Here is a 72,089-nt window from a genome sequence, read left to right on the forward strand (position 1 = left end):
AGAAAAACTCTGTTTTTCTCTTTTACAAAAAATTCTCAATGTATCAATGTGTGAATAATAATGAATGTTTTGAATAATGTGTTTTCCTCTCCTAAAAGAGTTGACATTTCCTTAATTGATCATTTCCATCCAAAGCAGAAAAGCTATTCCAAGACAGACACCAAAATGGCAAGACAGCTGGTCATGAAGGACAGCACTTTTGACCCAAAATCAGCTTGCTGAATTCGCAGCCTTTGCGGCACGAAGGAGGTTCGCGGCGCGAACTGAAGCTTTCCCAGCTTCCTTGCTTTGCAAGCTTCATCCAAAATCTTCAAATTTGTGATGTTGCTTTCCAAAAGCTCTTTCATCTAAAAATTCTACAAAACTAACAAATCTGTGAAATAACTATTCAAAACAAAATAAATTAAATCTAATTGCATTTATACAAATTAATAAGAATAAAAGTGTGTAATTACATCAAATTTTGGTAAAAGGGACCAATAAAATGATATAAAAAGTAGTACTAATTGGTCCCTAACAATCACTAAATGGAGAAATTTTTAAATTCCGCTGCGCCTTGGATGGCAATTCTCCTTCACAAAGGAGTCCATATCTCTGAAAAAACAGTTTCTTTATTTTGGAAAATAAGTGCAACAAGGTGTGGAAGCTGAAGTACCCCCCATAGCATGGGGGATAAGACGTCAAGCTAATGACGATAAATGAGTGCCGCTTAGGACGCAACCCAAGGAAAGTAATCGTAATTTTTATTTTTAGTTTCAATTTTATATTAATTTCTGAGTTTTGTTTGCTTTAAGTGGTTTATTTTCTGGTTGTTTACTTTCATCTAGTGATATGATAATTGTAGCTTTAGTGGTTGTGTGAAAAGTAACCAAGCTGAAGGCATGTGTGTCCTCTATGCATGTTAACTTGCCAAAATATTTTTTTTTATACTTCTAAATGATTTGATTGGTTTAATTGAGTTGGACTGAAAGTTTAGCAGGGTTACCACAACTGATTAAGAAGCCACATCGAGCAAGAGGTACTGTGGAGGTTGTCAACTCTACCCAACATGGTGAGAGCAGAAAAAGCCAAACACAATGTACATCATAAGAGAGCATTCAGGTATGTCTTTATCATTCAAAACTTGCGTATGTTCTTTTCTGATTTCGATTGCATGATTACACATATTGAGACACATTTTTTCTACCCCTAAGCCTTTCTAGCCATCCTTTTTATTATTATCCACTGTTAATATCATTTGAGCCTTTACCATTTGTTTGTTTTAAAAAAAAATATAATATTAACCCATGGCCCAATCACTCCCCCGCCTTGTTCAGAGTATTTATGTAAGTTATCAAATCCATGTTCATTCTAAGTTTGGGGTTGTTGTTGGGGTAGAAACCTTTAAGTTTGAGGTTGCTATGCATCGTTAGTACAAATGAGGGCACATGATGATTGAAAAAAACATATAAGAGAAGAAAAAGAAAAGATGAAAATTTGAAAAATCAAATTGAAATGAATAATAAAAAAAATCATCATGACACTTGAAAGAAGGAGAAGTTAGCGGATATTGAAAATAAAGACAAATCCAAAAGTTGAATCCTCGATAGCAGTTAATCCTAAAGGACGAGTGCAAGAAATAATCCCAACATTAATCCATCAGAATGAGCATAGTGAAGATAACGATCGTATTGACTCTGAACCTTAGCCTATTTTTTCAAAATTATTCCACCTTAACCCTAGCCCCGTTACAACCATAAAGACCTCAAAGAATGTATGTATCGTGCACCTTGACATCAAAAGAGAATGTATTCAAGCCTATGGTATGGTATTGCCTACTATGAATTTTAAATGTAAAACACATTAACACCCGAGAGATTTGGTGAGAGTGTGAATTGAGCTGACAGGTGAAGCAATACTTTCAAGTGAAGGTGTGGTCAATCAACCGACCTCGGCAATCCAGCAAAAACCAAAGGTATTAACAAATGAGTGTCATGGAAGATCTTAGAAATATGATGGTACGTGAAAAGTTTTTATTTCATTTGGGAGTGACATGAGTCTTTGTACTTAAAGTTGCTTGAGGACAAGCAACAAGCTAAGTTTAGGGTTGTGATCAGTCACCATTTGTGCTATAGTTATTATCATTTTAACAGGTGAACTAGGCGAGTTATTTGCATTTTTCATATAGTTTAAGTGGTTTTTACACCTTCTTTTACCGTTAGTGTCATTTAATTCTTTCATTGTTTTTCATCAATTTGTTTCCATTTTCCGCATTTTATGCTTGAGTTGTGTGTTTTTATTGTTTTCAGGATCAAATAAATATTCAAGAAGGATTTTGGCTAAAAATTATGAAGAATCACGAAGAATCGGAAAGTATGACCCAAGGAACAGTGGTCTACTACTGCCAGCTGTAGCACCTATTACTGGTCGTTACAGACATAACCCCTAGCTTCAGTTGGCAGAACAGAAACAATGGTTTGGTACAGCCATCTGTAGCACCTGTTACTGGTCGTAGTAGACATTACCCCCCAACTTCAATTGGCAAGACAGAAACCAGTGGCCAGCTACGGCCACCCGTAGCACCTGCTACGGCCGTAGCAGGCAAGTGTGTGATTTTTTGAAACTTTTCTTTTTTAGGCCAGATTTGGAAATTATTGTGGATTAGGCTATTTTTAGACCTGATCTTATTATCCAGAAAAATTTGATTGAATAGGGAAATATGAAAAATATGTATTTCTCTATTTAAGCGAGATTATTATCACATTTGAGGGAACTTCTTCTTGAACGGCAAAAATACAGAGAGAGAGATTGGAGAACACATAAGCTTTGGTGAAAAACGAATTTTCATGAACGGAAGCGATTGAAAATTCAATTTCATCTTAGTACCCGTAGTGTCTAACTTTGTATTTTTTTTTCATTGAAAATTATGAGTAGCTAAATCCCTCAATGATAGGGGGTGTCCCTGATTTGAATGTGTAATGACTTTGATTTTATATTTGCAATAACAATGTTGTTTTTCATAATTAATTTATTCTCTTGATGTTCTTAATGCTTTCTCTTTCAGAATAATTGAGATCGATATATGATTATCAATTAGGTTGAACCGCCATTGGTAATGTTTTCATGAGAATATTATATAGTAGATATCATCTAGGATTAGGGATACCCTATAGAAGTCAATTTGTTCTTGATATTATAAGGCTTAATTTCATCGGTAAATTTCTATGGACATTAGGAGAAAACAACCTTAATAACTGATATTAATTATTTGAAAAACGTTGTTGCAATATTAATTCAGAGTTGTTACAGGAATAAATCACACACCTTCCCTAACATATTACTTATATCTATCAAAATCGTTCACCACATCCATTTACTCAATTTGCAATTATTTTCATAATTTAGCAAAACAATTCTAAACATTAGTTTTTGTTTAATCGAACAACAGTTAGAACTCAATGTCTTTTGTCGACATTCTTACTTTCACTGAACCCGCCTTCGCGGCCTCAATGTCTTTTGTCGACATTCTTACTTTCACTCTCTAAATTTTAACAATTTCAAAACATATAATATTTTCTTTGTATTCATCAATAAAAGATTTAGAAGAATAATCCATAGACTTTTGAATAACAAAAAATAATCCTCTTTAAATCTAACATGTAGAACACTCCAACAATACATACTATGAACTCTTATTAGAGCTGCTTTTGAAATTTTATAAGGTAAATACATTTTTGGTCTTCCTACTTTGAGATTTTTTAACTTTTAATTCCTCAACAATACATACTATGAACTCTTATTAGAGCTGTTTTTGAAATTTCATAAAATAAATGCATTTTTGGTCTTCCTACTTTGATATTTCTTTTGTTCTTAAACTTTATCTCACTTGTAATTTTGATGATCCCCTCCAAATTGTATACGTAAAAATGATGATTGAAATAAAAAAATTATTTATGATGAGTTGACAAAAATGACTATGATTATTTATTATTTAATATTTTTTTTACATAATAAATTAATTTTAATTAAATTATTTTAAATATTAATTTACAATTAAATATTTAAAATTTATTTAATGTTAATTTTAAAATAATTTTGGTATTTGTTTGGATCATTTCTTCAACTCAGAAGTTGAAATCAAATAAAGCTAGTTTATGATATATAAACACTCAAATAAAATTCAAACCAAACAATGTAGGACTTTGAACATACATAATATGATTGTAGGTTCTTGATTCAGGCATGAACATTGATTTTCTTCTTCTGAATCGTATTTTCCAAGCATCAACGTTGCCACCTCCATCACTCAATTAATCATTTCCATAAACAAAAGGAACCTGTCATGTTTGTTTCCAAACAGAATCATATGAAATATGGTTACATGGGTATTCTAAGTGTGGGGAGTGTAAAAAAGCATTGCTTTTTTTCAAGAAATTAAACACGTAGAGCAAGAAATCAGATCTGTTTTGCATGCGACTGTGTTAACTTCTATAGCTTAGACAACGAACGTAGTACCAGGATGTGAGGTACATGGTTACGCTCTTCGGCATGGATTGGAATCATATGTCAAGGTCTCCTCAATTTTTATAGACATGTATTCAAATGCTAGTTTCTTGAACTTGAGAATGTTAATACATGTTTGTTGTTGTTCCTACATTTTTAAAGCTTTGGATATTAATGATTTCTTTAAGTAATATTAATTCAAGCTTTGGATTCAAAATTGTAACATACCTCCATTTTAAATTCTTAGCAGAAAATAATCACTAAATCCTAAGTTGTACTTTCACTTACCAAATCCATACTTAAATTCTCTACCTTCAATACATTATCATAAATTTTTATAAGTTAATATCTTAATTGTTATATCATCATATGATATGCATAAGCAGTGAATTTCAACCTATAAAAAGTCCATCATAAATCATGATAACATCTCTAAGAATTATATAGCATCTAATTAACAAAGGCATAGTTAATACAAAGAAATATTCATGCTTATCTATAGCAGAATACAAAGAAATTTATGTGTGTGTTGCATTGTATTAACAAATACATTTCCATGTGAAGCTTGTAAGTGCATGATGTTTGGAAGGTTGTTAACAAATACAAACAAAACTATAAAACTGAAGACCCTGCACATGAATGAAGACTCAAATCTAATCATCAAATTATATCAATCTCCCTATTTCGATGCACAACTAAAGAGCACGTAAGAAGACATGTCTATATTGTTTGAACACCATTCTCACGGGGAACTATTTGAATAGTTAACAAAATGAACCATTTAAGTCAAACAATTTCTAATTTAATTTAAAATTGATCAATATTTAGTTTTTTTTATAAACTGTTTTAATTATATAGATAATTTTTTTATAAAAAGAAGAAAAAAAAAAATTGAGAGTGAAAAAAATGGAATTTTTTTTTTTATGATTATGAAAAATAAAACAAAAATTATTGAAAATTAAAAGTAAAATTATAAAAAAAAGTATAGTTTTTTTAGAAAAAAATCTGAAAATAAAATATTTTGTATTCCATAAAATAAAAAATAACTTTTTCTGAAAATAAATTTTTTTATTCATAAAAAAATATAATTTAATTTGAAATAAAAAAATTCTGGAAAAATATTTTGTTTTTTGAAAATAAAAATTTCAGAATAAAAAACTTTTTTTAGTGAAATTTTCCCCCCAAATTTTAAAATTTATTATTCTGAAATTTTTTTATATTGAAAAAAAATATAGTTTTTATTATAAAATTTTTAATTTTTCAAAAATAATTTACTCTGGATTTTTTTTTCCAAAACATTAAAATTAAAATGATTTTTTTTTAAATTACTTTTTGCCAAAAAAATTTAAAAAAATTATTCCGTTTTTTTCTTCTTTTTTTCCAGAAAAATAAAAAAATCATTTATTTTCTATAAATAAAAGATTTTTTTAAAATAAATATTTTCAAATATTATAAAAAAAGAATTTTAAATTAATTATTCTTTATGAAATTAAAAAAAATTGATTTTAAAAGAATTCAAATTATAAAATTGACTTGTAATTCAAACTGATTATTAACACCCTTAGGTAGAACTCACAATTCCCATAGGTCATATTGTTAGAACACAAATTTTGCAGCAAATATGTTTTTTGTTGTAGTGTTTCAATGTTGAATGCAAATTTTTTCTTACTTGTATTACTAGAAAGAATGAGAAAATGATGTAAACACTTGTATTTCTAGAAAGAATGAGAAAATGATGTAAACATGGAGGAATGAGAAAATGATGTAAAGAGAGAAAATAGAAGATTGATAGGAGAAGACACCATATGCATAAGTGCACAAATGGATGAGAATACGGTGGAAAGAGAGAAGAATTGTCATGGTGATGAGTCTCACGTTGATTTGTTTACAAATTATATAAGAGTTTAACTTAAGAAAAATTTATCACATACTCCATCAATTATATTCATACCTATACAATAGACTTTTTGGGACCAAAATGCTCTCATATAAATAGGTTATATTTTTGAAAAAATTGGTTTTTACTTCATTTTCGCTTTAAGATTCCGGAACAACATTTTTACCATTGTAAATCGGAACTCATAGAGTAAGTCTTCCGATTCACAAAGAACATATCGAAACTCTTTGTACAAGACTTCGGTTCGCTCCAGATTTGAGACGTTAAACCGGAAGTCTTTTTGAAAGACATCCGATTTTCATATTGTTTACCGGAACTCTTCTTAAAAGACTTCTGATTTTGAAGCAATTAACCGGAAGTCTTATTGAAAGTGTTCCGGTGTTCAACCTTAATTTTTAACACACCGGAATTCTTTATAGAAATGTTCCAAAGCATTTTTTTTTATAATTTTTTTATAGTGGTTCGAAGACGAGGTGTCGACGGTAGGATTCCAGACCGTAGTTTAGGACGGGGCACATCTACATATGCAGTAGAGTCGGCTGACTATCTAGAAGGATCGTACGATACGTCTCTTTTGATAAAGTACGAGCATCATGTTGCTCGACATTTATGGTTTGGTGAGGTAAATAAACGACGTATATTTGAAATTGAATAATATTTGAATATTTTATATTGTGTTTAATAACATGTGTTTTAATTGTTTTCAGGAGAGAGGTCCGAAGAAAGAGTTGAAGATTGCTGGACACAGACTTAAGCTGACATCGAGGGTTTGACTAGCTCTTCCAAAACAGATGGAGAGTTGGGTTTCTAGGTCTGGGTAATCTTCACTTCAGAGAACTAGTTTGACGAAGATAAACACAAACCTGGTATCCGCATTTGTGGAGACATGGCATCTAGAGACATTTTCATTTCACATGTCGTTTGGTGATATGAGCATTACTTTGGATGGCGTCTCTTGTGTGCTTCACTTGCCCATGAAGGGTGTGTTTTGAAGTCCTCAAGATGTCATTGAAGATATTGATGTTGAACTTGCTGTTGACTACTTAGGAGTGTCACAGAGTGAGGCACAAACACATGTTCGTAGTTGCAGGGGTTCTTACTATAAATTGGAGTGGTTATACGATTTATTCATACAACATATAGTTGCTTCTAGTTGGGCATATGCAACTAGAACATATTTGTTGATGTCGGTGGGTTCCATAATTTTTGCCGACAAGATCTTTACGCTTGTCGATGCATGATATCTCTTACTATTTACGGACTTAGATAGATGTTCAAGATACAGTTGGGGAGCAGTTGCATTGGTTATCCTATACAGATACCTTGGAGATGCGTCCATGTTCAGTTACAAGCATCTCAGTGGATATCATACTCTCCTACAAGTATTTAATTTAATTTTGTTTATTATGTGTTAATTAATTTTATAAAGTATGTTAATTTAATTTATTTTGTATATTATATTTTTATATTGTAACAGTACTGGATTCACGAGTACTTTCCAACTGTTGGGAAAAGAGAAGAGAATTGGAAACCAACTGATAATTGTGGTCTTCCTTGAGCGATGAGATGGTCCTATAAGCAAGGAGTCCTGAAGGTGGATGACTTGTGACCTATTTTGGACGAGCTGACACCTGCCGAAGTCATATGGCGTCCATTTGAGGATCATAGAGGATGACGTCAGTTTGATGAGTTATGTTTGTACAGAGGATCATAGAGGATGACATCAGTTTGAAGTGGGGTGACACAGTTGTTCCATACTTGTCTGACAGATGTATACGTCAGTTCAGGTACATGCAATATGTTCTATCCCCACCTCCTGATTGTATGATGGGTAATGATATTGATGTTGATTGGATTGGTTACCATCAGAGCGTTGTTATTGTGATCCGTCCAACAACATTGGCCATCACTCCATCTAATATAGAAGATGGATATCTATAGTGGTATTATTGTGTTTCGCATCCTCGTTTGGTCCCGCCCCCTCGTGATAAACCAAGACAGGTGCTAGTTCCTGTTTATGAAGCAGGGTCATCTGATCCTAATTGGGTTCGTTTTTCTATATTGATTCATCGTTATCTGAGACAAGTTAATGACAAAGAGGAAGATCCGCAGTTTGCTGATTTATTTGAAGCTTTGCATATTTCTCGTTCACATTGATTTATGTATTAACTTTTAGAACTGAATGTATTAAAACTGACATAATATTCATAATATAATATTCATGTTTTGATTACAAATTCATGATAATATAGGCGTAAGTAATTGCCAATGTTGTAGATGTCCTACAAATCCTAACATCCAAGACGTTGTTGTTGGACAATGAAACTTCTTCCAATCTAATGTGACTGGTGGCAACGGAAACCCCTCTTTCATGTTTATCTGATAGAGACATCTTCAAAGTCTATGATGGTTGAGATTGCCTCTGTGAAGATTGAGATGCCTTATCAACATACTCATGATACGAATGGTCCCTATAAACATCATATCATGTTGATTTTTTTCTTTTCTTCTTCACCCCTCATTTGGTTTTTAATTTCTCAGGCGGTGGACACAATGAAGTTATTGTGGAGTATGCAAGTTCATAAACCATACTTTTTAATGCCATTTTCCCAACAACATATAATAACCTAAACCATTTCCATAATTCATCTATTGCACAAGTCATACTCACCTCTGATCCATCATCTACACCTACTTCTAACTCAACTTCCATAATTAGTTTCCTCCAATGAACATGAACAACATCTATTGGTATAAATATACCACCAAGTGTGTATCTTCCTAACTCACAAGCACAAGGTAACCCATAAGATGTTCTAAGATTACAACCACATATTTTCCTGTTAGTTCCAACATAATCAACTCTCAATAACTCTTCAGTAATACGTCTCAAAGCAGCTCGAGATACTGAACCACGAAAATTACCATAAAATGGACTTATGTCAGCGTGCTCAACTTCATAATTTTTTTTTTGAAAAGAAGCTCTAATGTTGCCTAGTTGTAACCTCAAGTTGTTATTCATAGCTTCCCAACATTTGACCATGTCACCTATATTGTGTTCCCAACATCTGCTTTAACTTCCAATGAGCAAATTCAACCCTAAAAATAACATATTGGAAATATTAAAAATATCACATATAAAAAAATACATAGTAAAAAATATAGCACATACCGATTAGTCGTCGTGTTACCCAAATGTAGCACTCGATTAATCCATGTTCCAAAAAATATTTGTCTATGTGGAGTCAACCATGTGTCTTTCACATAATTAATAAATCCACTATAATCAACACATGTCTGCTCAAGTTGATGCAATCTTTGATCATACTCAACCTCATCACTAGGCCAAACAACTTCCATCCATAATGTGTCTATCATCTTTTGCATGTCATTCACCACATATTGATTGCATTTTGTACTAACGTTTTTGTTAATGTGAAATCTACATAGCAAATTAATCGATCAGGGAAACGCAATTTCAATTGCTTTCATCAAAGCAAGATCTCTATCTGTCAAAATCACTTGTGAACACAAATCTTTCTTCACAAACAATTCAATAAGTTTCTCCAATACTCATCCATATACGCAAATGCGACAACAAAAGTCAACTCGGTTGATGTCATGCCAATAATTTCAAACAAAGATTGTTTATATTTGTTTGTCTTATAGGTGATATCCATAACTAACGCAATAGGAAATATATTTAACAACTTAACTGAATCGGGATGGGCCCAAAATATCTCTCTCACGACTTCTGAGTCATTCATTTTTCTACTCCAATACACATAGCCTGCATCCTCAATAAGCTTAAACAAATATTGTATCTCATTTCTATGACCTCTTATCTCTTTTTCTATCATACTCTTATGTTTGTGTATTTGCGTAATCCGAGTGACATTCTCTGGATCTCGGTCTTGCAAGGAAAGCAATATGTGTCTAGGTGGTACATGTCTCATTGTCAAATCAGCGACATGCTGCTTCTCATCCATGGTCAACCTACCAACAAAGGAATGTCATTCTAATCTATCAGATAAACCATGATTATGGACCCTACATTTTACATCAATCTTCCAACTATACTCATCTTTCGCCGAAGTCGACCTGATTTTAAATGGCCATCCATATTTTTTGGACGCACTTTGGGTTCCACTATCAGTATCCTTGTATTTACCACCTTTATCACAACCAAATATTAATTTGTTACTTCTCCCTCTCTTGCATGTTTCAGTATCTGAACGAGTGATAATAACAGTTACTTTATTATGGATTCCAACCTCTTTAATCCTCTGATCACCTTTTCTCGTGTACCAAGTCTTTGAGTGGTTAAAAAAATATCAGAAGTATCTACACATATTTGGAGAAGAATTTACATATCTGCACAATAAAAAAAGTAAAAAATAAATAAATTTAAAATGCAAATCGGAAGTATGCAAGGAAGAGTTCTAGATCATACAAATAATACACCGGAAGTCTTTGGGAAAGACTTCCGGCGTATGTTACTCTGTTAACCGGAACACATGAAAAGTGTTCCGAAATGTTCTTTTTTCAAAACTGAACCAGAACTCTTCCAGTAAGTCTTCCGGAATACGTTATGCAGTAAACCAGATGTCTTTCACGAAGTCTTCCGGTTTGGAAAAGAACATACCATAAGTCTTTTCCAATGAGTTCGAGTACGAGGGTGAATAGTGCAATTTTCGAAAGTCTCAATTGAATGGTTAAAAGTGAAATGGTAAATTGGTTAAAATCAAACAAAGATAAAATTAGTATTTTTAAAAAAATGTATGGGTATTGGTATAACTGGAGGGGTATGAAGTGAATTTTTCTTAACTTAAACATGTAAAAGGTATTATATAAGTGGGCTCTGATAAAAATGAGCCTTTGATAATTGGATATTATATGAAATCGGCTTTTAGGCCCCGAAATGCCTTTCTAAAATTTTAATTAATTAATTTATTAAAAAATATAATTAAAATTATTAATTCTTAATTAACTCAGTACAAAAATATTAAAAACTAAATAATTAATTAATCCAAAAATTAAATTAAATTAAACTTCTAAAAAAATTAAATAAAATTATGAATTAATTAATTAAAAAATATTAAATAATAAATAATAATAGTCATCATTACCAACTCATCAAAAATAAACTTTTTGTCCCAATCATCATTGCCACGTGCGCAAAATTGGAGGGGAACTATCAAAATTCCCAGTGATGTAAAATTCAGAAACCAAAATATTAATTTTTAAAATAAAAGAACTAAAAATTAAAAACCATCAAAATAAGAGGATAAAAATACATTTAAACCTAAACTTTCTTTTAAAAAAAAATCAAATAAATTGTTCACGACGAATTAAAACTTTGCATTTGCATAAATTCCACAAAACCTTGCATTTGAATGCATAATTTCACTAACAACCTTAATTCTGTTGGTAGTTGCTCTCTCTCACTTTGTACGAGGTAGGTCTCTATTAATTTGATTTATTTCTTCTATTAAAAAGAAAAGGTTATAATGTTATATATTTATTATAAATCCATTTTTTATTATAAATCACTTCGTTTTATAATATCAATAACAATGCATTATTAACGTTATTTTTCCTATTTTATCTTTAAATATTTATTATTCTCTCTCTTTTCAATTATGTCAATTTATCTTTTCAATATCATTAATAAATAACAATTTTGTAAAATTATTTATAATTTTTCTTTTTTATATACAATTATTACATTTTTTTAATACGTGTGAAAAATAAAAAATAACTTATAATAAAAAATAGAGGGAGAATATAAAAGTTGATATATCACTTAATTATTTTGGCGTCCAAATTGAGGTTAACTTTGTAATTTCATATTTTTTTAATCTAAATTCATTTATTTTTTATTTTTTATTTAATTAATTAATTATTATTATCCCACTAACTAGCCATTTTTTTAATTAATAGAATATCATAATTAATTATCCCACTCCACTCCAAACCCATGTTTTCAACTATTTAATTAATATTTAATAAAAATTTAAGAAACAATAATAATTATTTAAATAATAATTACTAACTTTTAAAAAATGTTCTTATATATAAAAGTTAAGTCACTTAATTATTTTGACACTAAAATTAAGGTTAATTTTGTAATTTTATATTTTTTCTGAATTCATTTATTTTATTTTTTATTTCACTAGTTAATTATTATTATCCCACTAAGTAACCATTTTTTAATTAATAAAATATCATAATTAATTTTCTCACTCCACTCCAAATTCATGTTTTAAATTATTTGATTAATATTTCATAAAAATTTAATAAAAAATAATAATTACTAACTTTTAAAAAATAATAAGTTATTAAATCACTTAATAATTTTGGCGCCAAAATTGAGGTTATCTTTATAATTTGATATTCTTATCTTAATTAATTTATTTGTTATTATTTATTTCATTAATTTTGTTGTAAATTATCTGCAATATGTTAATACAGCAAAATTATTTATTATTACGTTTTTGTTTATTTTTGTTGTATGGTTTTATTACAAAATGCAATTAAATGTTCTATTGATAGTTTATTTTATATATTTTTTCTTTTTTATATTTCATATTTAATGATTTTAACTATTGATCGAGATGAAAAAAATCAAATATAACAGAAGGCAATTTTACATAAATTTCAATTTTTTTTATTGATTTTGTAACTTGATTTAAGGCTAATTGCATGCACATTCCTTCCTCAGAGCTATATGATAAAAAAATAAATTGTTCAGTTGCTTTATCGAACTTAGAAATTTAATTGTTTTAGGATATAATTTGGATCGGTGCTATAAGATGGAATGGAATGAAGTGAGTTGGTTATTAATAAGATTTCATTATTTGAATTTATATATAATGGATGGAATGGAACATGATGGAATCCATCCCATCCAATTCCATCCAAATCTCTATTTTTTGTTCTATTTAATTTATGGTGTATGTGATAGAATAAAATATTTTGTTCTAAAAATTTAAATAAATAATATATATAAAATATTTTAAACATTTAATATATGATAATTATAATAATTTATTTTCTTAATAATAATAATTGAAAAAGAGGAGGTTATATTTTAAACCAGCACACTGAAGTTTTTCCTTAATTTTTTTATTTATTTAAGTAATTGAAAGCATGGAGGATGGAGGTTGGCATTCTTTTTTTTAAACTTTTTATTTAATTAAGTAGTTGAAAATGTGGTGGGGTGTGGCTTTTTTTTTATTAATATCATTTTAAGTCATTTTAAATTGGTTAAAAAATTAATCATAACGATGACACCTATTTTTTTTAGGAGATATTCGTCATGAGTGATCAATTTTATGTTTAAATTAAATTTTTGTGTTATTCTTACTTTGCTTAAAGAAACGGATGAAAAAAGAAATAAATGCAAATAATTCATCTCCTCCATTTCCCCTTTTTTTCTCTATCAACCATTTAGTTGCATTTATTTGTTATACCCACATGCCATTTTAAAATAATTTTAATTTTTTTTTATTATGTTGAAAATATATTATTATTTTATAAAATATAAACTATTAAATTATTATTAATTATTAAATAAAAATAAACTCAATAAAAATTAATATAAATATATTTAATATTTTTCTAGATCAATATTTATTGATAATAATTTTATAAAACTTACCCAAGAACTCTAGTAAAAAATAAAAGGTGAAATGAATAGTAGTTGGAGGAAAGAAAGGCCGCATGAGTTTTGACTCTTTTTTGTGGGTCTGGATGAGCTTATGTCATGCCACCATGATGTCTATTTTCATGTATATTTTTCTTTTCAAGCAATAAACATGACGCATTTTTTTGTAAGATTCTACATCTGAATGTGTCAAACCATGCGCTTATATTCAATATATAGGCGAAGAGGAAATACAAAATAACAAAACCACGCGCCTATACTTAATATATAGATGCCAACAAAAATAAAATAATTATCAAAATCATATTGTAATTTTATATTAGTAACATTTTTTATGATATATATTTCGATGTGAATCAGAAGATCGATGATCGATTGGGATGTACAGGAATATAGCTGAAATATTAACTCTCAAACCTTTAAGTAAGTGATGTCAAAGATGTGTAACTTTGCGATTTTAAAAAAAGACACGTAATTTTGCAAAAGTGAATGAATGAATGTTTGTTTATGGTGTGTGATGAAAGCTTATATTCAACAAGTGATTAAAACCCTTCCTGCTCGGTCTGGCATGAGGTGTGAGAGGTCGTCTGATTATATCTGAAGGATGGTGATGTGCAAGTAGGTCGAATATGGTGTGCGGCCTTCTGCCGATGGTTCACTTATTTGTATTTTGTCAAGAGGATTTCTTGATTCAACCACTTAATTAGGTAAGCCTTGTTGAGCTACTGGGTCAACCCATAACATTTTCCTCATAACTCCTTGATTTCATTCATGAAGTTAGGATTGTGAGGCATAATGAGGTTGACCCTTTTGAGTGTCATCATGGGTTGTTTGAGGGCTACGAAGCATATATACTCTATGGTTGGAGATGTGGAGAGTAGGGGGTAGTTGACCTCGAGAACACGCGCATTAAATGCATGTCTCATAGCCGAAATGTTTTAAATTTATAACTCTCCATGTGACCCTAGATTTCGAGACATCTTTTTAAATTACCCGAGTCTCGTGGGGATTGAGGCCAAATTGGGGTAGTTGGTGGTGATAATGCATCTTTTTTAACTTCGATTATCGATCGTGGAGTCGCCTGTAGCCAATATATAAAGGCTAAGAAGGGGAATATGATCTCCTTTTAATCCTCTTGCTCGTGAGGTCTTAAGGATTTTTCGTGTTCTCTCTACTACATTAGATTTCACGCTTTATTGACTATTCCCCATATTTTTTCTTTCTCTTCTCTAATGACTCTTTGGACGCTCACGTGACTCAACTCTTCTTGTACCAGAAGTTACGATTAACGGAGGTAACAATTTTGACTCCTTTTTTTTACTGAGTTTACTTGTCAATCGTCAAGGTTCTTGGTGATTGTCACAGGAAACTCGAAAGATGGTATTGATGCCAAAGATGGAGAGGATAAGCTACAAGTTTGGATTTGAAGTGAACAGCTGATTCAGAGTGCAGAAGGGTCGAATAATTCGTTTTAGTTCCAGACTTCAGAAAATAATTAGTTTTTGACCGATTTTTAGGTTTTTCGACCCGATTAGGATTAAAACCTGAATTCCTTGTTTCCTTTAACCTAAGTCAGTCGTTGCTACTGTGAATCATTGTGTTTTACTATTTACGAAAATTAGATTTATACGGATTCATGGATAACTAATTCCAAAGACTAATTATGTTGATTACAGATGATGACACTGAAATTCACCGTATTTTCAACTCCGATTTCACATGCATTTTAGTTGTTTTATTGTTATTTTGTTGTGTTATTACTATGGTTTTCTTTGTTTTCAGGTTTTTACTTTAATCGGAGCCCCGATCGAGAAAAGGAGTGAAAAAGAGCTAAAAACCTTAAAATTCAGCATTTTGTACTTGTGGCTTCCACCATGGCTGGCACCATAGACCCTGCCATGACGTGTCCCAGCTCAACTTCCCTCAACGGCCACGTTCCCCACTACTTCCACTAAGGCGCCTCAGATTGGCCTTGCGGCGGGCGCCATGGCCTTGTGGCGGGCGCCACAAGAGGAAACGTTTTCCCTCCCATTTTCAAGTTGAAGGGCATCCTTGTCATTTCCATCTTTTTACTTGCTTATAAATAGAAACTCGAAATCACTTGTTTAGGATCCAAACTTAGAACAGAGTCAAACTCAGAGCAACTTTGTTTCACTTAGGTATATATTCAGTATTTTAAAGTGGTAATCGCTTCGCATTGGGGTGTTACCATAATTGTGTAATCGAGTCTGTAATCGAGTTTGAAGCACTTTGGAAGGAAGTTAATCATGCGCCATTTTCATTTCCACTTTGCAATTTACTCAATCCTTCGATTGGAGCAGGTTTTTATTACTTTGCCTTTACTTTATTTATTTCTCGCACTCGCTTTACTTTATTTATTTTCCGCACTCGCTTTACTTTATTTATTTCCCGCACTCGCTTTACTTTATTTATTTCCCTCACTCGCTTTACTTTATTTATTTCCCGCATTCGCTTTACTTTATTTATTTCCCGCACTCGCTTTACTTTTGTTTATTTTCCGCACTCGCACTACTTTTGTTTATTTCCCGCACTCGCACTACTTTTATTTAAATTAATGCACTTTTACTTTACCATGTCTAACTAAATCTATAAGGTTAGAATGTGAGGATCGTAATTGAACTGATAATCCGTACAATTGTTCGTAGAAACACTTAAGGGCTATTTTAACTTTCAACTTAAGTTTTCCCGCACTTCAATTTCCGTTGGGTAAGATCGAAAGTCGTCCAACGTCTATTTAAACTTAATTGTTTTTAACTATTTCAAAAACAGCGAAAGCGCTTTGTTTAGTTCATTAGGAGTCTTAATTTAAGAAGAAAAGAGATTTTAAAACTATTTTCGGACGCGTTTATAAGTTTAGAGTCTGGTTCGTGAGAACCTCTTTTGGTTAAGAAATCCAGGTTAAAATACTTTTCAACTTAGTCAAGATACTATATTTCTTAAAAATAGGTTTACTACTCTAACGCAATGGGCACCTTTTTATAAGTGACAATAAGAGGGTTTGATTAGGGAGTACAACTCGGTTCTGAATACGCGAAAGCGACAGTTCCCGTTAAATTGGTTCTTTTCAAAGGAGGAAACACTGCCAATAAGTAGTTCTATTAGCAAGTACTTGGATTATTAATTGATTATGTGAATTACATTCGACCCTGTCTTTATTAATTGAACTTTATTCAATACTTTACTTTTCATTGCACACTCTGAAAACACCTATTTTGATTGCCTTTGATAAACACCATAACAATAGATAACGATAGATTGACACTTGGTCTCTGTGGATTCGACAATCTTTTATATTACTCTGACACGTTCGTATACTTGCGAAAAGCACGCATCAAGTTTTTGGCGCCGTTGCCGGGGACCAATTTCGTCAAATTTCATTTTCCTATTGTTATATCGTTTAGACTTAGGCTATTTCCCGTCGGTCAATGCGAAGAACTCGCAGCACCGGAAGTTTAAGCTTAATATACCCTCTGGCAGAACCTGAACGTTACACTCGCGCACGTTTATTCTTTCATAGAATTAAGAGAGCTATGGCCGAAGATTAAAACCAAAGACCTCTTAAGGATTTCGCTCAACCATCCAATGAAGAACCTAGTTCTAGTATAGTAAACCCAACCATCCCAGCTAATAATTTCGAACTTAAACCATCCCTGTTACAACTATTGCAACAGAGACAATTCGCAGGTCTCGCTACTGAGAACCCAAACCAACATTTAAAAATCTTTCTTCAATTAGCAGACACCTTTAAAACCAATGGAGCTTCTCCTGAGGCAATACGGTTGAGATTATTCCCTTTTTCCCTCAGAGATAAAGCCTTATCATGGTTAGATTCCCTTCCACCCAATTCCATTACGACTTGGGATAACCTTAGAAGAGTATTCCTTGCTAGATATTTTCCCCCAAGTAAGACCGCCGTTCTTCGAAACCATATAACTAGATTTACCCAAAACCAAGGAGAATCGCTGTTCGAAGCTTGGGAGAGATATAAAGAGTTGTTACGAGCATGCCCACATCATGGCTTAGAAAATTGGTTAATCATTCAAACCTTCTATAATGGACTTCACTACAACACCAAGATGACCATCGACGTTGCCGCAGGCGGTGCTCTGATGAACAAAACTTACCCTGAAGCTAGTGCCCTCATTGAAGATATGGCTCAAAACCATCAATCATGGGGAGTCGAACGAGCGACAGTTGAGATGAAGGAAGCCCAAGGAGGAGTGCATGAACTAAGCTCCATAGACATGATGCAAGCTAAAATGGACGCATTCGCCCTTAAGGTCGAGCATATGTGCATAAACCCGAATACTGTAGCTGCAGTCTCGTCGGATTGTGAGATATGTGGAACCAAAGGACACCAATCTGCAGAATGCAGTCTATTAAATGAAACCCACTCCGAGCAAGTGAACTACACCCAAGGGAACCCATACTCGAATACCTATAACCCTGGATGGAGGAATCACCCGAACTTCTCCTATAAAAACAATAACCCTATCCAAAAAAATGCACCTCCGAGACAAACTGGTTATCAAGCCCCAAGATCAAATCAACCTATGCAACCTATGCCACCAAAGCTGAGCCTTGAGAAAATTATGGAAAATTTTATCACTGCTCAAACCCAACAAAACAAGGAGTTCATGAACGAAAACATTCATGTTAATGAATTGATTACTCAGTTAGGAACCAAGGTTGACTGAATAGTTACTCATAATAAGATGCTTGAAACCCAGATCTCTCAGGTAGCTTTAAACCAAGCCCCTCATACTACACCTGGAGGACAATTCCCTGGACAACCTCAACAAAATCCGAGAGGACAAGCCAATGCCATTACCCTGCGAAGTGGGAACGCTTATGATGAGCCACCAAACCCTAGATTGACTGAACCCAAAACTTCTAAGGAATTTACCAAACCCCCGGACGAAGTAAAGGAACCAGAGGAATCTGAAAACCAGGAAGGTCGAGAAAAAGGAGAAGAACCTAAAGATAAAACTTACGTACCACCCCCGCCATATAAACCACCTATACCATATCCGCAAAGACTCAAACAAACCCAGATCAATAACCAGTATCAAAAGTTTATTAAAGTTATAGAAAAACTTCGTGTAGAAATCCCTTTCACAGAAGCCATCACCCAAATACCTTCTTATGCAAAGTTTCTCAAAGACATCCTTACCAACAAACGTAGACTTGACGATCCGAAGCCTTTGGAATGTAATGCTATTTTCGAGGACAAATTAGCAAAGAAAGATAAAGATCCTGGAAATTTCTCCATTCCTTGTCTTTTGGGAAGTCATGTCATCGAAAAAGCTTTTCTAGACTTAGGAGCTAGTGTGAGCCTAATGCCTTTAGCAGTTTGTGATAGGTTAAACTTAGGAGAATTACAACCCACTAAGATGTCACGTCAGTTAGCCGATAGATCTGTTAAGTATCCGATAGGCATTTTAGAAGATGTCCCTGTTAGGATAGGTCAGTTATTTATCCCTACTGATTTTGTTGTCATGGACATCAAAAAGGACAATGATATACCAACCCTTCTAGGTAAACCATTCTTATCAACTGCAGGAGCCATAATAGATGTCAAGAGAGGAAAGTTGACCTTTGAGGTAGGTGACGAGAAAATAGAATTTATACTTTCGAAATTTCTTATGGCACTTGTGATGGGAGACGCGTGTTATGCCTTAGATATCATTGATGAATGTGTTAGAGAATTAGAACAAGAAGAAATTATAAAAACAATTAAGTTACCATCAACCCTCATAATGGAAGATGATGACTTTAAGAAACCCTACATCGATGACAAACTTTATGAATGTTTATCCCTTACCCCAGATCCTATGCCATGCCATAAGAAACCAACCTTAGAACTTAAGGAACTGCCTAAGAACCTGAGATATGAGTTCCTCGATGAAGAGATGAACCGTCCAGTCATAGTCAGTGCTACCTTGAGCCAAGAGGAAACAAACCAACTTTTAGACGTTTTACGAAGATATCCCTCAGCCTTAGGATATAATATCTTTGACCTAAAAGGTATAAGCCCATCTGTATGCATGCATCGGATTTCGCTCGAAGAAGATTCAAAACCCTCCAGAGAACATCAGAGAAGAATAAACCCGATAATGAGTGATGTTGTTAAAAAGGAAGTTCTTAAGTTACTTGAGGCAGGTATAATCTATCAGATCTCGGATAGTATGTGGGTGAGCCCTGTGCATGTAGTACCTAAAAAGGGAGGCATCACAGTCGTGCAGAACGATAAAGGCGAACATGTAGTAAAACGGTTAGAAGGAGGATGGCGGATGTGTATAGATTATAGAAAATTAAATAAAGCAACTGTTAGATACCCAAAAGTGCTTATTTGAGCTATCAAATATGGGTATCTTTCACTCCATTTCCTTGCTAAAGTGTTCGAAACCACCTTTGTTTTAGATGAAATGCAATACAATGATAAACGATCTTGGTACCTTTGATTTGTGTGTTATTGTGTAGGAAGTAGGCATGAAATAATAGAAAATGAAGACACAAGAAATTTGGCAAAGGGATCAAATAAAACAAGCATTCATCAGCTTGCTCGCTAGGCGAGGGCTGTGGCGAAGGACTCGCTAGGCGAGCGTCCAGCGAGAACCTAGCGAAAAGCTCCAGTATTTTACAGTGGCAAACATCACCACACTCGCTAGGCGAGCTTCCAGCGAGGTGTGTGGCGAACACGTCCAGACTTGGTGAAAAGCGCAGCCAGCACTCACTCGCTAGGCAAGCCTTTAGCGAGCTCCCAGCGAGCATTCCAGTAGCAAAACCTCTCAAGCTCGCTGGAGCGAAGGTTGAAGCGTGACCTTCGCTAGGCGAAGGTTTTGTTCGCTCAGCGAACATGACAGTCTGGCAATGGTTGTTTCTCTGGGCGCAGGTGCCTCAGGTGCCTCATTTAGGGGCTCGCTAGGTGAGCCATTCTGCTCGCCTAGCGAGCATGACAGCTCAGTAGCAGCTCTATAAGTAGCAAGGGCTACTTTTTGGAGCCTTACCTTACTTTCCATACTTTTGTACTTTTTTAGATATTTTCCAGCATTGCTCTAAGGATCTTTTGTGACCTAGAAACCATTTCTCTTCATCTCTTAACAATCTTTCACAAAAAGAAGGTGGATTCCCATCCAATCTCGATTATTCGACTCGGATGTTGATCAACCTTCTTCCGAAACTTGTTGAACAAGCTACCATGAAAATGAGTAGCTAAGTCCTTCATTTTGTCAAGGTTAGATGTAGATGATCATTAGCTTTGTGTGTAAATGTAAAGATCTTCATTTGTAAACTCTTTAATGGTGAATATATGGTGAAAACTTTGTTCTTATTGAAAACTCTTTGTGTTGGTTTATGATCGAGAGATGTTTACCAACTCTTAACCTAGGTTTTCATCCAATCTTGTTTGTTAGCTAGAGATAGTAATGAATGATTTTGTTTACCATAAGGTTGAACCAAAAAGTTGTCATTTTGATAGATTGTGTTAGAGATAAACAATGGATCAAAATGGGAAAACTCACAATGTGTGTTAGAGATAAACACATTGGGAGGACTTTGTGAAATAGTTTATCATCTAAAGGAGTTTATAATTTTTGTTGATCGAACATATACATGCAAAGTGATCGTCGAACCCTAACTTTGGCAATATTTCTCAAATATTCAAACCAAAACTTTTACCGCATTTTATTACACTTTTATGCAAGATACCGTGACAAACACCAAAACCCCATTGTTACCTTAAGCTAAGAATTGAAACAACTGTCGAAAGGCGGTGATATCTCACAATCCCTGTGGAGACGATAACAAAAACCTGACACTTAAAATTACAATTAACAGCAACCAGGAAGGATCATTTCCCCTTACCATTTATAGACCAGATGTTGGAGCGTCTAGCCAGACACTCTTACTTCTGCTATCTAGATGGATACTCTGGATTCTTCCAAATACCTATCCACCCCGAAGATCAAGAAAAAACTACCTTTACATGCCCTTATGGAACTTTTTCCTACAGACGAATGCCATTCGGCCTCTGTAATACCCCAACCACTTTCCAACGCTGCATGATGTCAATCTTTGCTTTTACCTAGATGGTATCATGGAAGTGTTTATGGATGATTTCTCGGTTTGCAGATTTGATTTCCACAATTGCCTTGCTAACCTTGAGAAAATCCTGGAGAGATGCGTGGAGGTGAACCTCGTGCTAAACTGAGAAAAGTGTCATTTCATGGTGACCGAAGGAATTGTTTTAGGACATATAGTTTCCGAAAAAGGTATAGAGGTAGATAGAGCTAAAATAGAAGTTATAGAAAACCTAAAACCACCAAAAACCATCATAGAAGTCTGAAGCTTTCTTGGACACGCTGGATTCTACCGGAGTTTTATTAAGGACTTCTCCAAAATAACTAAACCTTTAACTGGACTTTTAATGAAAGATGCTGAATTCATTTTTGATGAAAAATGTAATGACGCATTTAATCTTTTAAAGCAAGCGTTAATATCAGCACCCATTATGAAACCATCTGACTGGTCATAACCTTTTGAGATAATGTGCGATGCTAGTGATTATGCAGTTGGAGTCGTTCTAGGACAAAGGAAAGATAAAAAATTACATGTCATTTATTATGCCAGTAGAACCCTAGATGCTGCCCAACTTAATTATGCAACAACTGAAAAAGAATTACTCGCTGTAGTTTTCGCTATAGACAAATTTAGATCTTATCTAGTAGGAGCAAAAATTATAGTTTATACTGATCATGCTGCCATTCGTTACCTATTAAGTAAAAAAGATGCCAAGCCCAGGTTACTCCGATGGATTCTATTACTACAAGAGTTTGATTTAGATATAAGAGATAAAAAAGGCACTGAAAATGTAGTAGCCGATCACCTTTCTAGGCTAGAACGTCTAAAACCAGAACTAGTACCCATAAATGATGATTTCGCCTATGATAGACTGATAGCTAGAATAGAAACCATTGAAGATAATAACCTAGATCCGGATGAGCACTCCCAAAATTCCTTAGCAATAAGTAACGTACCATGGTATGCAGACTTCGTTAATTACCTAGCTGCTGATATAGTACCCCCTGATCTTGACTACCACCGCAAGAAGAAATTCTTCCACGATGTGAGAAACTTCTATTGGGACGAACCGCTCCTTTTCAAAAGGGGTAAAGATGACATTTTTCGCCGTTGCGTTCCGGAAGAAGAGGTAAATAGTATTATCGAGCATTGTCATTCTGCACCCTATGGTGGACATGCGAGCACCTCTAAGACATATGTCAAGATTCTTCAAGCTGGCCTATTCTGGCCTACCATGTGGCATGATATCTATGCTTGCATTGTCAAATGTGATAGATGCCAACGCACTGGAAACATTTCAAGGCATGATGAAATGCATCTAAGAAACATTCAGGAAGTAGAACTCTTTGACGTATGGGGTATAGATTTCATGGGACCTTTCCCACCATCCTTAGGAAACAGGTATATCTTAGTAGCCGTAGACTACGTATCTAAGTGGATTGAAGCTATAACTGTAGGAGAATTGCCATCCAAGGCGCAGCGGAATTTAAAATTTCTCCATTTAGTGATCCTTACGAATGGGCATGATCAGTGATAGAATCGTTACCTCTTGTGGCGATTCAAACCTTTGGTGCAGATTTCTGATAATGATCAAAACCTTTGATACAGATCCACGGGGCGATCACGAACGTTGAACGATGACAACGTCTCTACTCAGTCCACACGAACGGATTCCTTCAATCGCAGTGCTAACTATTATGAATGAAGGCTTTGAGTGAGAGAGAGATACGAAATTCCAACTCTTCAGTTGTGGTTTCTGTCTCAGTGAGTTACAATGCTTCTACCCAAGGGGTTCTATTTATAGAACCACTTGTGTGGGCTTCAAGCCAAAAAGCCCACTTAAGTGTATTTTGGTCCATATCTCATAATATGCCAAAATCACTTAAGTATTTGGTACCTTACCATATTTCGTATTCTACTTAAGTACACCGTACCTTACGATGTTCCTTAATTATTCTATCTCTCATCAATCCGTCCTTTGTGTGTGACCCTATAGGTTTTCGCGACGTTGGCAATTATATTAAATCACGCATTTAACATAATAAACAGTGAGCGGTATCGGGCAACACATCACTGCTACCCAAGTCACGAAAATGTCATGTGATCTGACAAAACCTCCTGTGATAATAATTATGTGTATAATTACCCCTTTGCCCTTATGTCTATATTGAACACAGGGTATAGACCGTGTCACCCTTGTCCAGTTCAATATTGGGCCCATAGACATTTATCCTGTTACGCAGGATTGGAAAATTCCATCTAGGACACTCATGTCCCTTAGCATGCTTCGTGGAGTACCCATCAACTGTCTTTATGGTTATCCAGTTACGGACAACGTTGGATCAGCAATAAAGCACTCGACTCTACATCTAGGATCCATAGTGGTTTCAGGTCGAAGAGTGGTATACACTATTATCACCATGAGAATAACTTATGACACTTTGCATAACTTTCTATATAGTATTCTCATAGCGGGTCAATCCGGTATAAATATTACTCATAATATTCATACCTATGTTTAAGACTTGATAACTCTTTATCCATGATCCATGAGATGTGATCATCAGTCTACAAACATAATAGTCTTAATGCTTTAATGTTATCCCACTTCACATTAAAGCTCGACTACAGATACTTTAAGAATAGTGTCCTTATGTTTAATGTGTTCTCATGATTAAGTCACACTTAATACATTAAACGGACTATCTATTCCAGGGACTTTATTAATCAACCATAATAAAGAAAATGCCTTTTTATTATTAATAAATAATTCGATACAAGTACCAAAAGTATTGGCCTCTAGGGCTTACACCAACAATCTCCCACTAGCACTAGAGCCAATCAGGCATACCCCGTATGCCCATTGATCTAGTATGGCCATCATGCTTCTGCTGCGCAAGAGGCTTTGTCAGTGGTTAGCAACATTGTCAAGTGTAGGTACTTTACATATTTTCACACAACGCCTAAGTATGTGTTTGAATCGTTGGTGAGATCTAGGCTCCTTAGCTTGTGCGATAACACCATTGTTATCATAATAGAGACCAATGGGATCCACAATGCTAGGGACTATGCCAAGTTTATTGATCCAAACAGCTTCCTTTGCTGCACTTAAGGCAGCAATATGCTCGGCCTCGGTTGTAGAATCAGCAACTGCATCTTGTGTTGAACTTTTCAAGCTCACAGTGCCACCATTTAAGCAAAACACATAACCAGATTGGAATCATTCATATTAAAGCGTCTCAGCACTTTGTCTATGTATGTACTCTGACTTAGGCCAAGCAGTTTTGTGATCTATCTCTATAGATTCTGATTCCTAATATATAGGCTGCTTCACCTAGGTCCTTCATAGAAAAGCATTTCCCCAACCAAGACTTTACTTGTTGTAGGGTAGGGATATCGATTCCAATGAGTAATATGTCATCTACATATAATACCAGGAATACGATCATGCTCCCACTAACCTTCTTGTAGACACAAGTCTCATCTTCGTTCTTGATGAATCCATACAGTTTTACTGTTTCATCAAAACGAAGATTCCATGAGTAGGTCACAGGCTCATCTTGATCCATGAGTAATACATCACCTTGATCAGATATCCATATATCTCAGGTAGGTGACGTATCCTACCTGACCTACGCTGGTCTTGTTCTATTTGAGCAGGTTGCTCTTACACAACTACTTGTGTTTCCTGCTCTAATTCCTCCATAGGTGTATCGATACTTTGTGATTCTTGAATTTCTTCAAGTTCTACTTTCCTCCCACTGATTCCTTTGGAAATAAAATCCCTTTCTAGGAAAACTCAAGTTCGAGCGACAAACACTTTTCCCTCAGAAGGATTGTAGAAATAATATCCTCTTGTTTCTTTAGGATACCCCACAAATAAGCATTTGTCAGATTTGGGCTCAAGCTTAGTTGAAATTTGTCGTTTCACATAAACTTCGCAACCCCAAATCTTCATGTAAGACATATGTGGTCTCTTACCACTCCATATCTCATATGGTGTCTTTTCAACCTTTTGGATGGAACACGGTTAAGTGTGTAAGCTGATGTCAATGGTGTATGTCCTCAAAAGGAGTTTGGAAGATTGGTGTGACTCATCATAGATCGGACCATGTCCAATAGGGTTCGATTTCTTCTCTCAGATACACCCTTCCATTGGGATGTTCCAGGAGGAGTAAGTTGGGATAGGATCCCACACTCTTTCAGATGGTCATCAAACTCTAGGATTAAATACTCATCACTTCGATCTGATCGAAGAGTTTTAATATTCTTACCTAGTTGGTTTTAACTCGTTAGGTTTCACCCTTTTGTACTAATGTTATTAATAGGCATTTCAAGATCAAGGACATATAGTCCATTGTTCATTTGTGCAGTAGCATAGAATATATCATTCAAATAAATTGAGCAACAATTGTTCTTTATTATAAATGAAAAACCAAACTTGTCCAAACAAGCAATGGAAATAATATTCCTGCTAATTGCAGCTACATAATAACAGTTCTCTAACTGAATTATTAAACCACTAGGTAAAGTCAATACAAAAGTTCCTACGGCTAAAGCAGCAACCTTTGCTCCATAGCCAACTCGTAGGTCGACTTCACCTTTTGCCAAATCTCTACTCCTTTTTAGTTCCTGCACATTTGTACAAATGTGAGAACTGCATCCAGTATCTAATACCCATGATGCAGAAGTAGATAAATTAATAACAAAATACCTGAAGTTGAAGTCTCTACTCCATTCTTCTTATCTTCCAGGTACTTTGGGCAGTTCCTCTTCTAGTGTCCGGTCTTACCGCAATGGAAGCAGGTGCCTTCTTTTGTTATGCCTCCACTAGGATTCAAAGCAACAGTGGGTCTGGGATTGGCAACTTCCTTGCCCTTCCCCTTATCACTCTGCTTAGTGGGCCTTTTGTTCTGTCTCTTTCCATTTCCGATCATCAGAATGGACTTCCCATTTGACTTCAGATTCTGCTCGGCAGTTCTTAACATGGCGAGCAGTTCAGGAAGAGATTTGTCCATATCAATCATATTGAAATTTAGGACAAATTGACTGAAACTATCTGGCAACGATTGCAAGATCAAATCAGTTGCAAGTTCCTTTTCGAGGGGAAAACCCAATCTCTCAAGGTTTTCCACATACCCAATCATCTTGAGTACATGGGGACCTACAGGGGCTCCCTCAGCTAACTTGCTTTGAAAAAGGGCTTTTGAAACTTCAAACCTCTCATGCCTTGCTTGCTCTTGATAGAGCAACTTCAGGTGTTCGATCATATCGAATGATGACATGTTCTCATGTTGCTTTTGCAATTCTGAGTTCATGGTAGCCAGCATGAGACAAGCAGTTTCGTTGGCATCATCGACATGCTTCTTATAAGCATCTCTTTCTGCCTTAGGTGCAGAACTAGGAGGTTCCTCTTCAGGAACATGTGTCTCCAAGACATACAGCTTTTTATCATGTTTGAGGACAATCCTCAGGTTTCTGTGTCAATCCAGGAAATTTGTCCCAGACAATTTTTCCTTATCAAGGATTGATCGCAGGATGTTGTTAGAGGTGTTTGATGTCATGGTAATCTACATAAGGATTAATGAAAATATAAGTATCATTGACATATTCAATTAGGCCTTTAATTAAATATGCTCCCACTATTTTACTCAAAACAAATGACCCTCATCATTTGATTCGGAAAATCCCGTTGGAAGATTTTCTAGTGGGTCGAGATCCATATTTCACTTCGTTCTAAGTCCGCGTAGGCGGATTACACAAAACTAGGTTATTTAGGTAGGAACTCCTTCCAATTGTATCTCATACAACTCTCGAAAATTTCAGTTGGGTGAATAACTCCTTATTCCAATCCATCATATGGATTATTCCCAACTCTTGCTTCTAAACATATATATAATCTTATTATAATTTGTTTAGTTAAGTTTGACCCATTATTTTAACAGTTGGATATTACAATTATCCCATCGCGCCTTACTAATATATAGATCATGCATCTCGCGTAGGCGAAACCTACATTATCCATTACTAGTCTTGATGAGTGTTAAAACTTGGAAAGCATAAACTTAATATTTAATTTGAGGGAATTGCAATTTTTTCTGATCTCACCAGCTTGTTTATCATATAAACCGTCTCTCACATGCATCAACATACATACATACATAATGAAACAGTTATGGCCCCTAGCGCAATTGTTCTCCCAAGCCAATGAGAGAACCTAAGCTAACCTACAACGATCTAAGCTTCTCCAAGCAAGATCTTCAAGGTTGTCCTCCTTTGGCACTGACTTCTTTGCTTTCTTCATATCATTACATTACATGAAAGAAACTCGTTTTACATACGAGGGAGTGAGATGAGAAAAGAAGTTATATTTGGGAGATTAAGAGAGAAGCACGACACGCAGGTCGTATTTTAAAAACCCAAAACAAAACAAAGGAAAACTAAGGCCATAACCGATCACCACAAGACAATAATAAACACTTTATTATTATTATTATTATTATTATTATTATTAATTCCTTTAATTAATTAAAATCAAATTAAATTTCGACGACCGATCACACTACGCAGAGTTAGCCGGGGGTCCGCTGACTCAAAGCTTTCATTTAAAGTTGACGTCGTTTTTCGTATCAACACTTGATACTTCAAAGCACTTTTTCTAGCCGAACGGGTGAATTTTTCCTTGCGTTAACCGGTTAACCATATGCGTTAACCGGTTAACACTGTTTGAAAACTTTTAGAAAATTCTTTTCTGCCTTGCGTTAACCGGTTAACCATATGCGTTAACCGGTTAACACTGTTGAAAAATTTCTTGGAAAACTGTTTTCCACCTTGCGTTAACCGGTTAACCAAATGCGTTAACCGGTTAACACTGTTTGAAAATCTCAAAAATTTTATTTCGCATTCCGTTAACCGGTTAACCATATGCGTTAACCAGTTAACACTGTTCCAAAAATGTTTAGAAGGCTGTATTCAGTTTCTCGTTAACCGGTTACCATACGCGTTAACCGGTTAACACTGTTCGGAAAAGTGTTTAGAACGCACAACTCTTGTGCAGTCAAACCCCAATCTCATAACTCTCTGACAACACAACCCTTGTGCCGTCACTAACCCTGATGCACCAATTTCAGACCGTCAAACACATCTCGATTGTTAATTCAGTATGATTGATCAACACGTCATTGCTTCACCATACTAATGTCAGATCAAGAAGCAAACGACCATTGATCGCTCAAAGGAAAACAATCATCGAGGGTTTGAATGAACGAAACGAGAACACTATATCATATATAATGTATTTTGCATCAGTATTACATATATCACATATATGTAACTTGATCGATCTCAATTTAACCTTTGATTCATTCTGTCTTTAATCATATTATTACAGAACAAAAACAAATATCAGATTCATGGTTTCGTAAGTGGCTCTGATACCACTGTTGGAGAATTGCCATCCAAGGTGCAGCGGAATTTAAAATTTCTCCATTTAGTGATCCTTACGAATGGGCATGATCAGTGATAGAATCGTTACCTCTTGTGGCGATTCAAACCTTTGGTGCAGATTTCTGATAATGATCAAAACCTTTGATACAGATCCACGGGGCGATCACGAACGTTGAACGATGATAACGTCTCTACTCAGTCCACACGAACGGATTCCTTCAATCGCAGTGCTAGCTGTTATGAATGAAGGCTTTGAGTGAGAGAGAGAGAGATACGAAATTCCAACTCTTCAGTTGTGGTTTCTGTCTCAGTGAGTTACAATGCTTCTACCCAAGGGATTCTATTTATAGAACCACGTGTGTGGGCTTCAAGCCAAAAAGCCCACTTAAGTGTATTTTGGTCCATATCTCATAATATGCCAAAATCACTTAAGTATTTGGTACCTTACCATATTTCGTATTCTACTTAAGTACACTGTACCTTACGATGTTCCTTAATTATTCTATCTCTCATCAATCCGTCCTTTGTGTGTGACCCTATAGGTTTTTGCGATGTTGGCAATTATATTAAATCACGCATTTAACATAATAAACAGTGAGCGGTATCTAGCAACACATCACTGCTACCCAAGTCACGAAAATGTCATGTGATCTGACAAAACCTCCTGTGATAATAATTATGTGTATAATTACCCCTTTGCCCTTATGTCTATATTGAACACAAGGTATAGACCGTGTCACCCTTGTCCAGTTCAATATTGGGCCCATAGACATTTATCCTGTTACGTAGGATTGGCAAATTCCATCTAGGACACTCATGTCCCTCAGCATGCTTCGTGGAGTACCCATCAACTGTCTTTATGGTTATCCAGTTATGGACAACGTTGGATCAGCAATAAAGCACTCGACTCTACATCTAGGATCCATAGTGGTTTCAGGTCGAAGAGTGGTATACACTATTATCACCATGAGAATAACTTATGACATTTTGCATAACTTTCTATATAGTATTCTCATAGCGGGTCAATCCGGTATAAATATTACTCCTAATATTCATACCTATGTTTTAGACTTGATAACTCTTTATCCATGATCCATGAGATGTGATCATCAGTCTACAAACATAATAGTCTTAATGCTTTAATGTTATCCCACTTCACATTAAAGCTCGACTACGGATACTTTAAGAATAATGTCCTTATGTTTAATGCGTTCTCATGATTAAGTCACACTTAATACATTAAACGGACTATCTATTCCAGGGACTTTATTAATCAACCATAATAAAGAAAATGCCTTTTTATTATTAATAAATAATTCGATACAAGTACCAAAAGTATTGGCCTCTAGGGCTTACACTAACAATAACTGCACCCACAAACGACACTAGGGTTATGATTAAACTATTTAAAAATTACATATTCCCTAGATTTGGAACACCACATTTAGTCATAAGCGATGGAGGATCACACTTCATATCAAGGATATTTGACAAACTTTTAAGAAAATATGGAGTTAGGCATAGAGTAGCAACACCATACCATCCACAGACTAGTGGCCAAGTAGAAGTATCTAATAGGGAGATAAAACAAATCCTAGAGAAAATAGTTTCAATATCTAGGAGGGACTGGTCTCAGAAGCTCCAAGAAGCATTATGGGCCTATAGAACCGCTTTCAAAACCCCTGTAGAAACTACTCCTTACCAACTAGTCTATGGAAAATCCTGTCACTTACCGTTCGAATTAGAGCATAAGGCCTATTGGGCCATTAAAACTTTGAATTTAGACTACCTAGCCGCTGGAGAAAAGCGTACCCTAGACATTCATAAACTAGAAGAACTTAGGCAATCTGCCTACGAGAATGCAAAAATATACAAAGAAAGAACAAAAGCCTATCACGACAAAAGAATAGTAAAGAAAAACTTCAATATAGGCGATCCTGTTCTCCTTTTCAACTCTAGGTTACGACTCTTCCCTGGAAAGCTACGCTCGAGATGGACTGGCCCTTTCGAAGTATCCAAATTCTATGATCCGGGGCCGTAGAAATCAAGAACGAAACCTGTAGCCCATTCATTGTAAATGGACAAAGACTGAAGCTCTACGAAGGAGGAGACATTCCAGCATACCACTCAAGCCACACTCTGATTGATCCACCGATTCCTACTACTACAGGTGTATAAATTCTAATCGTCAAGCTAATAATGTTAAACAAGCGCTGCGTGGGAGGCAACCCATGGTTTTTTCATTTTACTTTTTCGCATTTATTTAATTTTATTTTTATTTTTCACCGAGACTAAATATTTGAATGGTTTATATTTTCAGGATCACTTTCCTAACTTCTACAGGATGCAGGATTTCGATGATATGCACGTGGCCTATAGAGATGACGCACAGAGAGAGCGCTACATTTCTCTTTATCAGCGCCCTATGACGCCCACATGTTATCCAGATTAGCACTGTATGGAAGCACTGGGTATCGAGCCGAGTATCTGATTCCTTAGCCACCAACTTCACTGGGACGAGTTTGCTGACGATCTAAGTAACACATACCGGAACTTGACATTGGAGTTCCTCAGTTCATTCGATTATGACCCATACTCTGGACCAGATGGATACGCTGCTTTCAGGCTTTTTGGAGTTGAGTACTCTTTCAGCCAGAAAGAGTTCGGCGACCTATTGGGTTTCCAGACCATTCCTGATGCTATCCCGGAGACACCTATGGGATATTTTCTGGGTAAGGAGGTGGAGAAGTTTTGGAGTGATATATCGGGTGGTGGAAGCCAGGATCCGTCTACGCAGCTGTCTCATGTTATACATAACCCTGCCTTTAGATACTTCCAGATGATATTGGCACATTCCTTCATAGGAAGACCGGATGCTGAGACATTACTGAGTGAAGAGGAGATCTTCCTACTATTTTATGCATCCCAGTCTCGCCCAGTAGCATGTGGGAACTTTCTGTTATGTGGCCTCAGCGGTGTCCCCAGATCGACCGAAGGAGTCATCCATGTGGGCGGGATCATCACGCAGATTGCTGTCGCTTTAGGTCTGTCTCGCAAGCTGTTACATCTCCGGACCTACTGTGGGTACACTACCATGGACATCGACTTCTGTTTGACCAGAGGGTTGATGAGGAAAGCCTTTTTCCACCCATGTCAGTTCCGATTGCTAGTCGACAGCGAGGCTATTCATTATTTCACACTGCCAGATCCTATGATGACCAGTGTGCATGACCCAGCAAATTGAAGTTATGCTCTGGAGGGCCAGGGAAAGACCATCGAGGAGTCGAGATCACCACCCATTGCCGAGTACACGCCTACACCACCTTCTCCCAGGATCACTGTTTTCTTTAATAATCTTTCATTGCAAACCCCGACATCTGCACCCAGATTGCAGAGTGTCGTAGAGAGATTGCAGAACTTAGATAGGAGGTGGCTGACCTCACTTTACAGATGGGAGTATCTGATCTCACCCACGCTACCGAAGTCGACTATTTATATCAGGAGATCGCAGAGCTCAGGCAGGAGGAAAATTACAAGACAAATGCTATCCGGACCCCTCAAAGCCAAAATACAAAGAGAAGCCCAAGCCAAAGGACCAAAATCCGGCCCAGCCAGATTTTGCCTTGTGGCGCCCGCCATAGACCCTGTGGCGCCCGCCACAACGTCTATAAAAGGTCGGGGCAGAACCCCTTTCTTCACCATTTTCACACCTTACAACCTTCCAAACCCATTTTTCCACCTTGCAAAAACATCCTTTAACCCACAAAAAGCTCACACCTTTCTAATCACCACATCGTACAAATCATTTTTCTGAGTTCCATTTTCATTTTCATCCGTCGGATTTCGTAAAAATCCAACCTTTTCACATTCCACTTCATCTTCTTCGTCACGTTTCAAGAGATACACAATGGAGTTTAATGGATTCATTCTTCGAGGAGGGAAACCGGAAGATAGGCAACGGAAGATTATCGAACGGTTGCAAAATCGGGAGATCCTCCCGACAAGGTATGTTGACGAAAACTGTCTCTACACTTTAGGTATCTATCATAACATATTTCATTTATTAGATAACTTAGGTTTGCATGATTTCTTTTCCAACAAAGAACCTACCTATGAGTGATTGACAATCGAATTCTTGAGTTCTTTAATCTATATTGTCAATCCTAACCCTGCTAGCACAGTTGGTACTGTCAGATTTAGAATGTTTGCTGTTGAATATGAATTCAGTACCGACAAACTAGCAGGCTTGTTAGGAATCCCTCATGGGGATGGTGCTATTTGTGAGGCCCCTTTGGATTCGGATTGGTCAGTTGAGGTGTTCTCCTTCTGGCAGAGACTATCGAACACTTCCATAAATTCTTTTGAGGGAGTTCTTGCCTCGACTATCCATAACCCGTCCATCAGAGTTTTTAGATATCTGTTGGCATGTACTATTTTTGGCCGGGAGAATCCAAATAAGGTTAATGCTAGAGAGCTTCTATTTTTGCAAGGAAGCCTCACAAATAGACGAATTAATTCGGTCCCGTTCATGCTTGCTCATATGGCTTTAACTTTAAATAAAGCGGGACCGATTTCTTTCAGAGGATTAATTACGTCTATTGCTCGGGCGCTTAACCTGAACAATGAGATAACTACCCTAGACCCCTTACCTCATCGCACAATTAACCTAAAATTTTTTAGAGACATGAAATTGTGTCGTTTGAGGAGAGAAGGAGGCTATGTGCTTATGGTTCATGGTGTAGCTATCCCATCTGTTGTTTTACTTTGCACTAGACGTACAGATGTACGAGATGAAAGGAATTGGACCTACGCTTTAGATGCTCCACCTGTTTTGGGTCCTCTTCCTCCTAACATTCCTGATGAGGCGGGACATGACACTGATGATGAATATGATCGGAGAGAGAGATCTCCCGTACCCCATGTGCCCCCCCATCATCCTTCACCACCACACACCGCACCATCTTCTTCTTCTGCAGGTACAACTCCTGGCTTTTATATTATAGAGGAGATGTGGCGTGACCACATGGCTAGAGAGCAAAGGCGTGACGACCTACTCTCTACCATCCAACAACAACTGGCGAATAACATGAGCTTCATGCAAGAATCATAGTGGAGGACAGACAGGTCCTACGACACTATTCTACAGTCCCTGCAAATGATCACAGATACACAAGCCCGTCAGCAACACCACCACCGTCAGCATATTGCACTCATAGAAAACACTCAAGGTTCCATTTTGGGTAACCTTCGAGAGGTGAGGACCGCTCAGGATGCCTTGCAGGCGAGGATGGATCAGAGAGACCGTCGTCGTACCCGATCCCGTCGTCCACCTCAGGATGGCGAGGGCACTAGTGGTCAGCAATAGGTTGTCAAGTAACTCTTCCCTTATCTTACTTCGAAACATTGGGGACAATGTTCGATTTAAGTGTGGGAGGAGACTCTATCGTCTTTTCTTTATTTGCTTCTCTTTGCTGTTTTTAGGTAGTTTGTTTATTTTTATTTTCTTTTAGTTGTTTATTTTGCTTTTTAGTTTAAGTGTCTTAGATAATGCATGAGTCTGACGAGTCACCAAATATAGTGTATCTTTAGTACAATCTAATCTCCCCATACCTTTAGCCCCACCGAATTTTTCTTGCAAAAGAAAACAGTGTTATTCCGAAAGTTTTCGGGTTTTAAAGACAGGTTTCGAGTAAGGATGCGGTGACTTGGGAGAACTTTGCGAAACATCAGTATCTGTTTTAGTACCATAAGCTTCGTAAATATAGGAATCGTTCCCGAAACCCCATATACCATGGCCTTAATCATCATTTCCGTATAAGTCCTCAGTAGTTTATCTCAGCAGTCAGCTCCGGCCTATGCATCCTTTACGTAGGGGACCGATGCAAATAAGTGAATGATCCAGCAAAAGAAAAAAATAAAACAAAGCAAAAAGGCAACTCCGGTATAGGTGACCCTCACAAAGTCATTTAAGCCAAAGAATTGTAAAAATTTGCTACAAAAAGAGAAAGAAAAAGAAAAAGAAAAAAAAAACTTACCCACTGTTAGTTGGTTCAGAGGTATCTGGCACTGAACTCGGTAGGGCGGATTACGATCCGATCCCCCACAACTACAATTGGGTCAAATAAAAAGGTTTACACATATTTATGTGCCAGAAACCCCATGCTTAGATCAAAATCACTAACAGGTCACTCAGCTATGAAGCATGCACGGATAACGGGCTTAATGTGATTGCACCTGAATGAAAAGGACACAAAAAGAGATGAAGAGGCAGGCCTAGGTATTGTGGGATAATATGGGTTGGTTAATATAGGAATGACGTTTATGTCCGTATTTGCGGATTAGTGTCATCATGATACCCTTAGTTCACTCAGTTAGTACCTACCACTACATCCCGACTTGAACTTAGAATTTTTTACCTGAAGCACTCGTTTACACCAGTTTTTCTTTTTTGAGCTTTTTAATGTTTTACTTGAGGACAAGCAAAGGTTTAAGTGTGGGAGAGTTTGATGACACTGAAATTCACCGTATTTTCGACTCCGATTTCACATGCATTTTAGTTGTTTTATTGTTATTTTGTTGTGTTATTACTATGTTTTTCTTTGTTTTCAGGTTTTTACTTTAATCGGAGCCCCGATCGAGAAAAGGAGTGAAAAAGAGCTAAAAACCCTAAAATTCAGCATTTTGTACTTGTGGCTTCCACCATGGCTGGCGCCATAGACCCTGCCATGACGTGTCCCAACTCAACTTCCCTCAACTGGCACGTTCCCCATTACTTCCACTAAGGCGCCTCAGATTGGCCTTGTGGCGGGCGCTATGGCCTTGTGGCGGGCGCCACAAGAGGAAAAGTTTTCCCTCCCATTTTCAAGTTGAAGGACATCCTTGTCATTTCCATCTTTTTACTTGCTTATAAATAGAAACTCGAAATCACTTGTTCAGGATCCAAACTTAGAACAGAGGCAAACTCAGAGCAACTTTGTTTCACTTAGGCATATATTCAGTATTTTAAAGTGGTAATCGCTTCGCATTGGGGTGTTACCACAATTGTGTAATCGAGTCTGTGATCGAGTTTGTAATCGAGTTTGGAGCACTTTGGAAGGAAGTTAATCCTGCCGCCATTTTCATTTCCGCTTTGTAATTTACTCAACCCTCCGATTAGAGCAGGTTTTTATTACTTTGCCTTTACCTTATTTATTTCCCGCACTCGCTTTACTTTATTTATTTCCCGCACTCGCTTTACTTTATTTATTTCCCGCACTCGCTTTACTTTATTTATTTCCCGCACTCGCTTTACTTTTGTTTATTTTCCGCACTCGCACTACTTTTGTTTATTTCCCGCACTCACACTACTTTTATTTAAATTAATGCACTTTTACTTTACCATGTCTAACTAAATCTATAAGGTTAGAATGTGAGGATCGTAATTGAACCGATAATCTGTACAATTGTTCGTAGAAACACTTAAGGGCTATTTTAACTTTCAACTTAAGTTTTCCCGCACTTCAATTTCCGTTGGGTAAGATCGAAAGCCGTCCAACGTCTGTTTAAACTTAATTGTTTTTAACTATTTCAAAAACAACGAAAGCGCTTTGTTTAGTTCATTAGGAGTCTTAATTTAAGAAGAAAAGAGATTTTAAAACTATTTTCGGACGGGTTTATAAGTTTAGAGTCTGGTTCGTGAGAACCTTTTTTGGTTAAGAAATCCAGGTTAAAATACTTTTCAACTTAGTCAAGATACTATATTTCTTAAAAATAGGTTTACTACTTTAACGCAATGCGCGCCTTTTTATAAGTGACAATAAGAGGGTTTGATTAGGGAGTACAACTCGGTTCTGAATACGCGAAAGCGAAAATTCCCATTAAATTGGTTCTTTTCAAAGGAGGAAACACTGCCAATAAGTAGTTCTATTAGCAAGTACTTGGATTATTAATTGATTATGTGAATTACATTCGACCCTGTCTTTATTAATTGAACTTTATTCAATACTTTACTTTTCATTGCACACTATGAAAACACCTATTTGATTGCCTTTGATAAACACCATAACAATAGATAACGATAGATTGATACTTGGTCTCTATGGATTCGACAATCTTTTATATTACTCTGACGCGTTTGTATACTTGCGAAAAGCACACATCAACAGATTCCATTGCACTTTGTAGTTATAATAATTTCAATCCAACTTTTATTCCGTTCAATTTTATTATGTGATTCTTGTAATGCTTAATTCGATTTTCATATAGTATATTGATTTGATTTGATAGATGTGTGTTCCTAATTTTAATCGCATGTTAACTTAACTTATTTGTTAGTTTCGTCTAATCTTTAACCATATGCTTAATACAGTAATCAGGAACATAAATCTTATAGTATTATTCACGCTTATTGATTGGCACTGTGATCGATTAGGAACAAAGAATCCACTTAGGGGATTGGAATCATAATAACCAGTGATAAGTTGAAACCCGAATCAGTAGATTAGTCATTTTAGCTTATTTGGAATCAATTACTTTTTTTTCGTTACCTTAATCGAAACCTAAACCCTCTCTTTGTTGCGATAATTTGATTAAAAAACATTCAAGAGTCATTGCGATACGATTCGAGTGCCGCTTCCATTTTACTACACTTGTAAACTTTTTTTTGACCCGTGTGTGACAGCGGATCAACTATCCACTTCTCAAACTATTTTTCTTTAATTCTAAGCCTCCCTTAATGCATTTTACTGCCCTCTTTATGAGTCTTAGGCTATATAAAGCCTTATAATCTGTAGATTAAGTCTCCTACAAATTTTCATATAACTTTTGCATAAGTTAGTTTATAATTTTTGCACTTTTACGATTTTTGGAAAAAAAAAAAAGTCTATCTAGAGCACATACTAGTTTGTAACTAAGTTTCTCAATCCAGGTTTTAATTTACATTTCTTTATTATTATTACTATTTTTCATATTATGTTTATGTTATCTATATTCATCTTTGTTTCTAATATTAACATGTGTGAGTAGTTTACCATGGATTTAGGACCATGTGGATTGTCTAAACGACATACTGCATGTAGGCTCTCAGTCATTATTTGTAACGATAAATTTTGCACTTACTTTGGGCTTTTTGGATTAACATATATATATGTATACTTCTTAGAGATGTTATTAGATACCAGTCGTGAAAGGGTATGATTGATATCTGAACTAAAAAGTTCAAAAGGTTAAACTGAGGCAACAAAAGTGTCTTTAGTTTAACCGAGAAAAAACATTTTAAAAATAGCCAATCTTAAAGGATCATGAAAAAATGAACTACGCTACGAAAGTAGATAATTCATTGGTTCGGAACAAGATCATATGTTTCCAAAAAGGGGTATGTTCGCTTTTATCTATTCATTTCTGGAAAAGCATGAATTTCCATTACAGATAGAAATGAGAGTTTATGTGAGCGAGATAAAGAAATAAATCATAGTCCTAAGTATTCTTTTATAAATATCTTAATCAAACTTAAACCATTTCAACCAATCTAAGCATCGTCTTAGCTAATTATCAAATTAAGCAAATTTGATACTCCAAACGGTCCACAGTGGAACACGACTATTTTATACTACTTTGATAGAATCGTATGCTTGCGGCCTATCAAAGGCAACTTCTTTTCTTTCTTTAGTCCTATCTTTTCAAATATATCGACATACATAATGTTGCATGAGCTTCCCATGTCTATAAGGATTCTCAAAACATTAAAATTGCTCATCATTGCTGTTATAACTAGGAAAAAGATCTTGTTAGGATCCCTTATACATTATTTTTATCTTTGAATATGAAAATAATCCTTTTTGAATTTCCTTTAGAATTTGTTTCTCCCTTTTTGTTGATCACCATCAGCTCAACAATCTTTCTCTTGTATGTCCTCTTAGATAGAGTCTTCAAAATGGAAAAACCTTTAGTGATCAAAGCAAGGAAGTTGTATCCTCATGTCACATAAGTTATAAATTGGCATTCCCCCCTTCATCATCATTGTTATCCCTCCCCTTTGGGACTTTATGGCGACCTTGATTTCCTTATTTGGGGATGCCATCTCTCGATGGGGAGATTGATTCTTTCATGGTAAGTCATATCTCCTCCTAAATCCTCTAAAGGAGCCACTATTTTCTTGGCTTTGATGAGCAGGTCGTTCATGCTCTCGACCCCTTCAAGACTTAACTTCTCAGTAAATATGCAATCATTCCTCAATCCCATTTTCAAATATCTAACACTTTAATTTGTCATTTGATCAACAAATTTTAACTGCTACCATGGTAAACCGGTTGATATATTGTGATAGGGTTTCTCTCGTCTTCTTTTGGATTCTGCAAAGAACGATAATTGTCTTGAGCTTCCACTCCATTAACTTAACTATAAATTCATCCAACAATTTCTTCCAAGAGTTGATATAACCATCAGGTAAGGTTTTAAACTACGTCATGGCCACTCCCTTGAGGGTCGGGGAAAAATGCACTTCACAGCGCTCTTGGCATAATGATAGTCAATCATAATATCCATGTGTTTAATATGTTCATCTAGATCCTTGGCACCGTCGTATCTACCCCTCTTTCGTGGTTTTTCAAGGGATCAGGGGAACCTACTGTCAAAGATATGCCTAGAGAACAAATTCCTAATGCAGCTAGAGGCCTGAGCTTTGATGCCATATCCATTCCTTCCTTGAGAATGAAAGGAAGAAACTATCTTATGTTGGAGACCTTCGGGGGTGTGATTGTCGCCTCCACCCTAGAATTATGAGGAGGAGAGCAATGAGCCTGGGAAGAACAATATTTTGGTTATCCCACGATTCCCCAGTGTTGAGAGACAATTTTACCTGAGGCATGGCTATGAGATTACTACAAAATGCTGCTTTTCATTGCGAGTGACCTCGAGGTGGAGTAATTTATTGATTATGTTCTACTCGTAAGAGCCTTTTCCACTAAGAAGTGTGCATCCTGTTAATGTACCAAGTTGAAAATGTTGATGATCATTTCATTTGCTCCTTGCATCCCTAGATTAGCCTATACTTGTTAGAGAATTTGGAACATCTCTAGTTCACAAATTGACGCTTGTGGTTGAGGTTGTTTAGAGGTTTGTCCTTGAAGTAGTTGTTGGAAAGTGCCTTGGTTGATGAGTGGAAAGACTGAAGCTAGAGAAAATGAAATGATTAGAGAGTTTACAAGGATCAAATTAGATTCCCCCGCGAAGGAAGACATGATCTTTTTTGCTAGACAAGGACTATCACAACAATTTCATCTGCGGCACTAGCATCATTATGCGTAATTATTTAGACTAACTTAGACGTTACCATTGTCGGTGAAAAGTTAATACGAGATTATAACGGAAAATGATGGAACGGTTGTGGCGGTGCAATGGGTGAGATTTGGTGGATTTTTAGAGAAATTCACGAGAACCTAAATTCGATTCCCACAGATGGTGACACTATTCGAGTGTGGAATAGAAAATCATTGATGTGAAGGAAACAAGTTCTTTTAGTGTGGTGGTATGAGCCTTGTGCGTGGTAGAGCAGATGTGTACTTGTGAGGTTAGCACTCTAACGACTAATTCAGTGAGATCAAAAAGATGTAACTTTGCAAGAATGAATGAATGTGTACTTGTTTATGGTGTGTCAGTGCTTATATACAACGAGCGGTGCAAACTATTTTCGCTCGGCCCGACGTGAGATGCAAGAAGCCGTCTGATTAGATTTGACGACTGGTGATGAACAAATAGATCAAATCCGATGCGTGACCTTCTGACGAGGATCTACCTGTTCGCATTCTATCTAAAAGATTCTTTGATTAGACAGCTTAAATTGGGTCGACCTTAATGGCCCTAGTAAGCGCCAGAAACAACAAGTATATTGAAAAAAATTTAAATAAGTAATTTTTTTCCTCTACTTTGCTAGGATTGAATCCAAAACTTTTAACTCTTAGCTCAAACCAGTTAAACTGCTTCTTCCTCCTTTCAATAAAAACTTAAATTAATAGAGTTTGTAAAAGAAAATTATATGTTACAAATAGAGTTTCTAAAAGTTTTATATAATACAAATCAAAGTTGAATGATAGATTCATTTATTTATTTTTGCATCCTAGATTCGTTTGTTTCTAATAGTTGCATTTTCTTTTCAATTTTAAATGAAGAATGAAATATAGGTACATGCAAGGGAGGTCTTAAGTGGGGAAGCTATAACTTCACCTTAAACCTCTCGGTTGACTTCTCTCTATTCGTGTGCTTTGTTTCTTGGATTTCATCAACTCTATCATTATATTAAAAACTTTAAAATTAACTACAAATAAATATTTATTCTAAAACAAATTTACCTCTATTAATTAAGTTGTTTTTCAAATTTAAATATGCCCAAAAATAAAAAGAACTCTATATTTAACTTTTTATCAATAATTTTAGTATGGCGTTTCTCAGCTTCAATATTATTTCAAATTCAAGTGTAAAATAAAATAGATATTGTAATAAAAAAAATTAAATCAAAACAGATACTATATAATAAAATTATAACTATAAATCTTTCTATTTCTTTTATAATATATATATATATATATATATATATATATATATATATATATATATATAATATATATATATATATATATATATATATATATATATATATATATATATATATATAATACTCACACACACGATACCTTAACTTCTTTGAACCAATAAACTCAAGTTCAATCTTCAAAAGTTCAGCTTGTTATATCTACAATTCAACATTGAAAAAAAAACTTATTTCAAGGACAACACTTGCAACCTTTGAAAGTGGAAATCAAAGGCTACAAAAGCTTCCTATGGTCATTGAAGATATGATGCCATTGCCAAACTCCATGGAAGGAATTTCTGGATCATCTCTACCCTCCAATTCTCTCCTCTTGAATCTCTCTATTCTCAAAGAAAAGTTCAACCAAGTGCAAACTCTTGTAGGTGTTATTCTCTCCTCAAATCATCAAGACTCATCAACTATGGTCATATCCAACATGAACTCAACAATACAAGAAATGATAGTAACTGCCACATCAATCATGTTCACTTGTCAACACATGGCTCTTAGTTTTCCTCAAGGTACTACTTCTAATGCATGCACAAACCTAGAATTGCAAAAGCCTCAATCTAATATTCATTCAAACTTTGGCAACAATAACACAAACCTAGATCTTAGAGGTCAAAGTCAAAGCTTATTTTTTAATAATGAGTTAGAACCATTGGATTGGTTTAGTGAAAGCTATAATAGTGTCAGTAACACTAATTATAGACTCAAGGATGATATTGATGATCAAAGAGTTGATCATGAAATTAGTGAAACCATTAATAATAGTCTAAAAGAGTCTAATGAAGCTAATAACCGTGATCACGATAATACGAGCTTAAAATTTGAACTGTCTTATACTCGGGTGGATCCATTATATGACGATGAGATAGTTGAATTGGACGCATCGGATTTATTAGCTAAGTATACGCATTATTGTCAAGTTTGTGGTAAAGGGTTTAAGAGGGATGCAAATTTGAGGATGCATATGAGAGCTCATGGGGATGAGTACAAGAGTAGTGCAGCATTGAGCAATCCAATTAACAAGAATAAAGATTCTTTGATGAGTATAAAAAACAAGAAATATTCATGTCCTCAAGAAGGGTGTAGATGGAATCAAAAGCATCTCAAGTTTCAACCATTGAAGTCATTGATTTGTGCTAAGAATCATTACAAGAGAAGCCATTGTCCCAAAATGTATGTGTGCAAGAGGTGTAATCAGAAGAACTTCTCGGTTCTTTCTGATTTGAGGACTCATGAGAAACATTGTGGTGATCTTAGGTGGCAGTGCTCATGTGGCACTACTTTTTCTAGGAAAGACAAGCTTATGGGACATGTTGGTTTGTTTGTAGGACACCACCCTGTTATCAATGGTTTGTCATATAATACTCACACAAATTAAAACACTAGCCATTGATTAACTGCGTTTGTAGGTTGATCTATATATGTTGGTTCAATTTTTTTTTATGTATTTATAAATATGATTGATCATGAAGAGTTTTCTGTTAGCTTTACAACGTTGTTGTTATTAGTATTATTATTATTATTATCTATGTCAGATGTTTATGTAACTGGATGATGAATTCAAATTAAGTTACCAATATAATAGATGTAACAAAGTATATGTATATTTTTTTTATCTAAAAATATGTTACGTTATTAATCGAATACGACAAGCCGACGAATTATGTTTAGACAAGCTATGTGAGTCTGTTTTAAGTTCACTAAGGTTCATGAAGCTCGTGACACTGTAAGGATATAAATGTAGGAAGCCACGTACACCCTGCAAAGAGAAGAAACTTGCACTACCAACATGAATAACCGAACGAGGCAAAGATAGGACGAGATTTTATAGATCATGTTGCTTTTGTTAGTAGAACTAACTTTGTGTATTTTTGTACATTTCATTTTATACATAGACAATCTATCAAACAAGTCAATTTCTTTTTATATCTTTTTACTTTATTTTTACCTATGCATTATTTAGTTTATCAATTCACAAAACACTCAATTTTATATTAACACTCTTTAGAGGAGCTAAGGAATCATTGCCAATGAACAGAGTTTCTTCATTGGTATAACCATTTGAAGCACAAAAGAGAATTACGATTGAGATCTATTAACCGATCTATCATATTTAGGGATGAAAATGAGTAGAGTTTGGACAGAGTACTATAATACCAGTTCTCATACATACAGTTTTAAAAAATCTTTGTACCCGAGTCCATACTTGTGTGGGCAACAATATTTATACATGTGCACATACCTTACGGGTGGCTAAGTATCCATACTCATACACGTTTATCCATATTTCTAATTGTTGTGAAAGTGATGCCCGGAAAACAGAGTATGATCGGTTTCTTGATTCAAAAGAAAACCACAAAGTAAAAAAAGAAGGGAATAAAAGGACAATTCAAAGGTGTATAAAAACTAGATTATTGATTCAATTTCAGATTAAGTAACAATGTTTACCATTGAATCTCAACCACACCACTTTTTCCCTCTGATTAGGATTATCCAGGATTGATAGAGAAGTGCTGACTAGTATGTTATTTATACGAAAACTAAACTCTATCTTTCAACTAACATACTAAATAATTGACCCAACAAACTGACCCAATTCGATATGCTAACTTAAGCAACAAGCTAACATATTTCGACACCTACGCTAGATCTTCAACTTCGACAGAGTTTGCTACAACACTAACTTATAACACATAAGCTACAAATCTCCACCTTTGAACAAACTTTGAACCACAAAATTAACTAGTTGTCCTCATGAATCCTATCAGTTGTATACAGTGGAAAAATTTACAACTTGACAATGTCTTAGTGATCATATTAGCAACATTATCATTATTCAAAACCTTTAGCTCTTGGACTTCTCCACGCTCGATTATCTCTCTGATGAAATGAAATCTAACAGCGATGTGCTTGATTCGCTCATGATGGGCTGAATTCTTCGACAAGTGTATTTCACTTTGACTATCACATTAAGCAGTGATTGCTTGACCTTGAAATTTCATCTCCTTAGCAAAACATTTAAGCCAAAATGCTTCTTTCACAACTTCAGTGAGAGCAATATACTCCGCTTCAGTGGTTGATAAGGCAACAACCTTCTGAAGTGTTGCTTTCCAACTAATTGTTGTGCCAAACAAAGTGAACGCATATCCAGAAATAGATTTTCTGGAATCCATACAACCTGCATAACCAGAGTCGATAAAACCTTTGATTTCTACTTTGCTATCATCACCACAGGCGCCACCATATATCATGACTCTGCTCAGAGACCCATTTATGTACCTTAGGATCCACTTTAATGTTTGTCAATGCGCCTTTCCAAGATTGACCATATACTTTCTTACAAGGCTCATTTCGTACGTTGTGTCTGCCCTCGTACAGACCATAACATAAATCAAAGAACCTACTATACTAGTATATAGGATGTTATTCGTATATGATCTTTCAACTTCAGTACAAGAACTTTGAGTCGTACTCATCTTGAACTGAGGATTAGTAGGTGTTACAACAAGGTTTAAATTCGACATACCAAACTTGTCGAGAATCTTCAGTAGGTATGTCTCTTGAGATAAGCATAATCTTGACTATTTTCTATCTCTCCGGATATCAATCTCAAAAATTCTGGAGGCAGCTCCCAAATCCTTCATGTTGAACTTCTTATCGAGTTCAGCCTTTAACTTCATAACATCCTCGACATTGTTGTTTTCTATGAGGATGTCATCCACATAAAGCAAAAAAATAACAAGTGAATTTTCAGGTCGAAATCTGAAGTAAACACAGTGGTCGAACTGGCTCCCGGTGAAACCTATATGTGCCATAAACGTGTCGAACCTCTTATTCCATTGTCGAGGAAATTCTTTCAGGCCATATAACGACCTATTCAACTTGCACGCATAATCTTCCTTTCCTTTTTATGCATACCCTTCAGGTTGCCTTATCGGGATTGTTTCATCTAGATCACCATACAAGAAGGTTCTCTTCACATCCATTTGTTCAAGTTTTAGGTTGAACTTTACCACCATAGCTAACAACATTCTAATGGACATGTGCTTTATAATAGGTGAGAACACATCGTTGAAATCAACACCTTCTTTCTAAATGAACCCCCTAGCAACCAACCTTGCCTTAAATCGCTTTGACATCACTCATTTGATTCCTTCCTTAACCTTGAAAATCCACTTACAACTGACTAACCTGGCTGCAGGTCTTTTGATCAGATCCCAAGTGTTATTATCATGAATAAATTTAATCTCATCATTCATGGATTTACCCATTTAGTCTTATTTTGACTCCTCACAACTTCCTTGTAATCTCTAGGTTCCTAATCAAGGACCTCACTTACAGAAATTAAGGCAAAAGTTGTGAGATATGCATAACCAAGTCTTTGAGGTGGCTTGATGACTCTTCTCGACCTGCCTCTTGCCAGCATGTAGTCATTGCCAGTCTCCTCAACTTCGTTAGAAACATGTGCGTGTTCTTCGACTTCATCTGCATTATGCAATCCAGCATCATTATGCTCCACCTCAACAAGAATCTCTTCCTGTTCCAGCTCTTATTCAGAGATCTCTGTATGTCAACAATCATCATTAGTTTTCTTTAACGTCATTTCAGCTTCATTGAAAACTACATCTCGACTTATGATACACCTCATGTGACCTGGCTCTAGGCACCACAACCTATAATTTTTGACTCCTTTAGGGTATCTAAGAAACATACATCTCAGAACTCTAGGTTCAACTTTGTCTTGCCTAATATGAGCATAGGCTACATAGAGAAATACTCTAAGTTTGTCGAGATTAGGTGGATGTCTCGACCAGACTTTTTTAAGTGTTTTTATCCCCAAAGCAGTCGAGAGACACCTATTTACCAGGTAAGTTGCAGTCATGACTAACTCAGCCCAAAAATCCTTCTTTAATCCCTCACTAACCAGCATGGACCTCACTCTTTCTAGAATGGTTCGATTAAACCTTTCAGTCAAACCATTTTGTTGGGGAGTTCTTGCAGTAGTTATGTTCCTTGCAATACCAAACACAACATAATAGTTGTCGAAAGCCTCATTGCAAAATTCAAGACAATTGTCGTTCCTCAACCTCTTGACCTTCCCGCCACTTTGGTTTTCGACCAGAGTCTTCCAATTTTAAATTTTCCAAAAGTCCCATCCTTAGTTTTTTGAATGAACACCCACAACTTTCGTGATTAATCATTAACTATGGATAAAAAATATATTTCACCTGAGTGTGAAGGATTTCTGCCAGGCCCCAAAAAATCAGCATGGATATAATTAAGGGATTCATGTGTTCTTTGTTTGCTCTGTACACTCGTTACCGTCTTCTCCTTTAAGACCTGCCAGAGAACCCTATCACCAAGGCTCAATATGATGACATTGTGGGCTTTCTCGATCACCATCGTTTTCTCCTTCTCCGTTAGAATGGCATCCATCTTCTCTGATCCTTTCAACGCTTTTAACAAACCCTACTGAACCAATAGGACTTGCATCTTCAAGCGCCAAAAACAAAAATCATCCACATCGGTGAATTTCTGAATCTCATACTTTGTTAACAACATCTTCTTCTTCATGCTCAGGGCACCAATTTTTTGTGAAAGCGATGCCCATAAAATAGAGTATGATCGATTTCTTAATTCACAAGAAAACCACAAAGTAAAATAAAAGAGAGAATATAAGAGAAAAGAAGGACATCTCAAAGTGGTATAAAAACTGGATTCTTGATTCAATTTCACATTAACTAACAATGTTTACAATTGAATCTCAATCACACCACTTTCTCCCTCTAATTAGGATTATCAGGGACTGATAGAGAAATGATGACTAGTATGCTATTTATAAGAAAACTAAACCCTAGCTTTCAACTAACATACTAAATAATTGGCCCAACAAACTATCCTAATTCGACATGCTAACTTAAACAACAAGCTAACATATTTCGACAGCTACACTAACTCTTCGACTTCAACATAGTTTGCTACAACACTAGCTTATAACCCATAAGCTACACTAATAAAATATTATTGATCAATTATAATTTATCCTGTCATTTTAAGATTTTGGCAATATTAAAAAAATTAAAGGATATTATTGTTGAGTTAAGAAATAAACAAACACTTACATTAAAATGCGTACTAGTTTAATACAGATGGATTCAATAAAATTAATAAACATATATGTGTTTATAATAATAAAAATAAAAATATATAAATCTATATATGATCGCGACTTTATGAGTCGAATGGGGTACTAACTGCAAGTGCACAGTTCTATCGCGTAGTTTTAAAAGATATCGATCCCACAGGGACTTATGAATCGATATACCGTTTTCTAAGGTTACTTCGTAAAGCTAAGGCGGATGATACTTTGATTGTTTGGGGGAAAAGTTAAAACTAAAATAAGATCTAGGTTAAATATCAATTAAGCGGATATCGGTATGTAGTTCGTCGTAATTAGGGAATCAAGTCTTCATTGGTTTCTTGGTTTTAAAATAAATCTTTTCAGTGGACACCATTGATTAAAAGTCTTTTCTCAAACTCTCGCTCTGTTGAATAGAATATGACTTTATATTAACGCAGCTGTCACTTATTAGTTAAGTCCAAAATCACTTTTTGAAAACAATAGAATCTATAGAAACTCTTTTTAAGAAAATACTAATCGTTTAAACACCCTCGTCTCAAACTCTCGCTCTATTGACTTAGATTATATAATTAAATTCAAATGCTTAACTCTCGTCCTCACATTTAACTTTTAAAAATACTTTTTGAAAAAGATTAGAATTTAATTAACTCTAAAAATTGCTTTCGCCCTAATCTAGAATTAATGTCCAATTTACACTGTCCAGTTAAAAACTCAAACTTTCGCTCTATTGCTTTTAAGTTCTTTATGTCTTTTACTCTCGTACAAAAACTTTGGGATTAATGCTGTAAATTAAGACCATAAAAAGAGTGATTTTATTTTTAAACGTAATTAAACCAACTTAGTTTTGATTCCTTCATTCCGCTTACTTTACATACCGATACCTAAATAAATTAGTCGGACATGCTAAACAGATCTAAACAATCATCATGCTTAAATAAATCCATCTCAGGAAAACAATATAAATAAACAATAATGCAGGGCATATATAAACTCAAACAATAATTAAAGAACCTGAATAATTAATAGCAATCTTGAACACTCCACCACAGACCGGTTGGATTTGTTCTTGAATTCTTCAATCGGACAGGAAAATAAAAGCGAAGGAATAAAATTCTAGGATCTAACGTAAGGTTAGATCTGGTAAAAAGGTACACAATAGTCTTCGGTGTAGAAACTATTGTGTGAAAAATTAATTTAGTGCTTAAAAGATTGACTGGAAAAAGAAAATAAAAATTGCAAATAAAATTAAAAACTGTAAAAAGGTAATGCTGTAAAGTATGCTTGCACGGCCGGAAGAGAAAAAAGAACGAAGAAGAGAGGGTTTTAGGGTTGGAAGGAAGTGACTATTTATACTAGTCTACTTTGTAACGGTTTCCAAAGCTTTCTGTGTAAAATCCTCACGTTCCAAGAGTCAAGCGAAATAATAGGCTTCAACGTGCCTCTGTTGCGTTTCTGAACCCAAAAATATAGGAGAATGGTGTGACGTCCGTCACACCATGTGTTACGCTCGTAACACAAGGTAGTAGGGTGTGACGCTCGTCACAGGCTCAGCGCTCATGGCTTGTATTTTTGGGCTAGGCTTTGGTGAAATTGCTTCTCTTCATTTCTTTTTGCACCTCCTTTTCTTCCTTTTTCACTTATGCTTCAAATAAGTTACCTGAGACAAATAAAAGGAAAAATACCAAGTAATATCGAATAAAATGAAATAAATCGAAACAAATAATAAAATAATTTAATTAAATCGAGTCCAAAAATGTGATATTATTTCATGTTATCAAACTCCCCCATACTTAGATCTTTGCTTGTCCTCAAGCAAGATACAGTCTAGAACTTGTTAAAAATTTAGCCAGATGAAATTTCAAAACACACATCAATTCGTATCAGGTTGCAAGTAAACCTTGTTTAGAAATAACCTGAGTCTAATCTTGACATCAAGAACTGCCGTTACAACATCCGGTAACCTTACCTCATGCAAACCAGTTCGAGTCATGCTATTATCACCAGCCTAGTTCTTTTTCTCTTATTTCACCCGTTTTCATTCTAGCGAAATCACATTAAGCCCTTTATCGTTTCGCGCACATAGTGGAGTGACCGGTTAGTGATTCTGATCCCCTTTTTAGCTTGAAGCTCTGGTACATTAGTCGGATAACTTCGTTTCTTGGTCCATTGCAAATTGCGGGGGATCGGACCGTAGTCCGCCCTACCAAGTTCAGCACCAGATACCTGCTGAACCAACTCATAATGGATCTTTCGTATTATGTTTTTGTATGATCTGCAACCTTTAGATTAAATGATCTGGTAAGGATCACCTAACTTAGTTAGTGCATTTCATGATATATATATATATATATATATATATATATATATATATATATATATATATATATATATATTTATTTATTTATTTATTTATTTATTTTGGGAATCATTCACTTATATTCATCGGCCCTCCACGTAGTTTGCTATTAAAATGGTGCTGACTTCTTGTATAAACTACTCGGGGTTACTATAAAGTTAAAAGTTCAGGGACTTGTATAACAGGTACCTTTCTGATCTAACATGTTGAGGTTTGTTTAGAGCGTTGGGGCGGTAATAATTTTTGTCTTAATTTTTCTCAAGTTTGATGAAATAGGCAACCTTTATATTTACTGAGTGTGTTGAATTTTTGTTATGGCTCATGAAAATTTGAGGGAATAGATAATAGAAATTTCTCACACTAGGGACTTAATTTAGAATAAATATATATAATTTTTTATATATATATATATTTAAGAAAGGGAAATAACATTGAAAAGGGAAAGATAACATACTTGAAAAGGGAAGATTTAAAGAACAAGGTTTTTCCCCCCCATACTTAAATGGAACATTGTCCCCAATGTTTCAAATAAAATAAAAGAAATAGAAAAGAGAGAAAAAACTAAAATCAATGTTGCCTGCCGCCTCTTGTTCTTGGACCTGGTGATCGTTGACGTACTTCCAAATCATCAAACCTGCTGAGTAACTCAGTGAACTGCTGATCGGTTATTGCATTCCTCGCTTCCTGTTGTTGTTGCATCTGGCGCATCATTTGCATCACTTCGAGATTCTGCGCTTGCATACCATCGATAGCATCCATGATATCGTCGTTGGTTGCTGGACTTCGTCGTCGACGACGTCGTGAGGATGGACCAGCTGCATTATCGGAAGGGTTGAGCGAGACTGATTGTTGTGCAGGAACCTGATCACCTTGCTCCATTTCTGCAAACTCGTCTGGAGGCGGGTTTGCTTGCGTAGGCTCGGTAGCTTCGGGAGCATTCAGATCATAGATGTGGCGGTTGGGATTGGTGACGTCTGTAAGGGCAATGTTGGGTAAAACAACGCTTGGGACTTCCTGGTTGTTCACCATAAGGTAATACCCTTCGCCTACCCTGTTTTTGATTAGGCGGCTGAACCGACAATAACTTATATCCATAAATAGGGGTGGGAGAGCTTGTAAATTTTGAAGTCGACCCCCAAGATTTAGGCCAAGTGCTATGGTGGTGATTAATCCACCAATTACAAAAGGTTGACGGTCTCTAGCACATAGGGTGCGGATATGATGAAATAGGAAGGAGGCAGCGTTTACCTGTGTATCTGCTGCAAAGACGCAGTGGAGGAAAAATAATTCCTTGGCGTTGACTTTGCTGTTGTTCGGTCGACCAAAAATAGTCTTTTGCAGGATGCGGATGAAGTACCGGATGGTTGGGTTATGTATATGCGAAGCAAGTAATACATCCCAGTTGTTGGTTTCCACACCGGAAATTTTTCTAAAGAGGTCGAAGGCGTTTATATGCCACTGGGAGTTCGGAGGTATCATAGGGTGGACTTGACCTTCTACAGGGAATTGTAGCATGGTGCTCAATTGGTTTTGGGATAGGGAGTACTCGGTGTTGAACATGCGGAAGGTTGCGGTACCGGTTAAGTACTCGTCTTCACCGGTAGGAGTGTTGTACGAATAAGAACTTAGAAATTCTAAGGTGAGTGATGGATAGGTAGGTTGATTATGAGTGCATAGAAAGGTTAAATCAGCAAGGCAGAGCATCCATTCTATACCTTGAAGTAATCCTAATTCTTGTAAACAAGTTAAATCAAGATACCTGGTAGAGATGACACCTCGCTGTTGGAAACGCTCGAACTGCTCCCTTTGATAATTATCATCTTCGGATCGGAAGATGATATTTCCGAAATCTTGGTTTCCCGCCATACCGATAAGTGGTTTGAAAGAGGTAATAAGGGGAGAAGGGAAATGAAATTGATTTTATAGAATGGTTTGTGGTGTATGAAGAAAGGTATGGTGGGTATTTATAGGAAAAGATATGTGGAAGTTGGAAAGGGGGTGGTTGAAAAGTAAATAAATGTGGGTAAATGTGAATAAATGGGTGAATAAATGGGGAAGGTAAAAAGTGGATGGTGTAACGGTCGTGTCTCCAACGGTTACTAACGTTCACCTAGTCTGAAGGTGTCACGCTCGTGACAGGGGTGTTACGGGCGTCACAGGCACTTGGTGTAACGACCGTAATGGATTGTGTGACGCTCGTCACACAGTCATTCTTGCAACGTACTTTGTTTTTATCATTATATTTTATTGTTGTTATTTTGTTATGCATATGTTTATTTTATTTTGTTATTGTGATACTTTTAAATTTCCTTGCATGCTATTCTACTTTCACAATATATATATATATATATATATATATATATATATATATATATATATATATATATATATATATATATATATATATATATATATATATATATATATATATATATATATATATATATATATATATCTTTAATAAGTTATGTAGGTAGCAACAGTAGAGAGCATTATTGATAGATATTGCATAAGTCATAATAAAGTAAAATAAATCAATAGCTTCATAAAGTAATCATAATGTAACATTGGAAGACAAAAGCAAACATGCGAAAGAAAAACAAATACTAAAATAATTTTGAAACAAAATTAATGAATAACCTAAACTAAAACTAAGTAACTAAGAAAAACAACTTCTATCCATCTGCATGATCTCTGGCCGGAGGAGCAAAGGAGTTAACACGGTTTAGCAACTCGTGGAACTGATTTGTCATACTGTTCATGTATCCCAAAAATTCTTGTCCCATGTTAGCTAACTCTTCTCTGAGGGCGTCCTGTTCTGACATCAAAGCCTGAATGGTGGTGTTATAATTAGTTCCGGGCATATGATGTCTAAGATCGGGTATCGCCGATTCTTCGGTCGGGACAGGTTGAGGAGGAGGATCAATATCATAATAACCAGATGGTGTCTGAGGGTCAGATTCAGCATAAGGAATCTGGTCGTCACAAATCTCATAGTCCTGGATGGATTCAGTAGATCTAGCAGGAGAGGGTGTTCCGTTCAGATTGTAGAGCCAGTTATTGCGGTTATGAACACTAGTCCTTGGACTAGGCAAGGTGAATAGGCAAAGAACTTGGTTGTTAATTATAAGCTCAAACTCTTCAGACCCTAGGTTTTCTATAAACATAGTGTTGAAGAGGAAGGGTATACTCATAGTCGCAATGCCACAAAAAGGGCTTAAGTCAAGCATAGGTTGACGTAATCCGATAGCATTACCAATCATGGTTATCAAGCCGCCTATTTGAATTGGTGCTCGTTCATCTTGGATAAGGCGGTCAAAATTTGCCAACATAAAAGTGGCACCATTTACTGGACGGTTCTGGGAAGCACAAAATATGATGAAGAGTTCATCACGTGAAACTGAGGTACTGTTTGACTTCTTCCCAAATAAGGTGTGGACCAGGATCTTATGGAAATAACGAAAGGCCGGGTTATGTATGTTTCCAGAAAGAAACTCATGTTCCTCGGGATCGTCATTTCCAGTTAAGCTTCCCCAAAAGTGTTCAAGTTCTCTATATTCAAAAATTTCTTCTTGGCTCACTGTGAATGTATCAAAGGAGGTAGGGAAACCTAAAAGGTTGGTAAAGTCTTGAATGTTAAATTGATACTCCATGTTGAACATTCTGAACTGGATGAAACCTCTGCTTGTTCCTTTTCCATGGCTGGGTAGATAGATCAGAGAACTAAGGAATTCTAGCATTAGTCTCCGGTAAGTGACGAAATGTCTTCGGATAGGAGTGGTTTCCCACCCTATTTGACTCAGCAAATACAGGACACTCTCTCTTAGTCCAAGGGCAGTCATTGCCCAATCATCAGCATACAAACTAGGTAGCATCTCTCTCTCTGCTAGTTCCTCAAACTTTTGTTTCTGAGCTTTCCCTCTGAATTTGATACCCATACGATCAATTTGTCCCATCAGGTTAGTGTTAGCTAGAGAAAGGAAAAACAAGAGTTTTAGTCCGGATTTGGCCAAATGCCGAAAGAAGAAAAGAATAAAAATTTTACAAGTTAAAATAAATTAAGAATGAATACTAAATAAAATTTAGAAGAATAATTAAAGAAGAAATAAAAATAAAATAAAGAACATTTTGTGGGTTGTCTCCCACGAAGCGCTTTGTTTAATGTCGCAAGCTCGACATAAAAACTATCAAATATAACCTATAACTTCTGAAGGCATTACGTCTAAATGCAAGACTTGTGAATCTTCAATGTTCTCTGCATGGTGATAATGTTTTAGATGCTGCCCGTTTATGATAAACGGTTCAATGGATTTTCCTTTAATTTCCACCGCTCCACTGGGAAAAACATTGGTGACTTGGAAAGGACCTGACCGTCTAGATCGTAGTTTTCCTGGGAATAACTTAAGTCTAGAGTTGAACAAAAGGACTATATCGCCTTGTTTGAAGATTTTTCTGGATATACGTTTATCATGCCATTTTTTCGTTCTTTCTTTGTAGATTCTGGCATTTTCGTAGGCGTCTTGTCGAAGTTCCTCTAATTCGTTTATGTCAAGAATTCGCTTTTCACCAGCGGCCTTATAGTTTAAATTTAGATTTTTAATAGCCCAGTAGGCCTTATGTTCTAATTCTACCGGGAGGTGGCAGGATTTTCCATAAATAAGCTTAAATGGGGTTGTCCCTATGGGAGTTTTGTAAGCGGTTCGATATGCCCATAAAGCTTTTGGTAATTTCAATGACCAGTCTTTCCTTGAGGTGGCGACTTTTTTTTCTAATATTTGTTTGATTTCTCTGTTAGACACCTCCACTTGTCCACTGGTTTGAGGACGGTAAGGTGTCGCTACTCTATGCCTTACGCCATACTTAAACAGTAGTTTTTCGAGTACCTTAGATATGAAATGCGATCCACCATCACTGACTACTACTCTTGGGACACCAAATCTCGGGAAAATTATATTCTTGAAGAGTCTAGTTACTACTCGTGTGTCGTTTGTTGGAGAAGCTATAGCTTCAATCCATTTTGATACGTAGTCGACCGCTACGAGTATGTACTTGTTACAGAAAGAAGGTGGAAAAGGTCCCATGAAATCTATCCCCCACACTTCGAAAATCTCTACTTCCAAAATGCCCTTTTGTGGCATCTCGTCACGTCTAGATATTTTTCCTGTGCGTTGACATCTATCGCATTTTTTGATGGCCGCATGCACATCCTTCCATATATTTGGCCAATAAAAACCGGCTTGTAGGATTTTGGAGCAGGTCTTGGATGTACTTGCATGTCCACCATAAGGAGCGGAGTGACAGTGTTGGATTATATTTTCTATCTCTTCTTCAGGTATACACCGACGGAAAATACCATCGGGGCCTCTTTTGAAAAGTAAAGGGTCATCCCAGTAATAGTGTTTTATGTCATGGAAGAATCGTTTCTTTTGTTGGTAAGATAAATTAGGTGGAACTATTCTGGCAGCTAAATAATTGACGAGATCAGCGTACCATGGTGTAACACATATAGCTAAGGTGGTTTCTACCTGTTTATCAGCTTTATTTTCTTTCAAAGTAGCTATAAGTTTATCGTACGAGAAATCATCGTTGATCGATGTTCTTTCCGGTTCAAGGTTTTCGAGTCTAGAGAGGTGATCTGCTACTACGTTTTCAGTTCCTTTCTTGTCTTTGATTTCCAAATCGAACTCTTGTAGCAACAGGATCCACCTTAGGAGTCTAGGTTTAGCATCCTTTTTTGTTAAGAGGTACTTGATAGCAGCGTGGTCGGTGTAAACGATTATTTTAGCTCCGACCAAGTAAGAACGAAACTTATCTAGTGCAAACACTACTGCTAAGAGTTCTTTCTCGGTTGTGGCGTAATTCATTTGTGCTTCATCTAGAGTTCTACTTGCGTAATATATGACGTGAAGCTTTTTATCCTTTCGTTGTCCTAAAACAGCGCCCACGGCGTAATCACTTGCGTCACACATTATTTCGAATGGTTCATTCCAATCCGGGGTCTGCATTATGGGTGCGGAGATCAATGCTTGTTTAAGCGTTTGGAATACTTCTAAACATTTATTATCGAAGATGAATTCAGCATCCTTCATCAATAGTCCGGTTAAAGGTTTAGTTATTTTAGAGAAGTCTTTAATGAATCGTCGGTAAAAACCGGCGTGTCCTAAGAAGCTTCGTACTTCTCTCACAGTTTCCGGAGGTTGAAGGTTTTCGATTACCTCTATTTTGGCTTTGTCTACTTCAATTCCTCTATTTGAGATGATGTGTCCTAAAACAATTCCTTCTTGTACCATAAAGTGACATTTTTCCCAATTAAGTACTAGGTTTACTTTTACACATCGCTCTAGAACTCTTTCTAGGTTTTCAAGACATTCTTCGAAGCTTTGTCCGCATACGGAAAAGTCATCCATAAATACTTCCATGATGTTTTCGAGAAAATCGGCGAATATCGCCATCATGCACCTTTGGAAGGTTGCAGGAGCATTGCACAAGCCAAACGGCATTCGTCGATAAGCGAAGGTGCCAAAAGGACATGTGAATGTTGTCTTTTCTTGGTCATCAGGATGAATTGGTATTTGAAAGAAGCCTGAGTAACCGTCTAGATAGCAGAAATGAGAATGTTTTGCTAATCGTTCTAACATCTAGTCAATGAATGGTAAAGGGAAATGATCTTTTCGGGTTGCTTTGTTTAGTTTCCTATAGTCAATGCACATTCTCCATCCCGATTCGATTCGTTTGGTTATAGTTTCTCCTTTTTCATTTTCAATAACTGTTATACCTCCTTTCTTTGGTACTACGTGTACCGGACTAACCTATTTGCTATCAGATATAGGATATATGATACCTGCCTCTAATAACTTTGTTACTTCCTTCTTCACTACCTCACTCAGGATCGGGTTTAGTCTCCTCTGATGTTCCCTAGAGGTTTTACAGTCTTCTTCTAGCATGATGCGGTGCATACAAATAGAAGGACTTATTCCTTTAAGATCGGTGATGTTGTATCCTAGTGTGGTTGGATATTTTCTTAAGATATGTAGGAGTTTTTCGGTTTCGAGTTTTCCTAGGTCTGCATTAACTATTACTGGTCGTTCAAGTTCTAAGTCTAGGAATTCATATCTCAGATTTTTGGGAAGTGTTTTCAGGTCTAGGGTTGGTTTCTTAAGGCATTGCGTAGGGTCTGGTGTTATTGCTAAACATTGGTTGAGTTTGTCTTCTACACGATAGTCAGACAATTTGTCATTTTCTAACTCTGTTTCTTTTATGCATTCATCGATGATATCCATGAAGTAACATGTATCTTCTATTGCAGGTGCTTTCAAAAACTTGGAAAGAATGAACTCAATTTTCTCTTCTCCTACTTCGAAAGTGAGTCGTCCTCGTTTTACGTCTATGATAGCACCGGCGGTTGCTAAGAATGGTCTTCCCAATATAATGGGTGTAACTTCATCTTCTCTAATGTCCATAATTATGAAATCAGTTGGAATGTAGAATTGACTTATGCGGACGGGAACGTTTTCAAGAATTCCTACAGGATATCTAACGGAACGATCTGCTAATTGCACAGACATCTTAGTTGGTCTTAATTCTCCCATTTCCAGTTTCTTGCATATGGATAAAGGCATAACACTGATACCGACTCCTAAATCGCATAGAGCCTTATCTATGACAAATTTTCCTATGTGACAGGGTATAGAGAAACTACCAGGGTCCTTAAGTTTTGGAGGCATATTCTGGATTATGGCGCTACATTCAGCAGTGAGTGTAACGGTTTCGCTCTCTTCAAGTTTCCTCTTATTAGAAAGAATTTCTTTTAGGAACTTAGCATATGAGGGCATCTGCGTAATAGCTTCTGTAAACGGAATTGTGACGTTTAATTGTTTTAGTAGGTCAACAAATTTTTTAAATTGGCCCGCATCTTTGGTTTTAATAAGCCTTTGAGGGTAAGGGATAGGTGGTTTATAAGGTGGTGGAGGTACATAGGGTTCTTTCTTTTCTACGGTTTCCCTATTACTTTCTTCCTTTTCCTTAGGTTTACTTTCTTCCTCAATTGACTTTTTAGAGTTTTGGTTTTCCATCCTTGGATCTACTGGTCCTTCCACTTCCGTTCCACTTCTTAGTATGATTGCATGAGCGTGGCTTTTCGGGTTAGGTTGGGGCTGTCCAGGAAATGTACCAGTTGGGGCAGCTGTAGGCGCTTGTTGTTGAGCTACTTATGATATTTGTGTTTCCAACATTTTGTTATGGGTAGCCAGGGCATCTACTTTACTTGCTAGTTATTTGATTTGTTCGCTAGTGTGTATATTCTGGTTTAAGAAATCTTTATTGGTTTGCTGTTGAGAAGCTATAAAGTTCTCCATCATGATTTCTAAGTTGGATTTCCTAGGAACATTATTGTTAGGTGTAGATGGGGTCGGCTTTTGATATCCAGGAGGTATAGCTGGGGCTTGATTTGGATCTTGTCCTGGTGCGTATAAAGCATTATTACTCTTATATGAAAAATTAGGATGGTTCTTCCAGTTTGAGTTATAGGTGTGCGAGTAGGGATTTCCTTGAGCATAATTCACTTGCTCTGCTTGGATTCCTATTAGGAGTTGACAATCTGCAGGAGTGTGACCTTGGATTCCACAGACTTCGCAATTCTGAGTTGCGGCAACCACGGTGGTTGGAGGTGATACATTTAAACTTTCAATTTTCTGGGCCAGAGCATCCACTTTTGCATTAACATGATCAAGGCTACTTATCTCGTACATGCCACTTTTCGTTTGAGGTTTTTCTACCATTGTTCGGTCGCTTCCCCACTGATAATGGTTTTGGGCCATGCTTTCGATAAGTTGATAAGCATCGGCATAAGGTTTATCCATAAGTGCACCACCTGCGGCGGCGTCTATTGTTAATCTTGTGTTGTACAAGAGACCATTATAGAAGGTATGAATTACTAACCAGTCCTCTAAACCATGGTGTGGACAAAGTCTCATCATGTCTTTGTATCTTTCCCATGCTTCGAAAAGAGACTCGTTATCTTTCTGTTTAAATCCATTTATCTGGGCTCTCAACATAGCTGTTTTGCTCGGAGGAAAATATCGGGCAAGGAAGACTTTCTTCAACTCGTTCCATGTGGTAACTGAGTTGGAAGGGAGAGACTGAAGCCATCTTCTAGCTTTATCTCTTAACGATAAAGGAAACAGACGAAGTCGAATTGCCTCTGAAGTGACACCATTAGCTTTAACAGTATCAGCGTATTGGACAAATACGGATAAATAAAGGTTTGGATCCTCGGTAGGATTTCCAGAGAATTGATTCTGTTGCACTGCCTGTAGCAGCGAAGGCTTAAGTTCGAAGTTGTTTGCTTCGATTGCGGGTGGAGCAATACTCGAATGCGGCTCATCTTGCGATGGAGCGGCGTAATCTCGAAGAGCACGAGCTGGTTCTGCCATCTCGGGTACCGGTGAAGGAAGAAGATTTTTGAGATCGGGCACTTCGATAGGAGGGAGATTGTTTGCAGCACGATATTCCCGAATTCGTCGTAAGACTCGGAGATATAGTTCAATGTCGTTGATTCGTAAGTAAAACGGCTCGCCTTGTGAGCGAGTGTGTGGCATACAAATCAACGAAAGAAATAAAAATAAAAATATGCCTTAGTCTCTACAGCGTAACAGAAGAGTTACGATATAGACTAAATAAGAGTCCCCGACAACGGCGCCAAAAACTTGATCGCGACTTTATGAGTCGAATGGGGTACTAACTGCAAGTGCACAGTTCTATCGCGTAGTTTTAAAAGATATCGATCCCACAGGGACTTATGAATCGATATACCGTTTTCTAAGGTTACTTCGTAAAGCTAAGGCGGATGATACTTTGATTGTTTGGGGGAAAAGTTAAAACTAAAATAAGATCTAGGTTAAATATCAATTAAGCGGATATCGGTATGTAGTTCGTCGTAATTAGGGAATCAAGTCTTCGTTGGTTTCTTGGTTTTAAAATAAATCTTTTCAGTGGACACCATTGATTAAAAGTCTTTTCTCAAACTCTCGCTCTGTTGAATAGACTATGGCTTTATATTAACGCAGCTGTCACTTATTAGTTAAGTCCAAAATCATTTTTTGAAAACAACAGAATCTATAGAAACTCTTTTTAAGAAAATACTAATCGTTTAAACACCCTCGTCTCAAACTCTCGCTCTGTTGACTTAGATTATATAATTAAATTCAAATGCTTAACTCTCGTCCTCACATTTAACTTTTAAAAATACTTTTTGAAAAAGATTAGAATTTAATTAACTCTAAAAATTGCTTTCGCCCTGATCTAGAATTAATGTCCAATTTACACTGTCCAGTTAAAAACTCAAACTTTCGCTCTATTGCTTTTAACTTCTTTATGTCTTTTACTCTCGTACAAAAACTTTGGGATTAATGCTGTAAATTGAGACCATAAAAAGAGTGATTTTATTTTTAAACGTAATTAAACCAACTTAGTTTTGATTCCTTCATTCCGCTTACTTTACATACCGATACCTAAATAAATTAGTCGGACATGCTAAACAGATCTAAACAATCATCATGCTTAAATAAATCCATCTCAGGCAAACAATATAAATAAACAATAATGCAGGGCATATATAAATTCAAACAATAATTAAAGAACCTGAATAATTAATAGCAATCTTGAACACTCCACCACAGACCGGTTGGATTTGTTCTTGAATTCTTCAATCGGACAGGAAAATAAAAGCGAAGGAATAAAATTCTAGGATGTAACGTAAGGTTAGATCTGGTAAAAAGGTACACAATAGTCTCCGGTGTAGAAACTATTGTGTGAAAAATTAATTTAGTGCTTAAAAAATTGATTGGAAAAAGAAAATAAAAATTGCAAATAAAATTAAAAACTGTAAAAAGGTAATGCTGTAAAGTATGCTTGCACGGCCGGAAGAGAAAAAAGAACGAAGAAGAGAGGGTTTTAGGGTTGGAAGGAAGTGACTATTTATACTAGTCTACTTTGTAACGGTTTCCAAAGCTTTCCGTGTAAAATCCTCACGTTCCAAGAGTCAAGCGAAATAATAGGCTTCAACGTGCCTCTGTTGCGTTTCTGAAGCCAAAAATATAGGAGAATGGTGTGACGTCCGTCACACCATGTGTTACGCTCGTAACACAAGGTAGCAGGGCGTGACGCTCGTCACACCTTGTGTGGCGCTCGTCACAGGCTCAGCGCTCATGGCTTGTATTTTTTGGCTGGGCTTTGGTGAAATTGCTTCTCTTCATTTCTTTTTGCACCTCCTTTTCTTCCTTTTTCACTTATGCTTCAAATAAGTTACCTGAGACAAATAAAAGGAAAAATACCAAGTAATATCGAATAAAATGAAATAAATCGAAACAAATAATAATATAATTTAATTAAATCGAGTCCAAAAATGTGATATTATTTCATGTTATCAATATAGTGCGGGTATGAAACGGATTGGGTACTTAGGTACCCATACATTCGCCCATGCTTTAGTATTTTAATGGGTAATTGCTCTTATCCACTCTCGTATGTGCTTTGCGGATTTTTATCCTACCCGTTGTGCATAATTTTTTTCGGATACCCTATGGAGATGCATCAAATTTCCATCCCTGATCATTACTTTTAAGATTGATAACAAATTTGGCTCACCTAATGGGTCACTATATACAATATTACAAAAATATCCATTTTTCTAAGTTACTATCACAATTGGTGTATGCACTTATGTTCTCGTAAAAGTTTCAGTGGCTTAACATATCAACTATGTTAGAATTCCATATGGGGAATATTCCATTCACTTACCTTGACTTTCCCATTTTTGTTGGTAAACCTAGAGTTTTGTAATTCCAAGTTATCGTGATTAAAATTAAGGGAAAACTCGCAACTTAGAAGAAAATTCTTCTTTCAATTTTGGCCAACTTCATATGTGTCATTCATGGTATGTTAGTTTATTCCTTTTAACATTTACAGGAGTCTACTTCTCTTTTTAAAAAGTTAGATGTGTGGACTCGTAATTTCATGGGGAAAATACCGACATATGAAAATTTAGTACCCCATGGGTGTTATGTGGTTTATGTTCGCGTTATTTATATTAAAAGTTTTGAAACAAAATATCACTTATTTTTAAACTGTCCATTCGCCTTGATCTTTTGGAAGTGGTTCAAATATTTTATTTAAAGCAATATTGACATGTCTGACCTGATTACCCGTTTTCCGTGTCATGTCTAGAAATAAGCAAGTTTAAGATTTTGTGTTGGCTAGCATTAAACACACATTTCACACCATTTGGTGATCCAATGGTAATTATAAGTTTCAAAATATTATACCTTCTATAAATGCAACCAAAATGAAGATTAAATTGATTGTTTATATGAGCGGTAAGATTACACCGAGTAGCTTTATTGTTAACTTTGTGCCATTAAATTTGCTTCTTCTCTTTCAGGTGGAGGTAGATTTGCATGCAACATTGATAGATTGATGGATCATGCCTCTTATACTGCATAAGATGGTTTATTTTGTGACTCTAACGCCACTTTTTAGAGAGATTTTACTAACAATCTTAGATATCAAAGTGTGTTGTTTACTGAGCTCAGTGCAATTATTTTATCTATTGAGTTTGCTTTTGCTAAAGGTTTGAATTACATTTGGATTGAAATTGACTCAATTGTAGCTATTCAAGATATTAAGAATCTAAACATTGTTCCTTGTAATCTTAGAAACCGATGGCGTTGTATTTCACTACTTCATTCTCATACTCATGGGGAAGGAAACACTTGTGTTGACTGGCTAATCATAGCCATACGATAAATGGAATATTGTAGTGGGATTCGATACCTGGTTTTATTAGAGAAGAATTACTCCAGGATCAATTTGGGTTAACTTCTTTTAGGTTTTCTTGTTTTTTCCCTTTTTTTTCTTTCTTATTTTTTTATTGGTTTTGATGGAGCCCCCATGTTATAAATATTTCCTTTTTTTCTTTTTATTTTTTTTCCTATTTATATTATTATGAGAATATTGTAAAGGATGAGTGCTTTTAGGGGTACCAACAGTTGAAAATGTCTAAAATCTCTTTAATGTCCACTATTATCTTAGTTTATAAAAAAAATGGTTTTGTTCAAGATCTTTTTTATATTTTGATTCGAATCGTTGAACTAAAGAAGATCATTTACAATTTCTTTAAATAAAGCAATAATTTGATATATAAAATTTGACACCGACTTCCTCCTCTCTTTAGGTATTGTTCGGTTAGTAACTAAAAATAAAAGATGAGGTTGTGGACTTGCGTCTCCCTACGATGGAGAAATACTTTTGATGTGACGAAGTGCGATGGACCTGAAAGTTTAACACTCCAATACCTAAGTCAGTGAGAGAAATGAGAAGTAATGTGTGAGTGATAATAGATTTGAATACTTAAAATAAATCACTTTACCTTTATATATCAAGCGCTTGAAATCGATCGCGCGTGATGGAGCATTATGCTCAAATAGCCATCTGACTAAATTAGACGGTGATTGATTCATTGGCGGGTGAAATATCCTGCTTCTAATCAAAGTGAATGTTTACCTGTTTTATCCATATACTCTTGCGCCTTTCACCGTGGGCCTTGCGGACGACGTAAAACTATTTCCCCTAAAGCCCTTGTTCCTATTTTGTAGAATGAGAGCTTCATCGTGCACACCTTTAGGATGACTGTTAATCGAAGTAAGTGAAGATCTTGACAGGACGTCGCTGGAATTGGGAACAAATGCATTAATTTTTTTATCTTGATCAACAATGTTTCATAGGAAAGTCCTGACATGTGTCCTTATGTATAACAATAATGATATCTTCTATGTCCTTGGATACTTAAGTACTTTGAATATTTCATGATGAGATTCAATCATTGATAGTTTGGTTTATACTTCTCAATGTAATGGATCACATGGTTCACCACTATTGAAATACATATAAGGAGTTTCAAAACTATTAGTTTCTCTTTCTTCTTCATTTGTGAAATTTTGAACTCTTCTCCTCTTTCGCTTACAACTTCTTATTTTACGGTCATTCTTTCAACAATGTTCTTTACATCTGACATATTTGTGTCGCACATTTTGGCATAATCTCAAATGTGTGGGAAATTAACTTTGTTTGTTTGAGGTAACACTTATGTCTCCTTCTTTTTTTAACTTGTTTTCTTCATTAGGGTTTTGGATAAGGGGTTAAATGATTTCTTGTCTTTCTGATTTTAATTTTTATGAACCTCATTGTCATAGATGTATCTTGACAGAGATGCCAAATTTATCTTTAAGTATGCTTTGGGATGTTATTCGTATTCTCTTTATGTGTTGGCAGAACTTTTTATAATAGAGAATTGTCCAACCAAAATCCAGAAGGTGACTAGGGATATCTTGGCGGTGTGGGTGGATCAAGAGACGTTGGATACCACCTCCGCCTTTGAGGGTGGGGGTAGCTTGGACCATGACTTTGACGTGGTGAGATCTTTTTCAGATTAGGGGATGCTTCCCCCTAGGGAAGATAAGAGGATATGAATAAATAAGATGGGTATGTAATGCCTCTTCATGAATACCAACTTTCTTTGATTGATTTCTACATTCTTTTCAACGACTTTGAGGTTGACATTCTTAATCATTTATTAATTGTTGATTTGCAATTGCATCCGATGAGTTAGGCCTACGTCAAATTCTTTCAGTATTAGTGTGAGTACAAGAAGGGAGTGTCGTCTGTGACGATTTTCTTCCATCTCCTTAAGGCTTAATGAAATTTTGCCGACTCGACCTGGGGATAATGCATGATATCTTTTTGTCTGTGTACTAATATGTTTGACGCTGACTCAGAGAGTGTGAAACATTTCAAAGACCGATACCTATTGGTTTCTCCCCTGATTGAGACGACTTATGCTAACTTATGTACTCTGTCAGTCTCATAATAAATGTCTTATTTAAGCTCTGCACGGTTATTAAGAAAATGATTATATGTGTTGATTTTAATGATAAAATTAATATTATTTACTAAAATACTCTTATTTATTATAGTTAGTGGAGTAGTTGAAAAGAGTGAAAGTTAATAAATAGGGATATAGTAGTGGAAAAAAATAATAAATGTTCTATTGGTATTCTAAAGAGACATTTATTACGAAACATAAAAAAATGAAAATGAGACACTTTTTTTAGACGAATGAAGTACTATAGAACTCAGGCCGCCTTATCAATGTACAAATAAATTCTCTAGGGTCTGGCGTTAGAGCTACTTATTTGTGGACTCTAGGACTTAAGTCTATAGGATGAAGAATTTGTCTCAAGAGGAGATTTATCTAAAGAGAAAATTGATATCCTCTTTAGACTTTTGGGGCTTCTTTGACGACGTTACCCCTTCTAACGTAGCGACAAGAAGTAGTAAAAAGAAACATGTTTGTTGGTGGACGCCAACTTGAAAGAGGCTATGCAAACCATTTTTACTGATTAACACATGAATCCCTTTTTTTCTTGAACATTCCTTTGGTGATTTACTGTAAAATATGTCTCCTCTTAGCATGCAGAAGCGATTAAGCATATCGTTCTGGTAGCCTTGGTTAGGGTTTCTTTTTGAAGTGGTGTTCATGAAATCTTAAGTGGTAGAAGAAACTGTAGGTTATGGTTCAGAGGTCCATGGTGGTTGAGGGGGTGGACAAGGGTTTTTGTCTTCAATCGCACCATTAATAGTAAGGTTGTTAAAGACGAAGTGAAGAGAGACAAATATTTTGCTGAAATGAAGATTTGCTTCTTGGAAGCTCAATGAAACATGATAAAGGATAAGGATGTAATTTGTAAGACCAATAAAATTGTTGGAAATCCACCAAAACCTATGGAAAATTTCAATCAATCTTGATGAACAAGATTGTTATCACACATACAATAGCAATGAAAAGAGAAGAACAATAGAGAAAGAAAGAAAGTAAAGAACGATGAAGGAGAAGAAGAATTAAAATTCTGCAGAGTTTCTCTCTGTCCAGAAATTATAGAAAACTTCTTATTCACTTTACAACTGTAGAATACTGCAAATTTATGAATGCTCTATTCACTTCATTACAAAAAATAAGGGTCACTCCCTCTATTTATTGATTTAGGTTAACTTGGACCTCAAGTCAAAGCTCAAAATTATAAAAGCCCAAAATAGCTAACACTACTAAAAATAGGCCTAAGTCGAAATCCTGTGTGAAGCAACATGCTTCGACACTTCGACACACTAACACAACTCAACACACTAGGTGGTTCGACACTTCCGTGTTCCTGTCGAGCAACCTGCTTCGACACAGAGAATTACAATTCAACAAAAATGATGACACATTTTTTATATTAAAGACAATCATTCTTTTTAATACCACGTTAAATTAATGGTAACAAAAACAAAAATACACATTATACATTAAAGAAAAAATATTAAAATAGAAAAAAGAAATTACTATCGATCTTAAGCTTTTACAAGTTGAACTTAAACCCATAAATAGACTCGAATAGAAAGAATTTGTTAGCGTGAATATTTTAATATACAACAGTCAAATAACAAATCCAATAAGGTCTAAATAATTAAATACAAAAAAAATATTTAAATTATAATACAATATATCAAATATATATTTAGTTTAAATATATCAATTACTCATCTAGATGCAATGGTGATGCCCCTTTTTACAATAACATCATCAGTAGACATTTTATTATGCACAAGCATGTGTTAGCCAACAACTTTAAGATTCAGACTATTGGAGATAAGCTTGACACAAACTTCTAAATTGCAATAACATAAATCGAAGAGAATCATAATTCCAACTTTATTAGCAAAATCAAAATCAAATATAATGCATAAACTTCAAGCACAATCGATTACCTCTATCATTGAGATCAATTACAATGTAATAAAGAAAATAATTCCAAATATTTCACATGAGAAAGTAATAAAATAATATCATCATCAAGCAACTCTATTTTAATTATATGAATTTATAAAATATATTTTATCATAAATTAATGAAATTTAATCTTATTAAACAGATCCAAAATACTAATATTAACTAAATATTTGCATTCAAATAAATAATCAACAAAAAGAAAATAATACTAGATTTTAATCCAAATAGTACCCAACATATACCTAATTATTTCTCCAGGACAATTCTAAGATACAAAGTGAATCCATGAGAAACACAAGCTCCAACTCCATTAGCAAGATCAGAATCAAACACTTGATTAAAATCGAACAACTCATGAACTTCATGCACGATCCTCTTTGCTAGTCCCTCGAGTGATTTAGATGAAAAATCTGGATGAAACAAGATAGATTGAATCCAAACTTCACCTTCTTGAAAGAATCTCTTACAACTCACTTCTTGATATTTGTGGAGCAGTGTGTTAAGGCGTGTAACCGAATCAGAATCAACAGAACGAGAAACAATATTGATATGAAAATTTAACCGATCAGCGGGCTTGAGTTTCGGGCACTGCATCTCTAGATTGTAGTTCATGCTTTCAAGGTATTCATATTGTTCTTGATATTGTGCAGACAATCTATAATAATATAGAGTTGCTTCTGAACATGGTGATTGTGTAGAGAATGATGGAGACATAATTATTATTCTTCTGAAAGCTTAACTTCTTTATCTCTTTAAATTTGGTGTGTGCTCTTTTTTTCATATAGATGCAACCCTATTTATAGTTGAGGAGGAGTAAGAGGAGAGTTTGTTTTTGAGATTGCTTATTTTTCTGATAAAATCTTGTTGGAATTGCTTTAGGGATAGGAAGAAAATTTGTTTAGATTTGTTTTGTTAGTAATTAAATCTAGATTTTATATATATATATATATATATATATATATATATATATATATATATATATATATATATATATATATATATATATATATATATATATATATATTCAATCAACCAAAAAGATTTTTACTTAAAAAAACAATTATAAAGAGAAATTTTTATTCTAAAAAATCATAAAGATCACTTAATTAATTTACTAGAGAAAAAAACTTAAAGAAAAATCAATTAATAAATTAAAAGTAAAAAATTATCTTAAAATTATGACATAATCAATAACATAATTGTTATCTTATTTATGTTAATTATTCCATATTTATCGCAATATGATTGTTATCTTTAACTCTGATAGACAACAAATAAAATATTTAATTTTGATAATAAATCGGATAGTTTGAAGTCAAATTTTCAAACTTACAATACCAGTAAGTAAACAACAATAGGTTAATTAGAAAAAAGGAAACTAATATTTTCATAAAAAACAAAATCTCAATTCCAATTGACCCTACATATACTAGCTTGTACATTCAATATGAAAATCTATTTTGATGGTCTAAGTTAGGAATGATAATTTGACTCTCTCAAATGGACATTCTTAAAAATATCCACAACGAATAGGATAAAAACCGTAAAATGGATACAGGCATGAGTTCAGATGATTATCCATTAAAATAAATGGATACGAGTGTGGGTATGGACACTTTAGTACTCACTCATCTTCATATCCGCATAAGATATATATTATTATATAAAAAGTTTGTCTATCAATTTTAAAAAATATATCTTTATTGATAAAAAAACGTGCAAGTATGCATGTTACCCTTGCAAAGGCAGGGGTACTCATAGACCTTAGTAAATTGATAATAATTTGTGGTGGTAAGGACTTGCTTGCGGCAGCAAGAAGCTCTGTATGGTAAGGTTATTGTGACTGTAGAGGTCTTACGCATGTGGGATAAGAGACTCTGTTATGTAAGCGTTGTGCTTTGGGTGTAGTGAGTAAGTTATGATATGTCTTTCTCCCGCTAAGAGAAGAGTATTTATAGAGGTCTTGGTCCTAAAGTTACTTGGAAATGAGTATAGCCCACTCAATCAATGGTGGAGTATTTAATCGCTAGTTCCTAGGGAGATGTGTACCACCTACTAACCTTGACTCCTCTCTGCCAAAGGAACGTTTTTTCTCATTTTTTCCCATGTATGGGAGAGAGGAAAGGACTTAGGGCTAAGCGATACCCCCTGGAAGGTGGCGTATGGTCCTCGCTTCTCCTAGAGGGCTACAAAGCCCCTGCCCTTATCAAGGTCTTTACATATATAACACTACATAGTACCTCAAGCACGAGGACTTTGTTAGAACAAGATTTGATTCTGCATCTATACCTTGATTTTTTATGATAACAATATCGTATTTGTGTGAGAACAATTTTGGTACTCTAATGGTTTGTTATTGTGTAGCTTTAATAAGCAGTTCTGATTATGAGTTTATGACGTGCAACATCATCCATTTCTGAACATTGTGTTCTGAACTCTGCTTCTTCTCTAATCATAAGAAGTTCTGAAAGACGTCAGGTTGCTGCTGCAATGCTCTTTCTGCTTCTGTACTGATTCACTCCTTAGAAGTTTCGGAAATACGTTATGTTGTTGCTGCTATGTTCTCTTCACTTCTGCTTCTGGATATGACTCTGATTGTCAAGCTTCTGAAGAATGGCAAGCTTCTGAAGAATGACAAGCTTCTGAAGTTTCATTACTTAGCTGAAGATTCTGAAGATCTCAAGCCAGATGTTGACGTGGTCAAGGTTCTGACTGAAGATTCTGATTGCGGCTGTGTGTTTCTTCTTTTCATGCTTCATAAACTGTTTCTCAGAAGCCAGTGAATTTGAAGATAAGATCAAGTGGATATGTAATCAAATAGTACATGGTACAAATCAAATATTCCTTCCACTCCTTAATTAGTGGGCAAAGGACAGTACTATACATCACACCTGTCATTGGAATTGTGGGCGAATAACTGTACGATGTACCACTCCTATCACCAATCCAACAGTGAACAACCTCTCTATTGGTATCCCCATTTTTCCCTCCAACGGTCTCTTTCTTATGCTACATAAGTGGGACTTGGAGACTTGAAGATATACTGAAGCACTACAATATTTTGACAAGTCTGTTTCTACGTGAAAAGTTATAAATTTTTGTACACGGTTTTCTTTAAGTGTTTTATATTTCATTTTTGTAAAATCTCCTTTTGTAGAAGCAAATTGTTACACATAAATTCTTATTCAAACTGTTCGTTTGTATTTTTCTTAAGGAGACTAGGTTTTAGTCAAATCCTTGAGAAGACAAAGAAAGTTTTTCTTTATGTTTGTTCTGTAATCTGTTTGGTTATAATGGATTAAGTCCTTGGGTATAAGGCAAAATCACATTGGCGGGTGGACTGGAGTAACTTTGATTTCAAGCGAACCAGGATAAAAATACTTGTGTCTTTATCTCTTTGTTCTTAGTATTGTGTGGTGTTTTTGAGTTGGTAAAAAACTTTTGTTTTTAAAAGCCTTCACCCCCCCCCCCCATTTTCTTGTGTTTTCACACCTTCAATTGGCATCAGAGCTCCGGTTCTGATTGTGATAAAGTTTTTATCAACATTTCACTATGTTCAGTAACAATCCAGTTTGTGTGTGAGAAATATTGGTCGCTGCTAACGTCATTAACAACAATAAGAGATATCACTATAGTGCTAAACCACCAGTATTTTATGATGAGAAGATTGATTACTGGAAAGATAGAATATAAAGTTTCTTTCTTGGATATGATGTTGATCTCTGGGATCTTGTAGTTGATGGCTATGTTTACCCAATTAATGTTGAAGGAAACAATATAGCAAGAAGTGATATGACATATCAACAAAATAAGGATTTCAAAAATCATCATAAGGCTAAAACAATACTCCTTAAGGCTATCCAAGCCCGAGAAGACAAAGGCTTATCAAGTTGGGGAAGAATCAGAAGATTCTAATGAAGACTCAGAAGATGATAATGAGTTGCCTTTGATTTCCAAGAAGATCAACAGACTCTGGAGGCAAAGGCAGAATGGGAAAGGGAAGGTCAAATGAGCTAGGAGGACTGTTGGTCATTCTGATTCTTCTTCTGGACCAAAGAAGCAAGGTTTCAGTAAAGAGGTTATTTGCTACGAGTTCAAGGAGCCAAGTCACTATAAGAATGAGTGTCCTAAGCTGAAGAAGGACAAAAGGCCTAAGAAAAAGTTCTCTAAAGGCAATAAGGGACTAATGGATACATGGGACGACTTAGAATCAGAAGAAGAAGATTCTGATGAGGAACAGGCCAATGTTGCACTTATGGCAACTACAACTGATCCAGAAGGTTCTGAAGAACCAGAAGATAAGGTGTTGTTAGAATCAGAATCAGACTCTGATTCTAATGAGGTATTTTCTAATCTATCTCGTTCTGATTTAGAGTCATGTCTTTCTGAAATACTGGAAACGTACCAAAGTCTTCAGAGTAGGTACATTGACCTTAAACAAGTCCAAGTAGTTGCTTCTGAAACTCGTGGTGAGCTTGATAAAGATATTTCTTCCCTAAACAAAAAAATATTGTGTACTTGTTGGAGGAAAACTTATATCCTAG

General features: G+C 35.6%; 1 protein-coding gene and 2 non-coding genes across 3 annotated transcripts; 2 read left to right on the forward strand and 1 right to left on the reverse strand.

The window, feature by feature from the left end:
* Positions 1 to 1,964: 1,964 nt before the first annotated feature.
* LOC127082139 (protein SENSITIVE TO PROTON RHIZOTOXICITY 2-like) lies at positions 1,965 to 43,546 on the forward strand. Its single transcript, XM_051022363.1, has 7 exons — positions 1,965 to 1,997; positions 2,289 to 2,352; positions 2,416 to 2,580; positions 3,643 to 3,701; positions 7,087 to 7,146; positions 7,857 to 7,926; positions 42,312 to 43,546. Exons 1-7 carry the CDS (start codon positions 1,965 to 1,967, stop codon positions 43,544 to 43,546), a joined length of 1,686 nt encoding a protein of 561 aa, XP_050878320.1.
* On the reverse strand, positions 17,984 to 18,090 carry LOC127088826 (small nucleolar RNA R71). The gene has a single exon (XR_007790640.1). It is a non-coding gene; the product is annotated as a small nucleolar RNA R71 (small nucleolar RNA).
* Positions 43,547 to 59,612: 16,066 nt separating the features above from the next.
* Positions 59,613 to 59,719, forward strand: LOC127088479 (small nucleolar RNA R71). The gene has a single exon (XR_007790313.1). It is a non-coding gene; the product is annotated as a small nucleolar RNA R71 (small nucleolar RNA).
* Positions 59,720 to 72,089: the final 12,370 nt, after the last annotated feature.

The sequence above is a fragment of the Lathyrus oleraceus genome, chromosome 5, assembly GCF_024323335.1.
Source record: "Lathyrus oleraceus cultivar Zhongwan6 chromosome 5, CAAS_Psat_ZW6_1.0, whole genome shotgun sequence".
In the NCBI taxonomy this organism is placed as follows: domain Eukaryota; kingdom Viridiplantae; phylum Streptophyta; class Magnoliopsida; order Fabales; family Fabaceae; genus Lathyrus; species Lathyrus oleraceus.

What these genes read in the sequence shown, in the direction of transcription:
- LOC127082139 (XM_051022363.1), top strand. Translation starts at nt 1,965, where the DNA reads ATGAGTGTCATGGAAGATCTTAGAAATATGATG. An exon ending in AAGATCTTAGAAATATGATG is followed by an intron (nt 1,998 to 2,288) that starts GTACGTGAAAAG and finishes TATTGTTTTCAG; the next exon opens with GATCAAATAAATATTCAAGA. An exon ending in GAAACCAACTGATAATTGTG is followed by an intron (nt 7,927 to 42,311) that starts GTCTTCCTTGAG and finishes TCAAAAGTTCAG; the next exon opens with CTTGTTATATCTACAATTCA.